The following is a 72,089-nucleotide window of genomic DNA, read 5'->3' as shown; positions in this document are numbered from 1 at the left end:
TAAATTGAGCTTTCTACATTTGTCGTTTCTCTGTGGATCCAATTTATAATGCTGTTTGTGCTTTCCGCAGCTACCACTAGTCACTACCAAGAAGAATAAGACTACTTTATTCTTTCATTCCATGTTCTTGTCATTTTACTCGGTTCCCGGCTTTTTCACTTGATAATTGGTTTTAAATTAAAAATACACAGTAATTCAAGTTGAGTGAATCTTCTGTTAAGTTAGTTCTTTGCTGAATTTGCAGGGTTTTCTTAACTAGAAGTCATTGTTTGATGATATGTGATATTGGGATATGGAGAGGGTTGCAGAGCCAAAGGTACTTCCTCGGTCTTTGCCTGTTCTGGTTGAGGTATCTAATGCGCACACTGCTGCAATGAGAGAAGCTGGTCAAAGACTAAATGCGCAGGATGTTTCGGGTGTGCGAGGGATTCCATCAAGAGAAGGGAATCAGTTTTCAAAGTCACGAGATGGCCCCATGACACGTCTTGCCTCCATCAGAGAAGTGGCTCAGTTATCAAATGCACGAATAGTTTTGGTTAGAGAGGATATGGGGTTCGATACACGGTCCTGTCAAGAGCCTCCCTCCCCTGTTCCTACAAGAACGTGGAAAGGAAAGAGCTCTTTACCTGAAGCCGTAGAACTTGTGCCTGATATTCAGACATTGAAGGGTAGCAATGATTCTTTTGGGGAAACTGGTCCAAGTTCATTTGCTGGTGCAAGTCATCCCCCAGAACCTGTTGATACTGATCTTATGAGAACGGTTTATGTGCCAATAGGTCAAACCAAATCCGAGGCAGCATGTTTGATGAAGAGTGTGTCCTTGAAGGGTTCTGGTCCTTTCTTAGAAGATCTTTCAATTTGTGTTCCTGCCAAGAAACAAAGCATGGCTGTTGTTTCTCCTGCAGAAAGCCTGGTTGATGAGTCAAATGTGACGCATAACATACCCTCGCCACTTTCGGGTGCTCGTGCATCTCAGAATACCGAGAACTCTCCTACTGCTCCAGATTCTGAGGAGAAAGAATGTGTTTGGGATGCATCTTTGCCTCCAAGTGGTAATGTTAGTCCCCTTAGTAGTATTGATAGTACTAGTGTTGTCAGAACAATGAGCATCGTTAATAGTTGTGCAAGTACATACCGGAGTGATGCAGTCACTAGTGATGGCATGCTTAGTTTGGACAGGAATTGTGATAGCACTAAAGGAAGTGTTAGAGGGGATTCACTGGAGAGTGCAAAAACTAGTGCTAGCCGAGCAAGTGATAGCAGTGGCCTCAGTGATGACAGCAACTGGAGTAACATAACTGGCAGTGCCAACAAGCCACACAAAGGAAATGATCCTAGATGGAAGGCTATCCTTGCCATCCGAGCACGGGACGGAATTCTTGGCATGAGTCACTTCAGGTTACTCAAACGACTTGGTTGTGGTGATATTGGAAGTGTATATCTCTCAGAGCTTAGTGCAACTCGATGCTTTTTTGCAATGAAAGTTATGGACAAGGCATCCTTAGCAAGCAGAAATAAGCTGACTAGGGCTCAGACAGAAAGAGAGATATTGCAGTTGCTGGATCATCCATTTCTGCCTACTTTGTATACACATTTTGAGACCGACAGATTCTGCTGTTTGGTAATGGAATACTGTCCAGGGGGTGATCTTCACACCTTAAGGCAAAGACAACCTGGGAAACATTTCTTGGAGTATGCTGCACGGTATGCTTTGAACTTTACAGATACAAATACACATTCATTTATCAGAACTGTGAGTAGCTGCTTTCAGTTGTGAAGATCTCCTTTTTCTAGTCCGTGACCTTTATGTATTCATCTGCATTTTGATTGTTGATTCCTTTCATATTTTGTGCTGTTGATGATACTATACACGATGATTATATTTTTCTTAACAATTATGCAGAGGACATTGTTGATTTTCCAATGGTGCTATAAATGTTAAAGTCATATGGTTCTGCTGCAGTATGAAAATTGAGACATAGCCGCTTATATAAAGTAGGTTGGCTAGATAATAAATTAGCTTTAGTGACATTGCCAGAATGCTCTTGCATTAACGATAGGTATAAAGCAGAAGAATTTGCTGCATTGAAGGTCTTCTCCAGGTCTGCTATAGGCCGAGATAATTCAGACTGCTAGGATGCCATGAACAATACTAATGTGTTAAAAAGCTTGTTTTTCCTTTTTCACCTTTCTTTTTTCCTGAATTGGATTAAATTTTCCTAGTTCTGGTTTTCCTTATATAAAAAATAAGGTAACAGCACATTGATGCTGTAACTATTCTTATATTAGTGGCTTTATATGAAATGCTAGGTTGTTCAATAGCATGCAGAGTCACTTATCTTTGAAGTCTGAAACAATGGGAAGGTATTAAAACATCCTAATCAGTGTATAATACAATTGGCAAATATGTATGTTTCTACATGAGTGGTGCTTTTTGGAAAATGTAATTTTCCTTTCCTGTTTTGACTAATAAAATGCTTGTCATGCTGTGTAGCTTTTATGCAGCAGAGGTTCTGCTGGCACTTGAATATCTTCACATGCTTGGAGTGGTGTACAGAGACCTTAAACCTGAAAACGTACTGGTCCGAGAGGATGGTCACATAATGCTCTCAGACTTCGATCTTTCTCTCAGATGTGCTGTTTCACCTACCCTTATAAGAAATATTGACGGGGATCCCTCCAAACGAGCTGGTGGCGCATTCTGTGTGCAGCCGGCTTGTATCGAGCCTTCATCGGTATGCATCCAGCCTTCATGTTTCATGCCTCGCCTTTTTGCTCAGAAAAATAAGAAGTCACGGAAGCCTAAAGCAGATCCAGGCCTGCAATCAAGCACACTTCCTGAGCTTGTTGCAGAACCAACAACTGCTCGGTCCATGTCTTTTGTGGGCACTCACGAATACCTTGCTCCCGAAATCATCAAAGGAGAAGGTCATGGAAGTGCTGTCGATTGGTGGACATTTGGGATTTTCTTGCATGAACTATTATACGGTAAAACCCCTTTCAAAGGCTCAGGAAACCGCGCGACCCTTTTCAACGTAGTAGGCCAGCAGCTCAGATTTCCGGAGTCACCGGCCACCAGTTATGCGAGCCGTGATCTCATCCGCTGCCTGCTGGTGAAGGAGCCGCAGCACCGGCTGGGAGTGAAGAGGGGTGCGACTGAGATCAAACAGCACCCGTTCTTTGAAGGCGTGAACTGGGCGTTGATCAGGTGCAGCACTCCACCAGAAGTTCCAAGAGCAGTTGAATGTGATGTTGTAGCAGCAAAGTTTGAAGCAGTTGATAGTGTTGGGGTTGGCATGAACAATAGTAGTAAGAGGATGGGAGGTAATAATGAGATGAAGTCTGGGGGTAAATATCTGGACTTTGAGTTCTTTTAGTTTTTGATTCTTCAATCTACATATTTGTATTGTGTTTCTTCCATGTTCAGTTAATTTTACTAGAGATGCACAGTGCATCGTTATCATGTTGTTTCATTTTAGTCACACTTACCAGAATTCCATTTCAGTTGGAAATGATACCACCTTATATTCAGAGGGTAATACAGCAATTCTTATAGATAACTCATCATTCCATGTCTCAACACAAAATCAATCTAGATATTTCTTCTGTTATTCCTTCCAATCTCAACTATTGTTATTTAGAATGTTTTGCATATTGCCACACTGTTCATTCATTATTAGGAGACGAACGAGGTTGACAGTGACAACTCCTACGTTGTCACCTTATCATGCATCGCCACATGGTAAACATGGATCAGAATGAAGATTAAGAAATTGTGACAAGCCATGACGATATCATATTGTAATAAACTGTTAGTAGATCACAGTGAAGTAACCCTCAACATAATAAAACAATTTTCTTCACTATTAACAGAAAAAATAAATATTAGGTTGTAACGATAAAATGTGTTAGAAATTAAAAATAATACCTCATCGTGCAGAAAAAATTAACTGTAAAATAAGCATTATCGTCGCGTAATATTACATTTATCATTTACGATTTTATCTGTCTTAAAAATTAATAATAAAATGACAAACTAGGCAAATGGACTATCCCTCCCGACTCATCTTTCTCCAGTAGATATTTAGGTTGGACCTTCTCGGACCCAAATAATACCAGAATTAAGGCGGTTGTTCCCTCCACCACCACCAAATGCTTTCTGCACCACCCATACCAATTTTGTTCTGTTTCATCTTCACATTCGTCCGTTCATATATTTTATTTTTTAATTTATTGTTTTTATTTAAAAAAAAAATCTTCAACGAATGTGGCGACATCCGTTAACGGATTGCCACATTCGTTTCAATAAAACTTTTAAAACTATTTTAATAATTATTTAAATAATAATATATAAATTAAATTAATAATATTAGTTTATTAAATAAAATAAAATTAATTCATAAATAATTAAATAATAATTTTAAATTAATTTAATAATATTTATATATTAATTTAAAATATAATAAATTAAAAACTAAAAATTTAAAAAGAAAAAACTTAATGTTGCCCACATCCATTTTAATAAATTTTTAAAAACTATTTTATTATTTAAATAATAATACATAAATTAAATTAATAATAATTATTTTATTAAATAAAATAAAATTAATTTATAATTAATTAAATAATAATTTTAAAAAAATTAAATAATATTTATATATTAATTTAAAATATAATAAAATAAAAAACTAAACTTTAAAAAGAAAAAAACTTCACGGATCCGTTTTAATAAATTTTAAAAAGTATTTTAATTATTATTTAAAATAATAATACATAAATTAAATTATAATAATTATTTTATTAAATAAAATTAAATTAATTTATAAATAATTAAGTAATAATTTTAAAAAAAATTAAATAATATTTATATATTAATTTAAAAACTTAAAAAAAAAACTAAATAGATGTGGGACATCCGTTAACGGATGTGATGAAGAATTTTTTTTCAACGAATGTCGACATCCGTTCAAGAAAAAGGAGGAGGTGTAGGATATTTTAAAATATAAAGGATAGTTTTAGAATTTAAAATGTGTTGTGGTATAAGGAGTAACCCTCCATAATTAAATTTTAAAAATTCAACCAAATTTGTATTGGGCTGATCGAAGCAGCCCATAAAGTGTGTCCATTTCTACATAAGAGAAGAATGAATAAAAAAGTATCACCCAAAAAGAAAAAAAGGGCGAATATATTTTTGATTATTTGAGTGAGGAAGAGATTAGACAAGAAGGGTGAAAACTTGGGACAAGGAAGAGAAATAAGAGGAAAAAATAAGTAAGCTATCATTTAAAATTAAATCATAAAATTTAATTTAAAAAAATGATGAAAAAATAACGTTTATGAATTAAATTTTAATTTATAGAAAATCTTGATTTTTATAAATACCTGTTAAACGTTTTTTCTAAATTAGAAGGAAGAGCATAATATAATAATATTTTTAGCTAAGTACGTGAATTGTTACAATTTAATAAAAAATATTTATTTTTATCGGACTTTTGAAAGGGATGTGTGGATAGATAGTAAAATCTTAGCAGTAACTTTAAGAGTTAGTCAGAATGAGATTTCTTTTTTTTATAGGAGAGATTCATAATTGTAAAAAATTCTTTAATGTTCAAGTCAAAAAGTTTAAGATTTTTATAAATATATTAAGTATGAGAGGTTATAAAGTGAGTATTGTTTGAGAAATACTAATTGTATTTATAAGATCAATATAGATTATAGAATTATTTTTCATTTGAATAATATTTATCTCAAACATATAATAATAATAATAATAATATAGTTAATAATAAGTTAGGGGAGATAATAAAAGTGATATAAATCAAGTAGCAATAATCATACAGGGTAAAATCGGCATTGATTATAATACAATTTAAGTTTTCATTTCATTCCCACAAAGTCCTTTGCAACAAAATACAAAAAGAAAAAGGGGGAAAGACAATAAAATCGTAAAATAAAGTTGAAGAAGAAATTTCACTGAATCTCTTTGCAGCAATTTTAAGAAATTGACGATTTAATTTATTTAGGTAAAGAATATATGGATTTATATTTTTTTATATTTTTGTTTAATGTAATACTCTTGGTTCTCTTTTGGGGTCACAAAGTTTCACTCATATCAAATTATCCTTTTTGTCAATAGTTTTCAAAGCATTTCCTAGAGTTTACATTGGTTCAGTACTTTTAATTTGGATAATAGTACAAAACACGTTATGCTTTCATGTTTTAGATGAATCGGAAAGGAAAACTTAAAAGAAAGAACTATTATGCTTTGGCCCCTTTAACATAACAAATAAAGAAAGAATAAATAACTTAAAAAGAAAAATGAGAAAATAAGAAAGAGAACAACAAAGAAAAGAAAAGGTGATGTGATTCAATATTCACTAAATGAAGATTTAAACTTTGTAAATGAGAAAACATGATATCTTTTACAATTTGCGTAATCATATTTGAACCTAAAACTTTATGTGAATTAGAAAAGCCTTTCCCTACAAATAGGTTGGTCCTAACGGGTTATGGGAAACAATGATATGGAATCAAGTTTAGTTATCTTTCTCTATCATTTACAAATTTTCTTTAAGTTTTATCCTTTTTAAAATTCGAAAATTTATTTCCAAAATCAGAGGACAAGAATGACTCCACCCTTATAGATAATTTAAAGCTAAGAATAATTGTCACAAAGAAATGAAAAATGAAAATAACTGAAGAGGATAAAATGTAAAAGTAAAAAAAAAAAAAAGATAATAAGATGATAAGAAGATTATAAAAGGTCATACAAATAAAGGCGGATAATTGAAGTGAAAAGAAATAGAAGATAAAATGAAAGTGTTTTAGGTGCAAAAGATTTGATAAAAAATAATGTTTTTAAAAGCACTAAGACCATTCCCCTGGCTTGTTTTCACAGGAGATTAATATCTTTATGGTAAGTTTGATATCAACTAATTTAAAAAAAAATTCAAATGCATTTAATTTAATTTATTTAATATTTAATTTAAATAAGTTAATTAAAGTTTAATAAATTCCAAAAATCAAAGTTTATACAATATGTATATATATTGTTTGCCACATAATAATCAATACCAAAAAATATGTTCGGATAAGCCAAAATAAACGTATCTTATGTTTTGAATAACATTTCATTATAAAAAAATTAAAATTTGTAGTTACCTATATATTTAAAGTTATAAAGTAGACAAATTTTCGCACTATTAATCTTTTTGTATTCCTTACAAATATGTATCTAGTCAAACTCTTAATATATAAGCTTTTCCTGAATTGTTGTATACTTGCTTCATCAATCTACTTTGGAACAAATGCAGTACTTGCACTACAAAAAAGAAGGGCATTACCGAAGGCCAAAAGCCCTCGGAAAATGCCAAAAGCCCTCGGAAAATGTCATTTACAGACGGCTTATCGACGGCCAATAAGCCCTCGGTAAATCCCTTGTCGCTAACAATTACCGAGGGCTTCTGCCCTTCGGTAATTACCGAGGGCCAAAAGCCTTCGGTAATTACCGAGGGCCAAAAGCCTTCGGTAATTACCGAGGGCCATAAGATAATTACCGAAGGGCAAAAGCCTTCGGTAATTACATATTCAGAAAAAAAAAAGAAAAATCTAGGACATGTGTATGTGTCCCATAATAAGGACAAGATGTGCATATTTAGAAAACGTATGGTAAAATATACATGAATTAGAAGTATTTTTCTGTGTTGATTAATCTAAGATAGTATGTCTAATATCACAGGGAGTCTAATAGAGTATTTATTAGGAGAAAATGTTAATTATGTTAGCCTTTTATCTTATAAGTATTTAGTGATTTATTTAAGTGTAAGGAAGAAATGCATTATATTTGAAGGGGTTAGAGATAGTTACAATGTTTAAGACTTTTAATTATTTTTCTTATAATTTAGTTTTAATTTTTGTGATTACTGTATTAGGCTTTTATTTTCAAAAAAATATTAATTACAACCTTTCCAAACAATATAGTTTTTATATTAGTTTGTTTAAATGATTTTATAACTTTATTCAGTGAGTGAACGTTTGGTATATATTTCAATTGAAATTAAGTCATTGACATGATTCCTGGAGCTTAAAAGAGAAAGCAGATTCATTGTTACAGAGGAATTATAGAATGTTTTGTTAGGATTCAAACATTTCAAACATTTAGTACAACTTTAGATTCAATTGGAGACTAGACAATGTTTATCTTGCCAACAAAAAGGAGAACCTCTTGGTCTCCCTCTCCCCTTTTTAGAAGATTAAAACTATGTAATTTTCTTTCCTGAAATTTTTTAGGATCTAGCTTCTCTTTTGCAAAGTTCCTTCTAACTGTTGAGGACAAAATGAAAATAAGAGAATAACCATTTGATTATGATTTATTTCGTGGTGGTTTAGCTTTTAGGATTACTGCAATATTCAAACTACACGTCTAATAGAGGGACTTTACGTAATTCTCATGCTTTCTAGAATAAGTTAGAGATGTCTACTTTGCTGCAAACTTGGCTCAACCATCCCACATACAAACATTTTCTTAGTTATTTTACCAAATAAAAATAACAAGACCGTAATTTCTTTCATATTTTGGACTGATTCTGTAGGTTGTTCCTCTGTATCTATCTGAAATGGCACTACCACAACTAAGAGGAGCAACTAGCAATGGCTTCCAATTAAGCATTTGCATTGGTGGTTTGTTTGCTACCCTAATCAACTATGGAATAGAGAAGATAGAAGGTGGGTGGGGTTGGCGTGTGTCTCTAGCAATGGCAGGCGTACCAGCCTCAATCCTAACATTTGGTGCACTTTTCCTCCCTGAAACTCCCAACAGCTTAATACAACGCGGGCATGACCATCAAAAGGCCAAGTTACTACTTCAACGAATTCGAGGCATAGAAGACGTGCAGGCAGAACTTGATGATCTTATAAAAGCAAGTTCTTCAAAAGCCAACAACAAACAATCATTTAAGGTCATTTTGAAACGAAGGTATAGGCCTCAGCTGGTGATGGCAGTACACTACAAGAATGATTGAAATTACCGACGGGCATAATTCGTCGGTAATGTATAAAATCCGTCGGTAATTAGCATTTACCGACGGCTTACCGACGGCCAAAATGCCGTCGGTAAAAACGTTGTCGGTAAACTTTACCGACGGATTTTGGCCGTCGGTAATTACCGAAGGCTTTTGGCCGTCGGTAAATCCTTCGGTAATTACCGAAGGCTTTTGGCCGTCGGTAAATCCGTCGGTAAATGTCGCGACCTGGTTCATCTTCTTCCTCTTCCTTCGTCGCTATGTAAATTTTTTTTTCCATTTCCACGAACTCCACCACCAAAACGGCATCACGCGAGTAACAAACTAGTTTCCAAAGTATCAAACAACCAATTTATTTTCAATAGTTAAAATTATAGTGAATCATGGAGAGTTTTTCTGCAATTCTCAGATTTGTAAGATAAATGTTTCTAATCGTTTCAATGTGGTGGAAAGAACGGTGGTAGAGGGCAGCGGTGGTGGAAAGAACGGTGGTAGAGGATAGCGGTGGTGGAGGGAAGCGGTGGTGGAGGGCAACGGCGGGAGGGCAGCGGCGGGAGGGCAGAGGCGGGAGTGCAGTGACAGTGGAGAGCAACGATGATGGAGAGCAGCGGTGGTGGAGAGCAGCGGTGGTGGAGGGCAACGGTGGTGGAGGGCAGCGGCAGTGGAGGGCAGTGACAGTGGAGAGCACGATGGAGAGCACGGTGGAGATTTCTTTACTGATTGAAATGAGAGGAGAAATACTTCTTTTACCCACATATATTGGCACTGGATGCGACGCTGGTTTCGAAAAATCCCGCTCTTTTACCGACGGCCAAAAGCCTTCGGTAAATCCGTCGGTAATGTCATTTACGAAATAATGGGCGGGAAATATCCCGCTCTTTTTACCGACGGCCACAAGCCTTCGGTGAATCCGTCGGTAATGTCATCCACAAAATAATGGGCGGGAAATTTCCCGCTCTTTTTACCGACGGCCAAAAGCCTTCGGTAAATCCGTCGGTAATGCGCATGTCACTTATCTACGGCCGAAAGCCTTCGGTAAATCCGTCGGTAATGCACATAAAAAATACCGTCGGTAATTCCGTCGAAAATTAAGATATATCGACGGATATTGATCCGTCGGTAAAAATCCGTCGGTAATATTAATGTTTTTTGTAGTGGTAGCTATACCCTTTTTCCAGCAAATGACAGGGATAAACGTCATTGGCTTCTATGCCCCTTTACTTTTTAGGACAATTGGGTTAGGAGAATAATCAGAACTCATAATAACTTATTAATGATCACTAATCTGGATCTGGTTATCCTCTGACTATTTTTCTTTCACAACACAGACACAACAACTTCATGTGGTTTCGTTTCCGGTGCTTTTTTTTTCTATTTACACAGCAAAGTTTGTTTCATTTGTACTTGTTTGATTGACTTATAATTTGGTTCAACTTTTGCTATATTATAGGATTACATAGCTTCAACCATGTGCTTGAAGAATGGGTTCTTAGTGGATTTGACTATTGATAAAGAAAAAGCCAAGAATTTGAGGTTGGACAGAATTAGCTTTGGGGATAAGTGGAAAGGAGTTGATGTTTTAATCAAGAACCTATGAATAGCACTAGAAACATGACACAGAACAGATCCTCTGAATTATACAGCCTCCTTTTATTGCAAAAGAATCAAGAAAAAGGTGAATACAAGGTGAATTATATTCCCTCCTTTTATTCCCCATTCCCTGACACCTTTTTTATGCTTTATCAGAGGACGTAACCATGTGGCTAATGGCTTCAATTTAATGATATTAAACGTGTTCCAACTACACAAAACAATCAAACCTTAGGTGGAATACTAATTCTGCACTACATATAGTCCCTAGTTTGCTGGTTTCATACTAAACCATATATAAAGTCATTTAAACACAAATGAATGTTCAAGCAACTTTGTTTGATGATTATAGAAAAATTACAGAAAAATAAAAAAAGTACAGTACAGAAGTGTGGGAGTGGATGAAAGAGTAATTTGAGAAAGATGGAAGCCAGAATTCCATAACATAGATTGATGGAAGCAAAGTCCAAAAAAAAAAATTGAATGGGGGAAGTTGAAGGGGGCCACACATCAACTGTTTCACAAATTCACTCATAGAAGAAAAATAGACACATCCAAAATACCACCCTCTGTCAACCATGATGCTTCACGTTTCTACCACTCATAACTCACGAGGCCCAAACTCTCATCAAACTCATTACTTTTCCCCTAACAATTATTATTATCTCAACCACATCTCCTTCTTTTACCAACAAAACCAGTGCTTTAGTATACACACTACCATACACATTTCCTCATAATAATTAGGATTATTATCAATATATATAATAACGTAAAACAAAACACCATCAATTCTTCTAATTAGCTAACACTTGATTCTCAAACCTTCTCACTGGCATGCCAATTCCTTGCCCCTCATTCCAATTAAAAACCAATCTTTCTCAATCAAACAACATCATACAATCAAGCCACAACAACATCAAACAATTCAAGATCACATCATAACTCATAATGAATCTGTAAAAGCACAACTTACCTCAACCGAGATAGCCCTTGACGATGCAACCTTTGCACACCACGATGGCGACGCCCCACAACGGTCACTCCAACGAAGTCCCTCAACCAAGTTCCTACACAGAGTAATGCTAACAAGTGAATGAAAAGTAGATGAAGGCAGCAACACTGTCTACGCTTCACCAATATGAACATCACAGTGTGAATGAAGTTGTGTGGAACTTACCTCTACCAAGATACCGCTTCACCGAGCACGACAGCGACAGCAGCCCACAATGGCCCCTCCGACAAAGTCCCTCAACCTCCACACCACCAGCCGTCAACGAACCAATCAACCCACGACAAACCCTAGCCCAACACTCCCCGAACAACCACGCACCGTGAACGAAGAGTGATGACCGAACCACTCACCATCGTCACGGACCACCACCGGTGACTGACCGACAAACTGACGGAGCTTGAAGCAAGGGAGGGAAGTGTTTGCAGAGAGGAATGACAGACAAAAACGACGAAGTTGATGTAAAATGAAATTGGGGCACGAAAAACCTAATTTAGGACTTAAATTAAACAGGGAGTTGCCGACGGCTTAAAAGCCTTCGATAATCATCTCAATACCGAAGGCTTCAGAGCCTTCGGTAAAAGGCCGTCTGTAAATCGCGCTTTTCCAGTAGTGTTGGGTTTAATGACATCTCACTTTCCTCCTACAAGTTCTTGTTTAACTTTGTTTTTGTCTTTATTGTTTATAACATCTACATAGAGTCTGAACAGTATAATATATTTTTGTCTATAGAAACATAATTTATAATATATGTTTGAATGCTATATATGTAGCGAGCATTTTAGATTTATATCTCAAAAATAATATAAAAAATAATTAAAATGATGATTACATTTGTATCTTTAAAGTTATATAATATAAAAATTGAATTCTTAAATTAATTTGTATTTAAAAAATACGTGGGTAAGTCAGATAACTCCATTTGATCTGTCAATTTGACAAATTAGACGGGATGAGTGAAAGTAAGATAATATATAGAAAATTTCAACCAAAGTTTTTAAATTTTTAAGAGAGTGAATCATAATCTACTTTATCATCCTTAATTGTTAATAAAGTGTGTACTGATTAATCTAATATATGTATTACTAAGGGAGGGTCCAAAATTAAAAAAAGAAAGAAAGAGAAAAGGCTAAAAGATTAATTGATAATTAAGATTTGAATAAAGGTGTTGTTGATGAGAAAATTGTGGTGTGGAAATGGGCGGTAAGAAGTGACAAAATACTGAGAGAATGATAGTGAGGAAGAATATGGAGAGTGGAATAGTGTACGGCCTAGGCCACTGAAAATCATCTTATTGTCAAAGCTAAGTGATCCATGTGTCAATCAATAGTGGCATGTTACACATTTCTTTTGATTCTTCAACATCACTTTTTGCATCATTTCTTCCGTGAATTTTCTCCTTCAAAAACTAGTGCTAAGATTTCCTCCCATAATGCCTTCAGATATACACGCACTTCTCTCTTCGCTACCGTCCGCGTTTAATTACTATCCCTAGCTCTTCTATATCAAACCAAATTAATTAAGACTATTTTTATATAAATTCAAAGTTTTAATTATTATATATTCAAAATATCATGAATTATATTTTAGGGAATGGTAAACTGTGTTATTGAAGAATAAAACACTACAGTTAATAAGTTATTCAGCAACCAGTTTTAGCCATGTGAATAAATATGTTAAAAGTGTGATTAAAATAGTCACGGATGAGAATCGCCATTGTACATAATCATTGTTGAAGAACCCTTACTACTATCCAATGAACGTGAATTCTAACTTGATAATCTTAAACCTTAACTTGAACCCTTCGTTTCAAACCTTGATAATATCGAATACTCAATTGTGTGTTATTGTCTCCTTAGAAATGTAACTTATCACTCATCTTTATCTATCGTTATTTCTTTTTGGATTAAATATGTTTTGATTCTTTAATTTTTAAAGTTTATTTTTTATTGTGTTTTTGGTTGGGTGATGTAAATTGGAATGAAGTGGAGATGTAGAGTGGACAGGGATCCCAAGTTAAGAATCTAAAATGGATATGCAAGATAGTGATGTGATGAATGTAGTCCAGAAAATGGTAAAAGCTAGTTACTTCAAATGAAAAGTACAAGATAAAAGATCAAATTCATTCAAAAAGCCATCGTTGGAATGATGTACCTATACATGTCAACAGGAATATCATTCAAAAAGATTTTATAAAAGATCAAATTCATTCCCCGTAAATAAATCGTTGGATTTTTGTTCATAAAATGTATTTATGTTTGTATATTTTAACTTTTAATTTTCATATTTTTTTATTATTTAAGTTTTAATAATATGTTATTTTAAATAAAACAGTGGAGGTGAGACTTACTTTATTAGTAAATAAACATTTATTTAAGAGTTAAAAAATATACGAGTGTTATCTTTTTTCGAACATTTTGATCTTTGAAAAAGAAGCAATGTCTATTGGTTGACGTAATTAAGGTGTTGGTTTCTTTTTACTCTCAGAGTACTCATTAATTTGTACAAAAAACTGAAAGTCTTCCAAACCTCTTACGTATCTCCTTATAATTCCTCTCAATCATTAGAAACAAAAACCGAAAAAAGAATATAAATATATATTCTTTGTAACTTACTTCTAACTTTCTTTCCTTTTCCAACTTTATTTTATTCTCAAACTGCAATTAATTAATTTATAATGAGTGTTATATAATTTACGGTTACTAATCGTTTTTCTCGTTTATTAGTTATATTTAGGTGGTTTGCAGAAAATATTCTAAAACTAAAAATAATAAATATTTGACAATTCAAATATTAATAATATTGTAAATATAAAATCACTTACTTTTTATCTCATATTTTTATTTATAGATTTCATTATAGATTCTTAACTAACTACAGTTTAATTATAATCTAATTGAAAATAATTATATTTTATTTTAAATAGTTTAATATTATAAATAATCTCTCTGTCACGTGATTATTTAGTCTAATTTCATAACTATTCGATGGCAATTCGTCTCATCTACATTTATATCTAACGGATGCTAATACAAAAAATAATAAAATTAAATAAATACTTATGATATGATAATTTTATTTAAGAAAAAATAGGAATGAGATGACGTACAAGTTTTACACACATATATTATAATGGGCATGTTATGTATGATATCCTTTCCTATAAGATATTATTTGTAATTCGTAAAGTCAAATCTATGAATTCGCAAGTACATTTATATCATTTGTAATCATGATAACTTTATCTCTTAAAGAAATCTAACAACTGCACTGTTATCGATCACGATTCTCTACAGGTTAACCAACAACAAAAACTTTTATATATTCTTTTTATTTATAGTATTATCTAGTTTTGGTTTACAATTTATATTTTTAGTATTTCTTTTTATAATTTAAGAATAATGATTTTAGTTTATGATGTCATTCTCCAAAAGAAAAATATAATTTTAATAATAATGTCATACTGATTTAATAATATATATATATATATATGTGTGTGTGTGTGATTACTACAAGATTTCAGGAATTAATAATCTAAACACTGAAACTTTAAAATTTGAATCATCTCTTATTTTTGAACTAATTCCAAAAGAAGTTTTTTTTTTTGGCAAGGAATGGAAATAAGAAAAAAAGAGTAGAATAATGAAGATGAGGGATATTTAATATTTAGGTCTTCATTTTTATACTAAAACTTAGTCTTTAGAAAGTCCACAATTTCAACTTTTAAACCTTATACTTCTTTAACGAACATGCGACTTTTATATTTAATGAGTACAATGGTATCATGATGATAGTAATATTACTTCATCATTAACAAAGAGTAATTGGTACTAAAAATAACATTTAACTCTAAATATTTAATTTAAGTATAGTAATTTTTAAAACTATTTTATCAAACTTAATTGTCAGTGAAGTTACATTTTTTTAATTTGGTTAAGTATTTTCAGTGTTAATTATGGAAGTTAAAAATAAATTATTAAGGTGATGTTAACATCACGAGACTTGAAACACTGAGTTTTCAATAATAAGCCAAAATTTTAACACAATAACATGACATTTGAAACTCTGGTTAACTTATAATTTTTAGGTGCTGATTAAGATTATATAATTGTATTCAAGTAATTGATAAAACAATTCTAGTGACTTAAAATAAACAAATAATCTTTGTACCACATGATACCATATAAGATATGTCATGTATATAAGTTAATATTAATATTTTAATTGTGTTAGATTGAAAGTTCTAATTTTAAAATTACAAAACAAAATATTTGTATTTTAGAATTAAAAAAATGTAATCAAAGGAAAACATTATATTTTTACTCAATCATAAGTGTGTACATGTAACAAAGTCATTAGATTCCAAGTACAAAAAAGAAGTGCATGAAAAAAAAAATCCATATCCATGTTTTTGAGAGTTTAATCAATTAGCCTCATTTGGACCACTTTCACCATTATCATCATTGCCTACTCACTTTTGTCACTATCATTTCTCAGGTCAATTCCATTACTGTGCCCAATCATAACAAACAATATATTAGCCCCATACATCAATCCCATCACAAATACCAACCCCATTCATTTCAACTAAATAAGATGGTTTAGTTTAGTAAAAAAATATTTTACTGTAATAATTATAATTTTATTTTATATTATGTATGCACTGTGAAAAAAAGTATGATTTTTTTAAAAAGTAAATGCTTATATAAAACATTATTAATCATTTAATTGTTTTTAAATATTTTAAACCTTAGAAAAATGTTAAAGCATACCATGATTAAGATTGTACTTTTTCGATATTTTATTAGAATTTTGTTAAAGTAAAACTTTGTCAGAATATCAATTTTATCAAATTATAAAAGAGTAGAATTTTTTTTATCAAATCATAACAGAGTTAGTGTGGAAACGAATGGTATGTTGCAATCATGTTGTAATAATGTATGGAGCTGAAAATATGCATGAAGATATCTATGGTGAAAGCCAAATTGTGATCAAATGAACCTTTGAATTAAGAGGAAGGAAAGAACAGAGAAAAAAAAGCTAATAAACTCTTTATGTATTCTATATTTTGTATTTGGTACAAAGAAGGGACACTTATATGCATAAAAAGAGAGGAGGAAACCATAAACAAAAAAACGAAAAAATAGAAAAAGGTTATGGAGAGGGTGAAACATAATTTTTTGTTGTTCTGATTGTTCTCTTAAGCTTGGCGTAGATGTTGATGGTGCAACTTTGGAACTGAGATTACAAAAAGTGGATGAAGAAAAAAGTTTGGTAAGGATGTCAGCGAGTTGTAAAGTGGAGTGAATGGGGAGAAGCTTGACAATGTCTTGCTGAACTTTTTCCCAAATGATTACTATATATGCTTTGTTCTTTCGTGGAAGACTTGGTTGGTGACAATTTTGATTGTAGAGAAGTTGTTGCAAAAGATGGTAGTAGGTTGTGAAAAAGGGTGATGCAAACCATGCATTCGATTACTTAGCCATTGAGTTTCATAGACAATTTGAGCGAGAGTGCAATACTCGACTTCAAAGGAGCAGCGTGATACTCGACTTCAGATTAGCTATGCAAGATAGTGGTTTGTATTTTGGATTTCTAAGAGATTGGTGAGTCTCACAGATAAACAATGTAGCAAGTGGTGGACTTGCAAGAACGAAGGTAACCAACCTAATCGAAATCATTGAAAGCTTTCAAAGTGATGTCATTTGTTGCTTTTAGAAGAATACCTTGATCAGAACTTTGTTTAATGTAAAACAAGATTCTAAAATCAACTTGATGATGGATTTTAGTTGGAGAACCAACGCATTGGCTTAAGCGATGAATGACATAGCTGATGTCAATTGGTGAGGTAGATGAGCCTTCCTATTAGCCTTTAGAAAGCAGCAAAGTCATCAACTAGATCACATTTGGGGGAAACTTTGGTGTAGAAATTCATTGGGGTGCTGACACGAGTTGCATCAAGCATTCCTATTTCATTGAGAAGGTCCAAAGCATACTTGAGCTAGGACAAATGAATACCTTCAATGCTTCATACTACCTCGAAACCAAAAGGGTAATACAAGTTACCTAGAATTTTCATTTTGAAATGATCATTAAGTGTGTTTGTGATGTGATTAATATCATGTATGTTATTACCGATTAAGATTATATCATCAACATAAACTAACATTAGAGTAATGTTTTCACCATTTTATGTAGTAAATAGAGAATGATCATTTGACGTCTGTGTAAAGTCATGAGAGATACGAAAACAGTATAATTTGTCATACCATTGGTGACTGGCTTGTTTCAAATCGTAGAGTATTATTGGTAGCAACATTTTTCATGTCTAGAACGTTAAGAAAGTTGTTATTCATTACTTGTCTTTCTTATTGTACAACATATGAGAAAATATTTGAAATGAAGGGCATGAGATCCACTAGAAGGACATGAGATTGAATGTTACCATATTTCTCATTCAAACCTCGAAGAAATTGCAAGGCATAATCTTCATGTTTTCTTTGTGCAATTACTGAAACCATCTTGCAAGAACACTTCACTTCACACGACCACATTAGTTCAAGGTGGAAATTCTCGAGTTGATCCCATATAACACGGAGTTTGGTGAAAAACTCTGTAACAATATTATCTCCTTGTCTTACTGAATCATCTTCATTCTACAATTCTAAAATACGTAAAAGATTTCCCTAGAAAAATTTGGACTTCAGGTCATCCCATATGGCTTGAACACTTTCCATCTAGAGAATGTTATGTCGTAAGTCCTGTGAGACAGAGTAAACCAGCCAAAACATCAAATTAAAAATCTACGTTAATGGTAAACTAAAATATGAATAATGATAAGTTTTACAATTAAAACATTTTTTACCAACTTAAAACATTTTTTACTGTATTTTTCGTAGGAATGTATATTAAGATACTGTCTATATCTAGAACATTATTTTTAGTAGTTAACATTTGATCATTTAAAAAAGGCTTAATACCACTATTGGTCCCAATTTTTGTCAGCTTTGTTCGAAATAGTTCTAATTTTGTTAAAAGGGTTAAATATGTTTAGTCCTTAAACTATCAAGCGAGTTTGCTTTTAGTCCCTCTTTTAAAGTAAGCTACATTTTGATGTTTCTTCTTAAGGAAACCATAATTTTTCGTCCTCCAAAACTAACGACATTAAAAATAAGCTAAGCTCCCTAACGGTGTAGTGTCACGTAATTTTTTTCTCCCAATCTTCCCAACTTTTCTCCCTCCCTCACTGTCGCCGTCTCCTTCGTCCCCGTCCACCGCAAAACAAAAAAATTAGAGTGAGCAATCTTAAAGCAATCAAGTGTCAGAAAAACTCACTCGCGTTAATCTAATTCTTATCTACTTTTTAATAAAAGTCCTTAAATTCAAGATGGTACAATACTTCGAAGTGGGAGAATAAAACTGAGAAGATATCATTACTCAAAACAATCGTGAGTCTAGAGGCACTACATACAAAGGAGTGCTTCGGTGGCATAAGAGAGCATGTGGATGAATCCCGTGGCCAAAATCACCACGGCTGCAAAGGCCTTGGCACCCACGAGGGTTGTTGTCGCGAAGGAGAAACGCGCTGGAATTTCTTCCCTATAGCAGCACGTTGGAGGTTCCAAATTAGGGTCTACTTGCAGGTTTGATGGCGTCGTGGATGGAGGTGGTGAGGCGTTGTGGGGGTTGCGCGAGCTCAAGGCATGCGTTAGTGTTTCTGTTCTAGGTTTGATTTGGGGTTTTTTAGGCTGCTGCGCTTTCTGGGTTTTGTTTTGCAGGTCAGGAGGAGAAAGTCGCGGGGAGCTTCACCGTTTGGATGTTCAACGACGTTGCTTGTGGCATAGAGAAAAGTCTCACAGTGTAGGTTTCCTAGAGGATTGGGGTTTTGCGATTCTGATGGTTATGGTTGTGGAGGCTCACGACGGTGGCGAATGGTTGCTTATGGTGGTGGTCTCGCGATGATGAAGGGAGAGTGATGGCAGAGAGATTGAACTCATAATGGCACTGCTCGCATTGGATGGTGGCGCGATGAGGTTGCTCGCGTCTGGGTGTTGATGGTGGAGGTGCGTGATGGAGGATGGCGGCAGCTGGGGTTTCTATGGCGGTGGCTTCACTGCAGCATGGTGGCTGGCCAACGCGACATTGTGTTGGCAGTGCGACATTGGCGGTAGGAAAGATTGACATGGTAGAAAAGTTGGGAAGATTGACTCATTGTCAGAAAAAAAAAATGGCGTGACACTCTACTATTAGCCAGCTAAGCTTCTTTTTAACGATGTTGGTTTTGGAGGACGAAAAATTATGTTTCCTTAAGTAGAAGAATCAAAATGTAGCTTAGTTTCAAAGAGGGACTAAAAACAAATTCGCTTGATAGTTCAGGGACTAAAAACATATTTAACCCTTTTTAAAATGTTCAATGTAGTCCTAAAGATCGTAATTTGTTTTCAATTTAGTCCTTTTTGCAAACGCCGTTTAAATCATTAACAACCTAATATCCAATTGTTCAATCAGTGACACATCACCCTTGACACTTCATCATCATCTCCTACCTCCAGAAACCCTAATTTCCCCAACCCTAGCCACAACCTAACCCTAACCGCCTCCCCGCTCACGATCAGCCACCATCTTCGCACCTCTATCATCAGACATTTCGAAACCCTAATTGGGTGGGATGGTCACGCCACCACTACCGCTGTTCATCTTCTCTGTCCAGCAACCACCCAGAAACACCACCATGACCATCTTCCCCTTCCTCCACCGTGAACCGCCATCAAAATCTTGTCACGACAACCATGACCGTCGCAACGAGACAACGAGCCATGCACGAGCTCATCTTCTCCGTCAAGTCTTCATCCTGCAAAGGGAAATACAGAGAACGGAAAGGCCAATTGGTGCATAATCGCCACCGCAAAAACGTCATTCTCTATCAATCTTCATATTCTCCAGTCATTGCGAAGCTGCTCTTCGAACTTGCAAGTAGAAAGAAACCAAAAAAACCAAATCGCAAACAAGCAACCATGAGCCAGATTTGCATCGAGACGCTCCTACATTTTGAAACCCATTCAGTTTTCCTCTCGCGGCGTAGGCGTAAGGAAGCCTTTCCCCCTTGCATTCAGAAACCCTAATCTTTTGGGTGGGAAAGGGGATGCCACGTGGTAGTCTCTCATTGGCTGCATCATGTTTCAGTCAAGGCAGGTCAGCAGTTAAATGACACGTCATTCACTGATTGCACAGCTGGACATTTGATTGTTAACGATTTAAACGGTGTTTGCAAAAAGAACTTAATTGAATAGAAATTACGATATTTAGGACTACATTAAACATTTTAAAATTATTAAAACCATTTCAAACAAAACTAACAAAAATTGAGACCAACCTTTAAAAAATAATAAAGTTTAAGAATGAAATGGTTTACTAATAAGAATTAAATATCGAACTTTGATATTTTTTTTTTGTTACAAAGTTTAAATAATGAGTTACTTTTCTTAAAATAAGAGAATCTTGTAGTGAAAAAGATTAAAATGTTGATCTTGAATGTAAAGATAAACTTATTAACATCCAAAATTAGCCTATTTGATTTTCCTCTAGTTCTTTCCAATTGGCTCAACATCCTCAGTGTTCAGAATGAATAATATATCTTATCATTGTTTTACTTTTTTGCGTCACTCTTGATGGCTAAGATTTTTGGCAACAGAAGAAAAAGAAAATGTAAGTAAATAAAAGGTGTGATAAATACAGAAAGAGGAGAAGAGTGGTGTTGAAAATATCTGTAACTAATTTACTAAAAATATATAAAATAGTGAGTAGGAAGTGTTACGTTGACACGTAGATTGAGTTGATATTGGAGGTGCCTGAAATAACAGGAGCAGTAACAGTAGAGTGGGCATGAAATGAAAAGAGGAAGAAGATTATCGGTTCAAAACTAGTTTGCATCAAATTTTATGTGCATCATGTCACACTGATAAACGTAGTGCAGTACACTGTACAATGTTTCTTTATGGGAATCATAATTGAGCTTTCAGGATTTGAGAGTGACAATGCAGCAGGGACACGCATTATTCAAGACGCATGCAGTTTATTCCATGGTTTTTTTCACTTTATAAATGTTCAAATTCTAAATTATCTTTAACACAACATATTTTAAATGATATATAATTCATTATAAATACAATTCGTCCTTTAATATTTGATTCCTTTCCAAAATAAAACATCCAAATGTGTCTTCTACTTTACTCTTTTCATTCTGGCCACAACAAATTTCTCACTTCCCTTCATATAAAACATGGAAAAGAAGAAAGTAAACAAAAACAAGAACAAATGGAAGATGAAAGTTGACCTTCAGGAATTGTATTGTTAACACGAAATGACCCTTTCGCCCTTCTTTGAGTGAAAAACAATTTATATTAGGAGTAAAAGGTAAATTAAGAAAACATTATTTTTCTCTCTTTCCCTTTAAATCAAATATATTTATATATCCATTTAATTTTTTTCTTACTTTCAGATGACAACTTTTCTCTTTCATTTCTCTTGTGTTACTATGTGAAACAAATGCTTTTCATGGTCATTGTGAGATAGTAGGTATCGCATTCGTCTTAATTATGCACAGGTAAAATAGACTAATCTTGTGAGAATTATACACATGATAACAAAAATAAAAATCACAGTGAAGCTTCCGCCTGATACTGCGTCGTTTTGCTCATGTACGGACAGGAAGAACTAACAAAACCATTAACCAAGTGAAGATAAGTCTTAAGATCATGACACGTGGCTACATCTCCTTTCTTCAGATACGCTGATTCCCTGCTACTCACTCTTAACTCTTGTCCGACGTCAGCGTATACCAACTGCATGTCCTGAACAACCTTACGGAACCAACTCTGCAAACCCGCTACGTGGACATGGCCACTGCATGCCATGTCAGCATCCGGAACCACAAGTCCAGGAACTTTTGTGATTACATCATCGGAGTTCACAATTCTAAGTATTCGGGTTCCACTCTTTTCCAACTGGGCCCTGAACTTATCGTTACCGACCCGGGGCCCACCGAAGGAAACCACAGACACCATTGGTGAATTTTTGAACGTAGAGGTTATATCGTACGCGCTCAGAATCGCGAGTGCAGCTCCGAGGCTGTGACCGGTTATACTTATGCTAAGTGGCTCGTGGCCGTAAGACTGGATCACTCTCGCAACCTCTTCCCGAACCATGTCTTGCAAACTGGGACACGCGCTCGTTTTGGAGACGTAGAGACTCAAAAAACCGTTCTCCACCATGCAATCGTCGCTTCCACAACCCATATGGTTGGGCAATTTTGTCAAGGTAACACGAAGATTTTCCAACCATTCCAGACACGTGGCGGTTCCCCGAAGAGCGATCACCACGTCACGTCTTCCCAGGCGCTTAATTTCCTTCTCGTCTTCACAGACTGCTACGTAACCAATCCAACTGGATCGAGCACGTGGCAGTTGCGACACAGAAGAAACCCAATTGGGTAATTGAACGCCGCATGTGGCGTGTAAGTTTTTGGTTACTCTATAACCGGATTTTCGCATTCCGGTCTGAGCCAATAGTGATGCTTCAGGGAAGCGACACGTGGCGTAGGTCTGGGAATTGGTGTCGAAATCGAAAGCGCGATAAGCGGATTCTACGAAGTGGCCGTATCTTAGGATTTCGGCGCGTAGGTTGTCGTCAAGAGGGTCTAACAAGCCTTCCCAGTGGTTGATTCCTTGGTATTGGGTCCACTTGTGACCGAGTCGGGGTGAGTTGCATTCCAGTGAGTCAGTCCTGAGGCGATCCCAAGCGAGTTGGGACTTGTTGAAGGGTAAGGTTGGGGTGGTGGCATGTGAGAAAGTTGGGTTGAAGTTGGGTTTTGAGAAGGAAGTTGAAGTGTTTGGTTGGGAAGTTGGTGTTACAGAGAGTGTCATTGTTATAAAGACACTTGTGTAGTTGTGTGTGTTTCTTGCAACTGATGTTTGGGTTTGTGCACATGGAATTTATATTAGGAGAAAGTGAGGGAGAATGGACGGTGGTGGGAGAGAGAGAGAGATAAAGAGAGAGATAGAGAGAGAGAGAGAGAGAGAGAGAGAGAGATAGAGAGAAGTTTGTGATTTTGGTAACTGAAAAAATGGCTGCGCGAGTATGAGTGAGTGATCGAAATGATAGGAATAAAGAAAGAAATGAGGTAGGTTGAAGGAGAAAGTTCAGAAGATTTTGAGGAAATAAGTGGGACCTAAAAGACTAAAGTTAATTTCCTTGTAAAAAACAAAATAAAAAATTAATTTCTCCCCACGCCTTCGGAGGTAGTACGTCTTCTGTCACTATTGCCACTCGGTCAATTTTATTTTATTTTTGTATAAAAGTTAATTCTAATTTAGTTAGCAATGATAATTGGGATATATTCTATTATGATGAGAGTTGGGATAGTAAAACATGTATATAAAAAAAAAAATTTAGAGGGGAAAATTAATAAATATAACAAATGAGGATTAAAAAAAGGTAGAAATAAGATATAAAATAAATGAAGTGTATTTTAAGTATTTTCCTTTAAAGAAGAGATAAAAATTGTGGGGGGTTTTCCATAATTATAGAGAAGAATATAAAAAAATGGGAAAATGGGAAAAGTAAGGAGTACTCTTTGGGTACAGTAGGAAGCCGCGTAAGGCGAATATCATGAGAGGAAGTGTAGTGGACTGGTCAAGCGTCAAAGTATACGACTCATCTCAGACCTATTTTTGTTCAGAAAAAAACACAAATTAGGATAAATTCATTATAGGTTAAAATTATTTGAAATATAATAAAAAGTTATGCAAATTAAATCTTATTGAAAAATAAATAAATTCTGAGAGTTGTTTTATGTCAATTTTCGCTTAGCTGCGAAATTAATTTCGGGAATAAAAGATGGATAATAAAATATCTGCCAAAGTGTATATTAATATTTTTACCCTCTTTTTTTATTATATTTAAAAGACAAAATAAGATAGACCGTTCATGAAGGGGTTAATCTCTTTAGCAAAAGTTCACACTTTTTAAAAAGTTATTTTTTACAGAACTGTGGGATTTTAGAAAAGTTCATTATGCTTGACAGGTTGGCTTATTTTAAAAAATATTTTTTTTTAAATAAAATGTGTAATCTATAAAATATAACTATTTAAATTATCAATTAAAACACTATTTTTAATTTGGAATCATTTTGAATATCCATTAAATGTAATACATATTCTTTTGTCGTTTGAAGTGTTTGATGCAACAGATGTCAGTTCGTTAAATTTATTATGTTTAAGATAAATTTGTTGCTAACCCATAAATTTATTGATCTTTTTTGAATGATATTCTCGTTAACTAATAAGTTAATTGGTTTATTTAAGAATTTTTTTCGTTGAACTGTTTATATAAAACCTTAATAAACATGCTATCAAGGAAGTTCATTCTTATACAAAGACCAAGTCATACCATAAACTAATTTACGGACAATCTTGCCACAATTTTTTTACAATCATTAGGTTTAGGCAAAGCTCAACTTAAGTTGACAAATTTCCATCCTCATCATATTACTAATTTTATCTCATTTTTGTTCTTGTCTATTTTATTTTTTCCTTCGTTAATAATAATAGTAATAAACACCAGGGTTAATTGTGATAAAGCTTTTGATATATTATACAAGATCATATTAGAAAAAAAATTAAATTAAAAATATGCCTAAAAATGTATGGTAATTATATAGCTCAAAAAATAATATATATTTAAAACTTAAGAAATATCTTCCGAATAAAAAGTATAAAAGACTTTTTTTTTATCTAAATGTTTAACCAAATGTAAGACTAACCTGTATTTGTTTTCTCCCGTATAGTGGTATTTTAATAAAGTTGATTTTGTGGAAAGAAGTTGCTTAAATTTAACGTTTATCTATAATTGTAAAGGTATTACGTACTATTATTTTCAAAGGTAAATTTACTCATGTATTTATATATAATGGGAAATCTTAGAATTTTAGTTGGACTCATAAATTCGTTCATGACCTTCTAATTATTTTTCATCCATATTATAATGGGTTTTATGAAGAAATTTTGTAAAATTTGTTTCTACAAGTTTTATATCATTTATTAAATTTTATAACATTAATTATATTAATTAAATTCACTCTACCTTTCACAGTTTTTATTTTTTATTTTTGCTGAATATTTTTCATACTAGATTTTTCATGCCTCTTGATATACTGGAGGACATTTTACTTCAATATTCCATTTCTAAATAAATCCTTATTTAATGAAGAAAAAGAAAAAGGCTTTTAGTATGGCATTCATGGTTTGGTCAATTCATTTCCGTGGAATTATCTGTAACCCCACATAAAGATGAATACGAAACATAAAAATTGGGAAGAAGGAAGAATGAAAAAGGAAGAAGAAAAAGAAAATATATTAATAGATTAAAGAAAATAAGAAATATATTTGGAAAGGCATGTGTAAAAAGAAAATAAATATTTTGCAGTACTAAAAAAACAAAGAATATTCCTGCAGCTATTTCATTCCTTTTGTTTTCCTTTTTTTGGTGAAACGGCTATATTCACTCCGTCATTCTTATCCTTTATAACCTACCTAGTCTTTATCACTTACTTTTTTTTATCACTATCAAGAATCAAGAATAATAGTAATCTTTCGGTACGTAATATATTTGAGGGCTGCTCACTTACAATATTCATCATTTGCTTAAGCATTTGTGATTAACGTTAACTAACGATATATTAAACAATTAAGCAAGTTGCTTTTTTCTTCTTCTTAAAGTTTTGTTGTTAATGGATAGCAAAGAACCAAACTAAATAGTTTACGTTATTTGAAGAATTAGATTTCTTTCTATTGTACGTTTGCTCACGTGGCATCTTGTCCTCCATTATCGTCAACCTTAGTATTCTTTTCCTTCATGATGGGTGGCATGTGATGAATATAAGTGGAAAAATGAATTAGTTAAGTAATGTTATTTAACTAATTCAGTATTTTGAGTAAAATAATACGCTAGCTTTCCGTCTTAATTGTATATTTAAGTTGGAAATGAAATGATAAATCTTAGTTAAAAAACCTAAGCGATTGTGTTAATTAGTTTTTTCTTTGAATTTATGAAATAATTGTAACAGTTTAAGAGTTAATGTGAATGATAAAGTTTGATTTGAAGTAAGAGAAAGAGAAAAGAAATGAAGGTAAAAGAAGAAGGATTTGGATTTAGTTGGATTAGGATAACATTGATAGAAAATGAGGAATGAATTACTGGGTGAGTGGTGGGTCACGTTTTCTCCCCAATAAGATGATTGACATGTTACCAACAACCAAAGCAAAAGATTGCATCTATTTTTTATCCTTTCTGGACGTTCAAATAGCTCTTTGGATATTGCATATTTATTATCTAAGATACTAAACATAGTATAAACTTTATTATATTGATTATCAACCATTATCATTTTTTTAATATTAGATATATAATATATTTTCTTTTTTATCATTCAAGGTTTTAATATTTAATATTCAATAAAGTCAAAAGCTATAAGAGAATGACATATTTACAAACACAGTTTGTTAGTAATAATAAAATTTGTCAATAAATTATTTAGTTAAAGATAAGTGACAAACAAATCTACTAGTAAAGTGATCGTCTATAAAATTTTCTCACGGATGTACAAATCTATTCTTAAGTATTAATAATCATAAAATCATGGATAAATGTCTTTTGATAAATATCTGTCCATAACATTCGTTAGTAATGTGACTAGATCTCCTTCTTTTTTTCTCTTTTTCATTTTTCCTTTGGTTTATTTCTTTATTTTTTTTTCTCGTTGTCATTGGGTCATCGTAGCACCACCACCACTTCCAAGATGTTTTCATCTTTAAGATCTTATTTTAAGACCTAGAAAAATATTTAGATGAGATATAATAGATAATAGATAATAATATGTATTTAAATTATTATTGTTGTATTAAAATGTTATGATAGCTTATTTGATTAGAAGCTTTCTATTGAAGCGTGAGATTTTGGGTTTAAGTCTAACCTATAATGTTTAAAGGTTGTTCTGTTTTGTTTAATTTAAATAATGGTATGGATTTTTATAATTGTTTTTAGTTGATTTGCGATTTGTAGTTTTATTAAAAATATTATGAAAATTTTAGATAAGTATTTTAAAAGTTGATACTATGTTATGTTGAAGATTTTAGGCCTTAAGCCTAATGAAGATAAAAATTACAAACCCAAGTTTACTCCATTAGTTACTTTGAGTGCAACTCTAGATCTAAACAAGCTTTAAAAATCATTCATTGTGAAGAAAATTTGTGCATTAACAAAAAAGTTTAATCTTGATGATTTTACATAATTAGAAAAGTTACGTCTTAAAATACAAACTCAACATTATGAACTTAATATTCCATGTAATTCTGAAATGAGAAATCTATCAACGATTTCTAAGCTATGTTAAGGATCGGTGAAAACAAGAAAACTTTTACTTATCCTTGATTGATGAATTGGTATTAACTTTATCTGTTTCAATTGCTACATGAAGATCGATAAAAATAGACTTAAAAATAGGATGGAAGATGAATTTCTAGCAAATTGTTTGATGAGAAAGATTTGTGAGAAAATTTATATTGATTCTATTATGGGTGATTTTTATGACATGAAGGAATGATACTTAAATAAAAGGTGCCATGTATTTATTTATTATAATTTATTTTTTATTAAATTTTATTAGATTTGAACTCCTCCTTTCTTGAATTTCTGGATCCGTAACTAATAGTATAATATTTTATGTGAGTTTGACATTCACGTTATTGTTTGCAGTTATTTTCGTCCTTTCTATTGTTGATCTTAATATATTATTATAAACTAAGTATAGATTCGTCCTTTTTTTTATACATATATACTAATTTTTGTTTTTTGGATGTTCCCCTTTGAATGTTATCATTGAGATCAATACCAAACAAAACATCAAACCTAGGGGGTATATCAACATTCTCATTCAAAAGATTTTTAAGAATACCGTACAATTCTCATAAGCTACATTCCAACCACGTTCTATACCCTCCGAACCATCAATGTCAAAACTTTCAGACTTTTTCTGAAATTGAAAATTTTAAATTAAAGACTATTTCATTAAAGATAACTTTCGTTCCTTGGCAAACATTGGAACTTTGTGCACTACAAGCAATAGTTGAACTTCAAGCTTAGATAGATATGAAATTACACAGTCAAAATCTTTGAGGCAAGACATAAATTATTTAAAAAAGTAACTTTTCCTAACTAAATAGACATTTCATACCTAAACCGAAATGAACCCAGAAGGCAATAACTCTAATTTGAGATTTATCGTTGATTTGAAACTCATTTTTTCTCTTCATTGAATTCGTTTTGCATCTGAAATTTAAGTTTCACCAACATGGTACCGATTATATATAATTCGCCTAAGCGGTGTTGCCAATGCATGTAAATGTGTAGAACAATTCTACCTTGTCAGCCGGATAAATTCTGATATATATATATATATATATATATATATATATATATATATATATATATATATATATATATATATATATATATATATATATATATATATATCGTAATTTGATTTGGAAATTTATGTTTTGATGGCAGAGGAAAAATACACACACATTCATTGGTTTAAAAAGGTTTTATTTATTTATTTCTAATAGAAATCAATATAAAAACGCGCACAATGAAAAATGATGTATGTAAAACTAAAAATATCAAGCACTTTCAAAGAAGCACCTACCCGATGGAAAGGGGAAATGTCGTGAAAAACATAAAAAAAAAAAGGACAATGAAACATCGTTCATTTGACTAGGAGATGCATTTTTAAGATGTGTAAAACTGAAAAGTCAGAAAAGTAGAAGGAAATTGATGTAGTATTATGCATAATGTCAAGTCTTAGATGTTGAAACAATATAATGAATTGAAAATGTTGAACAAGGTTACCATTTTAAGATTTCATCGTTGCTAAGGTTTGAGATGAACGCGTATACCAAGAATTTTCAGTATGATTACACATTAAGGGTTGACAAGAGATAATGAGAATGTAGGTGTTTGGTAGCTAGTTACCCTTTTTACACAAAATTGTCGTCAGGTATAGCATCTAATTGCCGGTGGATTTGATCATCTTTTGACTTTTAACAATGTCAAAAAATAAGGCATGTCGTCATTGTCTTTTATGAGAAAAAGTGTGTTCGAAAAACAAAGTGAGTTTTTGTTTCTTTCAATAATTAATTCATCTGAAGAGTGTTATTATTATTATATATGTTGATTTGAGAAGAGTCGGCACTGCGATATATACCTTCAAAAATTTCATATTCATTTGTCTCCAAAAGTTGACTCTGCCGAAACTTCATTCACAGCTCATTCACAGTGAGATTATGAAATATGTGCACGTAAGTTACCAACAGCGACTCTACGATTGGAACTGAAGTCAGATTTTAAAAGGTTTTTTTTGGAGAAAAAAATGCCTTTGATGATTAGTAGTGGATATTACTGAAGTCAGCAATATTTAGTCAGAAAATATTGAATATATGATCTTACAATTGGTTTTTTTAATTCATTTCTGACTCGTTAATATGTAACTGTTAGTTTTGTTCCCTTTTTTTCCAAATTGTCAATAATTCGGATTCGAAATAATAAAGTAAAATATGATATATTATAATTGAAGAAACAAATAAAAATAGTTTAGATTGATGAGACACTTAGGATATAATTCCTAAAAAGAAAACAATTCCTCTTTCTTAACTTTACGAAGGTCAATGTATTAAAAGATAATATGAAAGAGAAGACTGAAAACACTATTTGTGAGTTGATGTTTTTGTTGTGTTTAATTATATTCATATAAATAAGTGATATTTATAGGTAGAAGAAAGAAACTTAAGAATTCATTGTAATAAATATGATTTTAAAACAAAATAATTAGTAATCAATATAAAATAAATGCAAATTTTTTTTTATCCATAAATAGCATTTACATCTATGACTAATATTTTTTCTTTGACTTCTAGTATAAATGAAATAATTTTTTATTAGCATCCAAATGAATATTAGTCTTAGTATTTACACCAATAATTTGAGTTAAAAACATAATTTAATTCGGGATTAGTGACATAATACCTTTCAAATGGAAATCATGTCCAACACCTATAGTAATTATTAACTTCAAGTTTGTAATTGGACTGAAAATTATAAAAAGCTTAATAATGAAAGCAATATTTTTTCTCAACACAAAGACACATAATCAAAATATTAACTTTTTTTTCAGGTTTATGTTTTAAACTTTGAGCACAATCGGAGCATGAAGGAGACCATTTTAAATCATAAAACTCATAAGCATGATGTAAAAAAAAACAATTCCTTTTAATTTCATGTAAAAAGAACAAAAATTTTAAATTCACGAATCTGATATAAAGAAAGTTTATTATTAATTATTTCAAAATCAACAATTTTTCACAAGAATATTTAAATAAAAAATTTCAACAAACCCATATTTTAATTGAAGTGTTTGGTATTACTTAACAACAATTTTAGTATGATAAGATATTTTATAAATATTATTAGACAAAACACTTAAAATATGTCAATGACATCAAATATTTTTATCACAAACATCATAACAAATTAATTAGTATTGTTAAATATCACAAAAAAACATAACCATTGAGTCAAAGTTTTATTTGTTGCTACTAGCTAGCACAAGAATAAATCTTAGAGTTGTGAAAACGGGTAATCTGGCCCGACCCAACCTGACCCACCACGGGTTGGCCACTTAGTGAGCTAACCCAACTCGGCTTATTTATTAGCGAGCCGAAAAAATTTGAACCCAACCCGACCCACCACGGGTTGGTGGGTTAAACGGGTTGGCTCATTGACTCACTTAGCTTTTTTTCACCCTCTTCTTCTGAGATTCTTATAACATGTTACTTTAATCGATCAAATTGAAACAGTAATAATTGGACCAATTGATATAAAAGAAAATGAAGCAAAAGAACTCTATTGTTATATATTCTAAGCTATCAAACATAAAATTTTGCCAATTTAGTTTAATGAGACATACACAACCGTTTAACCAAGAAACTACATATAGCAGTTAACAAAAATATACAGCACGAAAAGCTCTACTGCGAAGTAAATGTTGTGTGTTTTGAATAATTAATTTAATTAATTTTATTTCAATAAAAAAAATAACCAACCCAGCTCACCACGGGTTTAACCCGGGTGAGCCGGGTTCTTAGCGAGCCGAGTCAAAATTGGGTCGCATAAAAATATTTAAATTTTTTTCCAACCCAACCCGACTCAAACTCATGGTGAGCCGGATTGGCTCACAAATTTTAACCCATTTTGACGACACTAATAAATCTTACCCACATATTTTTCAAGCATACTTGAGAATGAATTAATCATATCCATCACAAACAGATTATATAACATTATCTTTCACTTTTGCAATAAAATAAATAATTGTGAAAAAGTAAAATAAAAATAATTCTCTCTCTAAGAATGTTAGGGAAATAATCAAAATAAATTATAATAATTGTATAGAAATAAGACATAGATATAAATAATAGAATATTCTTTAAGTAAAAATAATAATAAAAAAATATGATACAATTATAATTGAAGAAATGAATAGAAATATTCTATGTTAAGACATAAATCACTCCTTATAGAGAAAATGTCTCCGGTGCATAAGCAAATCAAATTATGTGTTTCTCTTCCAAGATACTATAACTGGTCAGATCAATTGAGTGCAGAGAAGGATCTCTAAACTTGATGAATTCCAATGTCTCTAAATTATTTATGAGTTGATGTGTTTGTTGTGTCTTTATCCATGCAAATAAGTGGTATTTATAAGTACGAGAGAGACTTAAGAGTCAATTTTAAGAAATATGATTTCAAGATAAAATAATTTGTAATCAATAAAATAGATGTAAAAAATTGTTTATCCACAAATAGCATTTACATCTATAATTAATATTGTATAAAAAAATTGGTAGTAGTAAGATTTGATTTTAATTATTTATTTTTTAAATTATATTAAATATTTCGAACACTAAAGACCCATTTGTATAGAAGAGTTGTTGGAAGACTTGCGTACTTCTTGATTTCTAGATCAAACATTACATTTGTAGTTCACATGTTTAGTCAGAGTATACAAAACCCATTAACTACTGATTTAGCGATAGTTGATCACATATTACATTACTTGAAGTCTGCTCCATGTCAAGGTCTCTTTTTCACCGCCAACAACAAACTTCATCTTTCAATATATGCTAATGCAAATTCGAGTAACTGTTACAAGTTTTTAGTAGAATCAAACCAATGATTACCCAACCATTTTGAAGTTTCAATTGACACAACTATGCTCTTTTGCAATAACAAATTGGCGTGCACCGTGTTTCTAATCCCTTTGGTCATAAAAAGCCCAAACATATAGATTTTCACTATCATTTCATAGGTGAACTTGCTCAATGACAAGTCTTGATTCCCATTCATGTCATAATTGAACATCAAATAACTTATATATTCACAAAGGTCCTTCTTGTTACAATCTTTCATAGTTTCAAGTGCAAGTTAAAAATCATCAACATTTATTCTTTAACTTAAAGGTGAATATTATAATAAAGTATAATTAGATATTATATATCAATTATTTTGTTTTCAAACATTCTAGATATTGTGAATATTATATACATAAATATATATATATATATATATATATATATATATATATATATATCGTTAAAAGTTATACATCAACTAGTGGTAAGACCAATTTACAATATATAAGTGAGATGCAAATATCACCTTACAAGCCAGTTTTGTAAAACTAAGTTAAGCTTAAAATTCATTTCTTAATATGATATCAAAACTATGAGTTTTAGCCTTGTTATAGATATTGGCAAGTGTACCAAATGGTACAAGTAATAAAATAGATAAGTCTATATATCGTTTTCCCACAAAAACTTGTGTTGTTTATAAAAACAATGATTATTTACTAATAATATAGGTGAAAAACTTCGAATGATGAAAATAATTAATTCTTGTGAGAATAATTCTAAGATGCAATTAAATTGATGAAAGTACTTATGCGATAAAGACTTAATTAGGGTTAAATTTCATGCATCAAATCATTGTGAAAACACTAAACAACATATCTTTAATTCCTATTGTAGTATTAATACCACTATTTAACTAGTCCTAATGTTTTAGAGACAATTAAACTTATTAATAAACACTAACATCTTTTTAGTAAAATTCGGCATTAATAGTTTAGATGTTTTGTTCTTTGTTGTTTATTAAGTGTTAAACCTTATTTTAGTGAAGGTTGTTGTTTGTTGGGTTTATTATTCCACACATTATTGGGTCACTATCAGACTACTCATATTTATCTAGTCTCATGCTCGAGATTTATATGACTCGATGTGAGGGATATGTGTTATTGATTAGGAAGGTTGGATTTTTGTAGGATATTTATAATTTATAAATGGGAGCAAACATCACCTTACAAATTTTTGTTGTAAGGTTGAATTTGACTTAAAGTCAACTTCTTAAAATATTATCAAAATAATGAGTAAGAGCTTATACTAGAAAAAAATGTTATTTATTAGGTCTATTGTTCCATTTACTATCAAGTTGTTATCAAATCACGCATTAATGTTTAATCTCACACTCAAGATATATATGTTTCAGTGGAATGTGTTGGAAGTTATATCGACTAGTGATAAGACTAGTTTATAATATATAAATGAGTGTCAAATTTACTTTATAAATCAATTTTGTAAGATTGAGTTAAACTTAAATTCACTTTTTAAAATATTTATTTAGTTTTCAACTAGATACTATGCATTGTATATAATCAATTTTTATGTTTCCTTTTATATTAATATTTTTTATTATGTTTTTCTATTATATACCTACCACTTTTATGTAAATAACACTTCTTGATTCAATAAATTACTTTATTTCTTTTTATCGTAATAAGATGTAGATTAAGCAAGTAGAAAAGAAAGAAATACATACTGAAAAATCTAAATGAATCAGAAGTTTCGTTTATATTCAGAACCACAATTTCACGTCCATCACGGACAGACAAACACTCGTTTAATATTTTTTATTTAAATTTATTTCCAATCACGTAATTCATTATATTTCTTATTTATTATTTTCCATTTTAATTTTTACTGTCAAATTTTGTAATCGTGCGCATACTCTGAAACGTGAAGCCAAATCTATGTACGTTGTTGTTTTGGGATTTGACTTTTAGCGACATATTAAATGTACAACAGTAGTTTTAATGGTTAGAATTTTATTGAGTGATTGTTGGGAGAGGCATGAACATTACATTGTCACCGGTGAGTACTCACATGAGAGGGCAGAGGCGATATGGGCAGGTCCTAACTAGGGCTACCAATCACTTCATATATTCACCAAGCCTAGGATTTATTACTAATTAGCAATTTAAATTAGAGACTAAGGATAGAAGTTAAAAAAATTAGGAACTAAAGAGATAATCGACCCTTCCACTATTATTTATATTATAAGAGATGGAAGAGACATAAAACGAACAAAAAAATTGGATTTTATTTCTTTTTCAACAAGAAAAATGTATATTATCGGTTGCAAAATTGTTAAGCACATAATAGGGTTATACTATTTTATCCCTTTTGTATTTGTGCGGGCCATACAGAATCCCATTAGGTATAGTCACTATATTGTATTAGCTAATGAATTATCATACATGTTTTGGTCACTCTTGTTTGAAATTCTCACTAGTAAAAAAAAGTAGATTATGACGCCTCATATACGCTTCGGTTATACGAAAACCGAAGCGTACAACCATATACACCTCGGTCACAACAAAACCCGTGGCGGAACTGAGATACTTCCTCGGTTAACATTAGAGCCGAGGCCTATTCCACGGCACAGTGCACGTATTCCATTTGCAAGTCAGCTGACAACTTCCTATTGCCTCGGTCTGCTGTGCAACCGGTGCCTATACCACTCGCTATTGCCTCGGTTAACATTAGACCCGAGGCCTATTCCACTGACAACTTCCTATTGCCTCGGTCTGGTGGGAAACTGATGCCTAAACCACTGCTGCACCTGCTACGCCTGCTCCACCTGCTGCTTGCCTGCTACGCCAGACCTAGGGCATCGGTTCAGCAGGAACCGAGGTCGTTGGCCACAGGTTTTACATCGTTGTTGCTTTTAACCGGTGCTATATGGGGCTATTACCGCGTGTTTGAGTAACCGAGGTAGTAGCTCTCCTTCATTTTTTCAAAACCCGCAGAACCTCCATTTGCATCGCACAACTTCTTCTTCCTCGCCGCTACCTCCGCACTATTGCTGCCATTGGTCTCGCCTGCCTCCGTCTTGCCAGTGCTCGCGCATTCCACTACTCGTCGTCGTTCTTGGCCGCATCTCTGATGGACAAATTTATGATCACCAAAATATGATGTCACAAACTTGTTGAACAATCGGCAAGTATGACCGAATCGTTTCAAGTAATAAACTCGGTAAGACCAAGTATCGTTCTCCCAAAGGACTCACGGCCTAGTTTAGTTATGTGATTCTTTGATTAGCTAAGACTTAAGAACAAAATAATTGGATTGTACTATGCAAAAGACGAAAATAAACATGTATGCATGAGGTTTTGATCAATGGCAAAAGCAAAAGACAAGCACTTTCAATGAAATATATATATATATATATATATATATATATATATGAATATGTTGTTGGGGGTCAATTTCATCTTATCCACTCTCATATATTTTAGGAATTCAACATTCAAATCATCATTGTTAATGCCACTCTCTAAATTACCTTGTCAAGAAGGCCTATCCCTAATTACGAGTTCATACGATTCCTAGCATTCCTAATAATTAGTTCTCTTAGCACAGGAGCTTAACGACAACCAATATAATATTGGGAGTAATTCCCCGGATCTAGACTAACTCGTACGTTCCCGTATCGACAAAATCAATAATCATGCATTGAATGAGTTAAACAAAGCAAGCATTAAGCAAAGAGGAAAAACCCTAACTAATGATGAAAGAAAGCATAAATCTTAGATTAAAATGCAAGCACAAATTCCATATATGACAGCTTCAAAAGATTACATTGATTCCCCAACAAACATACAAGGTTTAGTTCACCATATTCATGGTGAACCTAGATGAACAATAATGAAAGAATGAAAGATAAAACCCTAGAAAGGTGAAGAGGTAGCCTGAGCATCCAAGATCCTCCTTCAAAAGGGTGGAAGAGAGAGTGTTTGCTTCATCTTTGCCAAAGATACCAAACCCTAAGACATCTAGGTCTTTAAATAGGACATAAAAATAATAGAAAACGGGTCCAAGCCCAAACAGATCATAAAATCGCAGAAAACTGGCCCAAAACTCGTATGGTTGACTTTTTCCGTATTCTGGTTGACTGGTTGACTTTTTGGTTGACTGGTTGACTTTTCTGGTTTCTGGTTGACTTTTCTGATTCCATCTCTCTCCTTCTTCACTTCTTTCACTAAATTCACCTTAAAACCTGCACAAAAACACTGAAATCAAGCATAAACCTGTCCAGCTCTCTTATTTATGAAAATATGGATAAAAACATGATTTCAAGCTAGTTTCTAAGTGTAAAGGTTGCTTTTTGTGTCAATTTTAGGCATGAAAATAACAGTTTTTCAACTGTTATCAATCTCCTCCCTTCGTCGTCGCCACTGGTGCCCCGCTGGTGCTACCTCCGCCACTATTGCCTCCGCCGGTGCTGCCTTCACCGAAGAAGACTCATTTATCTGCGGATGACCCTCTTGGTGCGTTAGACAAGCTTGCTAAAATCATTTCAGATGCGCCGATGATTGTACACTGTGATTCTACTACATTTGAAAGAGAAGCTGAGATCCCATTGTACTTGCATCATCAAGATGTTAGGGAGCTTGCGTCGGGTAGAGAAGAAATTAATATTACACTCATTCAGGTGTGGATGATGTAAGTTTATGAAAACTTTTTTATAAAATTCTATTTTATCAACTTACTTATATCAGATTATTTCTTCATTTTAGATATATGTTTGATGTTAGTAACAAGAAGGGGTTCAACGATGTATATGGGTTCATTGACCCCTCCATGACTCATGAAAGAAATAAATTTGATGATATCTAAACATACATCACCACCTGCTTTGGAATGGGGAAGGAGATATATTTTATCCCTTATATACTTGGGTAAGTGAAGTTTGTTAACTTTAAAGTTTCATTTATTAATTTTGGTATATGACAATTAAGTTATTACCAATTTCAGGTGTCATTGGCAGCTACTTGTGATCTCCATACCGGAGAACACTGCTGTCTGGTTTTGTTCATTGCAGAAGTCTCCTCCCAACCCTCTTAGACATGTAGTAGATTGGTAAGAATCTCAATGTTTCAACTTTTTTGTTATATAAATGTATGCTAAAGGAATTTTTTTTAATAGTTCCCTTGCAACACATATGATGTTATCTGGGAGATCTACTGCTACAGCTAAAAAGCTTGCATGGGTTGCCCTTAAGGTTTGGTATTTTAGTCCATACTTTGTTACATTTGGTTCCATTCAAATGATGTTACTTAACATTTTATAATTATGATGATATATTGTAGTGTAATAGACAAATGGGGTCATATGAATGTGGTTACTACGTTATGTTTTGGATGATGACCATCATTCGTGCACATTACACCAGTGGATGGGAAACGGTAATATTTAGGTTTGAATTTTATTTTCTCTATAGTTTGGATTTCATATACACTAATTGAAATCATTGTGTTTTATGCAGAGATTTAATAGGACTGCTCCAATTCCAGAGAAGTCAATTCAACTTGTGAGGAAAACACTTGCTAAATATGTAATTCATTTATATAATAGTATGTAGTAGATATTAGGATATAGTAAGTTCTAAGTTTATGTTTCTAAGTTTATGTTTCTAAGTTGTTTTATGCTTTTCTACATTATTATAAGTTTATCTTTGTACATTGCATTGATTTATGCTTGAAACTTGATTTATGATTACATTGGATTGATTTATGCTTCTAAGAAGTTGATTTATGATTTAATTCAATATATTTATGTTTTAATATAATTTTCATTCAAAATATACGTTTCTGCATTATTCTGGACTGTTCTGGTTATAAAAATATATGCAGGTTTGTTTCTGTGGTTGGGAATATTGCAGAAACAGACCTCATTTAAAAAAAACAAGGATATATGCCTCGGTTCACGTCATAATCGAAGTAGAAAGACCCCTTATGGCCTTGGTTATGGTCACACCCCGAAGTAGAAAGTATTCCGGATGAGAAAAAAAAAGTCTACTGCCTCGGTTCCAGCCACAACCGAGACAGTTGAACCGAGGCATAAAGTCCTACGAAAAAAAATTAAAAAAACCAAAAACTTTACTGCTTCGGTTAAGGCTGAACTGAGGCAAAATTCTCTCCTTTTATGTCTCGGTTCTCAACCGAGGCCAAAAGTATTAGACTTTTTGCCTCGCCTGAATATGCCTCGGTTCAAAAACCGCTGCCTATAGACAAAAATAACTGTTGTCGTTTTTCCTAACTGTACTAGTGTCTTGTCAAAAGGAATAGAATAACACTATACACACAATATGTGTCATGTCTTTGAAACAGAGCCAGTAAAATATATTTTTTATAATGATTTGTTTATACAAATTCTATTTTATTAAATATAAAGGGTGGTGCAATGGTAGTTTTTTATATATGAAAAATCTTTCTATATCGATTAAACCCAAAATCAATATAGAAAATTGGTATAAAAAGTAGATATAATTACATTTTTAATAAAAAGAAGAAATTTTTTTATATTGATAGAATCAGTATTGAAGATTGAACTAGTCACATTTTTGTAATAAATAAAAACCTTTTATACAAGGTTTAATTATAACAAGTATAAAAATTGGATATAGTGATATTTTTGTAATAAATAAGAAAACTTTCTAGTTCTAATTATAATTAATATAGAAAGTAATTTCTTAATATTTTAAAATTAGGATACACTGTAACACTAAATTTTTATAGATTTGTACCGTCGGGGATTCTTTCCCTTTGGTAGGAGGCTTACTCCTTCCCATTCTCTGATTCACGGTTCACCTTCTCGGACATGCATTTTTGTCTCAAAGAACCATAATGAATAATAATATGAATTTTTATAAACCAATATTAAAATAGTTATTAACTATTATCATGTACCAACTATAAATCACATATTTTATCAATATCCACATGTATCTACAAACACAAATTCTTTTTGTCCTCTCTATTTCTAAAATACAATTTCCCATATAATTGGAGCCCTATTCGTTCACCCTTTATTATTGCTTTTTGCCTATTGAATTCAACTATTTGACTTTGACCATATAGTTCAAAGCAAAACACGGCTACACTATATTTCATATAAAAAATCAGGCATCTATTTCTCCATACATTTTAAAAATTGTAGTTTATTAGTAAATTAGAAAGGTTTTTGGTCTTTGATACAAAGTTATTATTTTTTTCAAAAGTTTAATAAATTTTAGCTTTTGAATTTTAAAAATAAATAAATATAACCATTTTAATAAAATTACTTAAATTATAGTTAAAAGTAATTCACAAAAAATAAAAATATTCTCAAGTTTTATTTAACCGCTAAAAAAGAGATAATAAAAAAAATACTTGTAGTGAAACTTGAAAATAAATTGTAGTTCAAAAAGATGATACAATATCGTATGTACAATATAGATGGAAGGATATATCATACCATACATCTTGAATGGAGTGAGTGTGGTGGTGTTATTTGTGTGGGATTAAAGAATGATACTAAATGTGGGAGCGAGACAAAAGAATGAGAAGGAAGAACCAGTTTGGTGCAACACATAAGGATGAAAGTGTTTTAAGTAGTTTATATAAACGTTACAAAAGTTTATCGGTTAAATCATTTCATTTATTCATATTTTTTTTAGAAAAATTTTAAATTGATCTTCTTTTTTTATATATCTCAATTTAGTTTTTATTTTGAAAACTATGATATAATCAGATTATTTCCTTTAATAGTACTATAATAACATCGTTAAAGAAGTATCATATATTATTTAATGGATTCTTTTTAATTATTTTTATTTTTATTCTTTTAATTTAAAAAAAAATAAAAAAATTGTCACCTCTCAAGTTGACATCTTGGTAATGACAATATAATGTAATACTATCATATTAAGTGTAATGGTTTAAGTTTCAATTCAATCGTTATATTTTTATTTCAATTTAGTCACAAATATTTTTAAAATAAAATTTTTGTGTGTCTTTTCAAATTAAAATAAAGTTTAATTTTTGTATAAATGTTACATAAATATTTTTTTTAAACTAATATTGCATCTAAAATTTTGTTAGTCAATACTATATGAATGTAGTTAGAATGAATTCATTAGATTGTTACTTCATTCTTTGTTGTTGTGTTTAGCTTTTTAGCACAATGAAGGAACTCTTAAAAACCTTCGTACATGCCTTTACAAATTTGTAGGAATAAATATTCTTATGAATCCCTTTGCTTGCTGTAGAATGTGTTTTCCTTTACCACACTATTGCAAGCAAAAAACCCAACCACTCTAGATTCCGAAATTTAGGTTATAAATCAAAGAGTATAATACAATTATCCTCATATTTCTTCTATTACATCCAATCATAGGAAACCATTTTTTATGTGTTCCTAACATATAAATCTTAAAAAAAAGACATAATCATCAATTAGAGAAGAAAATTTGACGTTAATAATTTTATATTTTAGTCATGTCTAATATTTCACTTAAAGAAGTTACTTTTTTTTTTAATGTGGTGTGGGACACATATCTTAATGCAGTCTATCACAAAGATCATGGATTCCGTATTAATGTGGTCCATTGTTAACGTGGTTAACTTTAATGGAAGGGATTCTTTAGTGTTTAAAACATGTCATTCAGATTTTGAATTTGGGTTGGCGGGTCGCAATCGCCTCGTAAGTCAAACTAACTTCATTCAAAATAAATGGTTAAAAAACGTGTGTTAATTCAGTAGTTTTGCTGATAATTATTTATTAACTTACTTTTTACCATTTATACATAGTTCGAAAATAAACACGACTTCTTTTCTATATATTTCTTTTAACGTTAAGAAACAATACATGACTCTTACACTCCTCTAAATAAATTATACTTCCTTTATTTTTGTATTTTAGGATAAATTATGTTTTATATGTTCTGATAAAATATAAAAATTAATAAAGTAATCATAAAAATTTTTGGTAGTAACTTAGTGTACAAAAATATAAACATATTTAATTTAATATATATTTTTCTTAAAACTGTAAATAGAAAAGTGATTGAGAGACTCTATACAACTTTTTAAAGACATTTTCACGTTAACTTTTTGTAATGCATATAGTTGAGATATATCGGTTTTCCTTTCCAACTACAACCGTTAACTTAGTTACCTAAAATAATGATATCATGTTGTTTATTGAGTACCTAGTGTCAAATAACTTGTAGTCTATATAATTAGCAAGACGACCACCGAGTATTCTATAAAAGATGGTTCACCTAGTTCGATATCGAGGATTGTATTACTAAATGGGTAAGTTCAACAATCACTATTATATACCAAATACGAGGTATTAGGTACTACGTTTCTCATACTAAAACATGCATATATTCTTTGATAATGAAGGTTCTCACTCAACTAGAGTAAGGCGTATCGATATCTCCTTTTATTTGTCAAAAACATTCTCACAATGGATAACTTAATAGAAAAAACATGTACAGTTACTCACACGTAAGCTGGCCATTTGGCCAATGGGCCCAGGATTGTGACCCATTTAGATAAGGGCCCATGGTTAGTGAAGTATGCCTATAAATATTATCTTAATTGTACTTGAACTTTACTTTTCACATTAATTTAAAATCTCTAACCAAGTATTAACTTGAGCATTAAAGAATCTTCTAAAAGCACCCCACTATCGGTAGAGGACAAAGGAGGTTTGGAGGATGAGTACCATGTAGTGAAGAGTTTTCTAGGTGAAAGGAGACTTTACAGGGTATGTTCGGTTCTGCAAGAACGGTTGGTGCCCACTGTGGAATCGAAAAGTATTATGTGAAGAGAAGTTAGTCGTGTCAAGAAACTAAGTTTGCAAGTATGGTTTCCATGAGAACAAGATCTGCGAGAGAAACTGACACCTTTGAGGTAGAGTTTTTGAATTTCTTTTAAGACAAGCACTAAGGAGATGGACATCTTGAAAAAGGAGAATGTAAGGATGAGGAAGAAGATTGAGGTCGATGCCTTGGTTGAGAAGGGGCAGGAGATGGAGGAGGTCGTTGACAACACGACATCTATGCGGAGGACCCCCTACACCTACCTTACTCACAAGGTGGAAAGTGAATACTACAATGTATCAAGGTCTCACTACTCTCGTAGTGGGTGAGAAACGTTGTCATCCTTTTGTTGACGGCATTACTGAGATCATGATGGCATACCCCTTAGTTATGGCTAAGCACATTCAAGAAGAGTTTAAATCTTTTATGGAAAATGGACCTATACTTTCTCTCTTGGGCCATTTTGGAACATCTTGGAGCTTTTAATATAGTAGAATAAGTTGGGTCTTGTATTTTGAGCCAAGTAGTCTAGAATTTATTTTGGGCCTTATATTTTGGAAACATGTGAGTGTGTCCATGTGTCATGCTCATATTGGAGAGGATTTCTCATAGGTAGTGACCTCATGTCAAATTTGTGTGTTCAGAGTTTTGTTTCTACAATTTGGAGACACCATTAGCGTATAAATAAAGGTATTTTCACCCTTGTATTAACACTTTGAGATTAGTAATAAAATGTTGTCAAATTGTTGAGTCATTATATTAATCTCTAAAGTCAAGGTTAGAACATCTTATATGATCTCGTCTAGTTTGTTTCTTCTAAAGTTGATCTGACCTCTCTCATAACACATTCAAACACACTCTCAGCACCAAAACACTAAAGGTCATGAGTTCTTTTTCCATTATCCACCTTTCTTTCGTACCTTCATGATCATGATAGCCTACCTTCGTACCTTCATACCTTCATGCTTTCTTTGGTCCAACCCACTTTGAGAAAAGAAAATGAGATAAGAATTTTGAAATTTGAAAAATAAATATAGTAATATGAGGGATGTTTTATTAGTTATTGTTTACTTTTAAAGTGAGAAAAAAAGATAAAAATAATTTTTTTAGTTTTTTTCATTGTGTTGTTGCGTTAAGGACATAAGTGAAGGAAGTGAGGTAATAAAACATAATACAATATATTTTATGGAAGATGGACCTATACTTTCTCTCTTGGGCCATTTTGGAACATCTTGGAGCTTTTAATATAGTAGAATAAGTTGGGTCTTGTATTTTGAGCCAAGTAGTCTAGAATTTATTTTGGGCCTTGTATTTTGAAAACATGTGAGTGTATCCATGTGTCATGCTCATATTGGAGAGGATTTCTCATAAGTAGTGACCACATGTCAAATTTGTGTGTTTAGAGTTTTGTTTCTACAATTTGGAGACACCATTAGCTTATAAATAAAAGTGTTTTCACCCTTCATTGACACTTTGAGATTAGTAATAAAATGTTGTCAAATTATTGTGTCATTATATTAATCTCTAAAGTCAAGGTTAGAACATCTTATATGATCTCCTCTAGTCTGTTTCATCTAAAGTTTATCTAACCTCTCTAATAACACATTCAAACACCCTCTCAGCACCATCAAAACATTAAAGGTCATGAATTCTTTTTCCATTATCCACCTTGTTTTCGTACCTTCATGATCATGATAGCTTACCTTCGTACCTTCATACCTTCATGCTTTATTTGGTCTAACCCACTTTGAGAAAAGAATATGAGATAAGGATTTTGAAATTTGAAAAAAAAAATAGTAATATGAGGGATGTTTTATTAGTTATTGTTTACTTTTAAAGTGAGAAAAAAAGATAAAAATAACTTTTTTAGTTTTTTTTCGTTGTGTTGTTGCGTTAAGGACATAAGTGAAGGAAATGAGGTAATAAAACATAATACAATATATTTAATATTATTTCTCAAATAAAACTTAAATTTTTCTTTGGACAAAGACATAATCTGCAATTCATTTCGTATGCTATAGTCTAAATAACTAAAACTGTAACAAATATTCTCTACAAAGAAAGAAAAGAGAAGGTAATTTCCATATCAGAATCACATCCTCCAGTCACACCTGATTACATAAGCGGACGTAGAGGATAAAAGAAAAAGAATGCAGGATAGGAAAAGAACACAGATAAAATCAGAGAGTAATGTTCATACCATCATGATGTCCCTTTACTCCTCAAAGTCCCATAAATAAATATTCTTCTTTCCAATACGTTTTGTTCTCAATTTCAAAGTTGTTGACATTCTGTCATTGTAACCAATTCTGGTCCCACGTTACGGGTTACATTACCATTATGATTTAAGTAGTTGACATGCTTGAAGTTTCATATAAATAATTAATGATCATGAAGGATGAATTACTTTTAAATTCAAAAGGCATGTAAATTTAAAAAGTAAATAAACTCCAAATCGTGTCTCTATGTTTCAAGAGTGCATTAGTTCTACATTGAACGAGGAAACGGAGGAAAGTCGTGTGTGACTAAAAACAAAAAACTGTGTCAATATTAAATATGCTCTTTCAACGTTGTCACTGTCTTCATCACGCATGTAATCCTCCATTTAGTTTTCCAAGTGGAAGAAAATCAGGAAAATGATATGCTTGGAAACGTATACTTAAAAATTATATATCCATTTAAATTATATTAACCATTTCATAGGTATAAACTATTTTTCCGTCCAAATCATTACAAGCTCTCTTGTATGTTCATCGTGATATATAATTGTGGAGAGGTGATATAATTATTTGTAGCCGGTTGGCTGCATTTGGAGGCTGAACTAAACCTAGAGAGAAGAAAAGTAAATAGTATGAGGTTTTTGTGTCAATAATTGAACACTAAGATGAATTAACACTTGGAAGTGAACAATAATGTTTTGGTTAGAACAGCACCGTCCACCTTTGTGTTCCTAAAACCACTATATTATCACTGTGATATATGCATATGGGATTCCAACTGATATATAACACCTTACTTTTGCTATGTTTATCTTCATTTCTTGGCTCTTTTTCTCAATTTTTCATTTTAAATGCGCTGGTATTTACAGAGTCATTCTTAGAGAAAAAAGTGTAAAATTTAATGGCGGAGAAACCTCTTAGCAGTGGATCTAAAGGGACATGTGGAACTGACAAAGCCGTCAACAAGATGCAGATAGATGTTCAAATCATGACACGTTACAATGTTAATTCCCCTAAGGTACGGAGAATCCCTGCTACAAAGCCGAAGCTCCTCCCCGATCTCCGAGTACAACAGCCACTGTACCTCTTCCACGCGCCTACGCATCCATCTCTGAAAACTAGCCACGTGTTCACCTCCCTTTCCCTCCACGTCACCTTCCTTTTTCTCCACCTCATCAAAAACAAATCCCGGTATCTTGGTTATAACATCATCCGAGTTCACTATCCGCAACACCTTAGTCCCCTGCTCCTCCAGCCGCCGACGAAAGCTCCGGTTCCCGATGCGGGGCCCGCCGAAGGAGATCACCGTCACATGCGGTGGCCGGAGAAAACTGTTTCTTATGTCATACGCGGTTAGAGTCGCCAATGCCGCCCCCAAACTATGCCCCGTAATGGTCAAACTCAAGTTTTCTCCTTCGTAAGTTTTCAGGATCCGACCAATCTCTTTCCTCACCATATCTTGCAAGCTCATAAACGAAGGGTTGTCACTCAGCTTTGACGTGTACAAACTCAGAAACCCACTTTCCACCATAGCCCCATTTTCTTCACCACTGCATGGCTCTGCCGCCGTAATCCCAGTTGCGGTAGGTTGAACCACGTTATTCAGAGTGGCTCGAAGATTTTCGAGCCACTCAAGACACGTGGTGGTACCTCTGAATGCGACAACAATGTCTCTTCGACCCAGTCGTTTGATCTCCTCTTTGTTGTGACACACTGCCACGTACCCAATGTAGCTTGATTGTGTTGCCACCCAACTCGGAGCTTTGTCCACCCAGGTAGGTAGTTTGATCCCCGAGGTTGCACGTAGGTGCTTGGTTACCTTGTAACCGGTGTTGTGTAATCCGCACCTTTCCAAGTGTGTGCTTTTTGGGAACTTGCATGTGGCGTAGTTAGGGGATGAAGGGTCGAATTCGAAGGACTTATACGCGGCCTCAACGAATTGGCCATAGCGGAGAATCTCGGCGCGAAGGTTCTCGTCCAAGGGGTCTAACAGACCGTTCCAATTGTTCATTCCTTGGTATTCCTTCCATCTCTTTCCAACTTTGTTCGTCAATGATGTCAATGGTGGTGACATTGACGACGATGATCGTAACTGAGGCATGTTTGCGTTCATCATTTTGTCCATTTTTTGTACGGATTGGGTTGATTGAAGTAGGGTTGTGCTGTGTGGTCTAAGGAGGGTTGGAGCGTGGTGAAGAGTTCTCATGAGTGAGAATGAGGGAAAGAGAGTGAGGGAATGAGCTTGTGCTTTGTGTTGGCGTGGTGTTGAGGGGAAATTTATAGGTGAAAGAAGGGTTAAGAATGAGAACGGGAAAGATTAAGTTGTTACTTGGGTGAACCAATCATTCAAGTTTTATGACCTTGTCTTTTGAAGATAAATGAGATGGGACCAACATCTGTGTGATTTTTAGCCAATCATATAGCTGTGATATTTCTTTGGGACTCTTTTATGTCCTTAGTGTAGATATAAAGTTAGTGTTATATTCAGTAATTTCATATGCATTTTTTTTATTTTTATAATTTTTGACCCGTACACAGTAAAAGTTTTAAAAATGTCTAACGCCATGGCCACGAAAAGCCACCAAGGAAAGTCTGTGAACGCATGACACCAAAAGTGCCATCTTGTCATTTACCTTTGTTACTAAATCTTAAAAAATTTCACTTCATCCTCTTAATTTAGGAAACAGTATAATGTTATACTAAAAATAAGGCATCTTTTAATGTCAACAAATAAGGCATGTCGTCGATGTTCTTTTTTATGAGAAAAAGTGTGTTCGAAAGACAAAGTGATTGTTTGTTTCATTGAGCAATTAATTAACATCTCACGAGTGTTATTCTTATTATTATATATATGTTTGTTTCAAAAAAACACGGCATTAGTGATTCTTTCAAAGATTGCATATTCATTCGTTTATGTAAAGCAATGTGAGTTTGTCTCCAAAAGTTGACTATGCAGACACCTCATTCACGGTGGGATTAGGAAATATATGCACATAAGTTACCGACAGCGACTGTGCGATTGGAACTGAAGTCAGATTTTAAAAGTTTTTTTTTTTGAGAAAAAAAGGGCAGGTAGTACATAACTTCAGCAATATTTAGTCAGAAAATATTAAATATGATGTTAAAATTGTGTTTTTTTATTGATTTGTCACTCATTAATACGTAACTGTTAATTCTTTTTTCCTTTTCTCGATTTGCCAATAATTCTGATCTGAGTTTCCTAAATAATATATATATATATATATATATATATATATATATATATATATTATTTAAAACAATGTGTAAGAAAATATGATAAACAAATCAAGTGAGAGATGAAAAAAATAACAAAGAAATATAATTTTATCCTAGTTCACTTTTCTGAAAAAGTTATATCTAGTTAACCAAACTAATTGACTTTGTTTAACTTTATACAACATAAATAAAAATGAGGAAGAAAACATCTAAGAATTAAAATCTTCTGTAAAATCTTATAACAATTATTTGTAAAATCTTATCGTAAGATCAGTTTGATTACTCTAATTAAACATAGCTACAGTAAAAGAATTAAAAAAGAGAGGGAATACGATCACCTGAAAAAAAAGAAGCTAAATATCTCTCAATTGTAACAGTACCTCCTAATGTCTGGAAAAAAGCCATTGGCTACAAATTAAAAAGGACAACTAGAAAAATTGAGCAGACTAAAAATATAAAGTAACAATGACGTACCAAATGATAGAATATTTTTTCTCTTGGTGCTTATATTTTCATCGTAATTTAAGCCTGTATATACTGAATAAATTAAGATGTATCTTTGAAAATGGAAAATAAGAAAAGTGGATGGATGGAAAGACTTGGTGAGATGAGAATGAGATCCGCCCAACATAAATTAAGATGTGACTTTGAAAATATGGTAGATAAGTAACTGAAATAGGAAACAATTGGTGAAAATTGTTGTGTTTATAGAAAAAATGTAACTCTGGAAATGAAAAAAATAAATAAATTATGGAGCAGTTGGTGAGATGAGAATGATATATACCCAACATAATGAAGATGGAGCTTTGAAACATTTGCTCTTGTGAATGTTTTAAAGGTAACAACATATTTCCGAGGTGGTCAATTGGGCGGCATGTCATGATCATTCCACTTTCACACACGTCAAAAAATATGTTGTTGGTTTAAGATACGTTAAATAAGTGTTTGGTCTCCCATAATTTAGTGAAGTGGTCCATTTCATATTAAGAATAACATTTATTGTTTATAATAGAAAAAGCGAGAAATGAAATAGAATAGGTTAAGGAAAGATAAATAAAAAAGAAATCAATAATAACTTCTTCAGTAGACTAAAAGTAAATTAGAAATAAAAGAGATTTGTTTAGGTTGCAATATTTTATTGGTTTGATATCAGATAAGCTATTTTGATAATATAATATTTATGGTTTCGGGAAATCTTAACCGACAGAGTTATATGGTAGGTTGGATGAGTTGAGTTACTCTACCAGTCCGTTTCTATTATGTTTATAGTGTTCGGTTTTCGAGTTATTTATAGTGTTCGATTTCTATTTGTCTACGGTATTCGATTGGTACCTCAGAAGGATTATTATGTTCTGTCATTGTAATCCTACTTAACCTGGGGGCTTGGAAGAGCTTGGCCTCAGAGGAGCTTGATTAATGGAGCTCAACTTTGGAAGAGCTCAATCTTAGAAGAGCTCGATTTAGGTGGTCGACTGAAGGAGTTCGTTCTTATGAGCTCGACCATGAAAGCTCGGTTGAAGGAGTTCAGTTTGGAGAGTTGTTTAAAGAAGCTCGTCACACTAGTAAAAAAACATTTTTTAACACGCTATATACACTTCGGTTTTACTGAAACCGAAGCGTATAAAAGCGCGGTGGCATTTTCGTAAATATTGAGTGGTTATATGTCTCGGTTATAAATGAATCGATGCCTATAGATGTTACTGTCTCGAGTAAAAGACCAACCGAAGCATATAATATAAATTTTGAATGGTTTAAGCACCGGTTTGGTGCAACCGAAGCATATAATATAAATTTTAAATGGTTTAAACACAGTGTGGTATAACTGAAAGGGTTTAGGCACCGGTTTTGATATAACCGAGGTAATACCCTTGTGTTAAAATCAAAATACCAAACAAATTTCTCTCTCCACTCTCGTGATTCTCTGCCTCCCTCCTCCTCCGATTTCTCTTCTCCACCAAACCCCAGCATCAGGGCGCCACCATCACCAGCCAGGTCGCCGCAAGCACCGCCGTTCAACCACGCCGCCGGCCGCTGCTGTTCCACGGTGCTCCACCTTATTTCTCTCATCTTCACGGTGCTCCACCAGTCATTCTCTCCATTCTGATTTCCTACGTCTTCACTCTCGAGAGAGGGATCTCCTCATCGCATGCCTTTCATTGTCACGGTAAGCCTTCTACACTCACAGAATCATCTTCATTTCCTCTATCCTTCATTTTCCACCGAAACATTCATAGATCTAAACCCTCAGTTAGGGTTTCTTCTCCTTTTCACCATTTCCCTTCGATTCCACTGATTAAAACCTTGTTTTCACCATTAGAAACTTTTTCCACCGATTAAACTTTGATTTACACCGATCAATCGGTCCAGAATAGGTTTCCTTCTTCTTCTAGGGTGGTAGGAATTAGAATTAAAGTAGAGAATTCGTTTTGATATAGGCATTTTTACTTAATTAAATTGTACTTGGGTTTTGCCAGGTTCTCGGCATTATGGGTGCTCTGGATCCTCATTTGCATAAACAAAATCAGAAAACCTTGCCAGGACCTCATGGCGACGTTACCTGCCCTACCAGCGATTCAAGTCAACATATTCAGTCTATGGACGAATTTCCCATGGACCTTTGGCCTTCTTTTGCTTCTTCGGATGACTACTACTCCACGGTAGCTTATGTACATTATTGTTAATATTGTTCTGATTTTTCCCAGTTGTTTCAATATTTATGACTTCTTTTTTGTGATTTAAGGTTGCGATTAACTCTCTAATGCGTATTGATAACTTTTTGGCAAGTATATCAAATCGTTCCAAGTAATATAGAGTAAGTTCAAAGTATCGTTCTCCCAAGGGACTTGTGCAACACATGACAATTCTTCCTTTTATAACTCAATTAGACATCAAAGTGTACAAAAAAAACACAAGAAACTCTTTTTGGTATTTTTATCAAACAGTTGGTGTGCAAGGAATTATATTTAAAAGAAACTTCGTTGGAATTGGGTTTCATGAATCATAGGAATATAAAACTATGTTCAATATTTCATTACTTCATTCAAACATTCACATCAAGGCATACTAGTCCTAATTCCTTAGCAACTAGTTCTAAATTAATATATTAAAATGATAATCCCTTAGTCAATTTAATATACAATTTGCATTAAGTCCGATGTTAAGAATGATCAAGTTATTGAGTCTATCCCTAGATCCCAAATCACTTAAGTGCTCTATCTACGTTCGTTCATGTTCAAAGTTACTTTCCAGTAATCAAAGACATTCAAATAACATTATATTTTCATACAATGATAATAAATTCAAGAAAGAGCATATGAACGAACAACGATATATTTAGCAGGAAAATTACAGTGAGTTCATTACATCCAATCCCAACGAAAGAGAAATTTAACTACTCCTAGTCATCTAAAACGTACACATTTGAAGCAATCCCCTGCAAAAATGATGTCTTGATGCCTTGAAGTAGTCTCCAGAAGTTCCTGAGATGTTTTCATTTCTTTCTTTTGTCCGGAACGTCTTTTAAAGCCACTTAAATTCATTAATTCGCTCAGCGCACATGTACTGGTGCGCTATGCGAATTTTCTTAATTGCTGCACTTTAACTGATGTTATTCGCTCAGCGCACAGGTACTGGTGCGCTATGCGAATTTTCTTCTTCTGGCAGTGCGAATTTTGGCTTTCGCTTTGCGAAAATTGGCTGACAGAGTCTAAATAATATATCATTTCCTGTACAATATTTTACATAACAATCTACTACCTATTACAACTTTTCAATGAGAAACAACATGTAAAATTACAAGATTGAGCTCATTTATAAGTATAAAAACAACTCTTTTTCACACTTATCACGTATATTGAGAGATCCATCACTTGCTAGTTATCACCTAAAGGTTATTGGTTCCCTTATGTTCATATTCAAGGTATGGAGCACAAAAGATGCATATAATGCTTTCTTTCTTTTTCTTTCTTCCCTCTTTGTTTTTTGTATTGCATTATTTAAGAAGTATTTATGATCCTCCTGACTTGTACTCTCTGGTTTCTTAATGGATTTTAAGAAGGGGAAAAGAGAAGAAAGGGTGTCATGTCTGTTCTTGGTAGTTTATCCCTCTGCTCCTGTACTTCATAACAATTCACATATTTTGGTGGAGTTACTAGAGGTGGTGTTGGACCTGAAAATTGAGCAAGTTGAAGCTTGAACCTTCTTTGTGTTTGATGAAAACTTGAACAAATGTTTGATACAATAGCGAAGATATTATTTTTCTGAGTTCTCACTAGTTAGTAAAATTTCTCGTGATTTTAATTTTTAATCTAAGTGTCAGATAATGGAGAGCTCATCAACCCTTTTGCATTACTTTCTAAAGAGCCATCTTAGATCACAAGCAAATAGACATTTTCACTACACCAGAATGCACTTTCATAGCAATGATTGCATGTTTAAGATTTCTTGTGTATCATTTTGGGCCTTTCACAACTAAACAATATTATGCTTTCTGTTTCATTGGCTAGATATTGTTGAATAACACGTCAGTTCCATATATTACTGATATTCATTTCCAAAATGTTTTTGTTTTTGTTTGAGGTCAGTCAATGGGACTTGGCTGCGTTCCGTACTTGCCAAAGGTTAGCTCTTATTCTTATTCTTAAGTTTTATTTTATATCTGACTTGATACATTGATTTATTGCATTTGAATTTGTATCCATTTTTTTTCTTTGCTTTTGCCCCCTCCTTGTAGGTTTTGCCTGATTTTTTTCATACTGTTCGCACATGTGGAGCGTGATGTTTTGTCTAGTGAAGTATTCAATTTATTTGTTTTCTTGTGAGATCATCACCAAAATGGTGTATGAAAATGGCATTGGAGATGTTTGAAAACTAATAATTGTTGATGCTTTGGATGCAGCATTTTGAAGAGAGACATGTGCTTCTAACGACAACTTGGATTTTCCCTGACTTGGCTCTTTGGAAGCAAGTGCCTTTAGTTCAACAAAAAGAAGTTTGGATTTTACAATTATATATCCCATCACTGTAAGTAATTTTGATGTACCTGCTTTTTACATTAATTTTACTGCTGTTGATAATCACACTGATTTTAATGAAATTACTGCAGTTCACACTGATTTTATAGTTGTTGATGGTCATATTGATACACCTATTAAGGCAGTTTATGAAACTTTTCAGTTCAAGATTTTGATAGTTGTTGCTGATCTTGATTCTTTTTTATCATATAGATATTGATCTTATTAAGCCTATTACTGACACTGCTATTATTGATTTCACTTCCAATGCTCTTGATTTAGTTTATGTTATTGATCATGATATACTTGCTGCTGTTTTTGATCCAAATGTTGATGTTGCTGATTGATCTGATTTTTACACTGTTTTAATTGATAACAATGTTGCAGTAGCTGGTGAATTTCATGCTTCTGTTTCAGATCTTGATGTTGTTGATTTTATTATTGTCACTGCTGATTATGATTTTACTATTGTTGTTGTTGCTGATTTTTCGAGTGCTGATTTTGCAATTGTTGATCATTGCAGGTGAGGAAAAAATCCTTTGGCTATGGTTTTGGCTCGTTTTAGAGAACTTGCACGGCATGTTGAGAAGGAATTCAATGAGGCTGCTAGTGTACTTTATTTCATGTACAGAGATGAACATCAATGGTTTCTAAATTATTTCCATTTAAACAACCTTGATGCTATTGTAAAGGAGTTTCATTATTTAAATTTAATTATATCATGTTATGATTTGTAAATAGCTTTGTAAATAATTGTGCTTTAGAATGGTTTCATTATTTTCTATAATTATTAACGTGTTAGGTGTAAAACAAAGAAAAAAAGTCCTTCTATTGCGTCGGTTAAACTTCAAACCGAGGCATAAGACTCAACCAGGAAAAAAAAAGTAAAAACAGGAACACCATATAATGCTTCGGTTGCATTTGAAACCGAGGCAAAATCATACATTTTTTTGTCTCGGTTCAGAACCGAGACAAAAAGTGATAGACTTTTTACCTCGCCTGCATATGCCTCAGTTGCGGAACCGGTGCCTATAAGCGAAAATAACCGCTGTCGTTTCTCTTGATTGTACTAGTGTCATAGAGAGCTCGATTGAAGGAGCTCAGTTTGAAGAGCTTAGCTATAATAGCTCGGTCTAGAGAGCTCTATTTAAGAAGCTTGGTCCTAGGAGAGCTTGGTTGACGGAAGATGAGAATTCATAGTAGATTTTAAGATCCAATTGTGTTTTCTTAGGTTATTTTTCAAATTAAGGAGTTAGTTCTTATGGCTAAGAATAAATTTAAAAAGCATGAGTAATATCACCGCTGATATTTTGGTGCTGAAATTTTTCAATATTCAAACCATAGGGAAGGTATGATGGATTCATTTATGGGCATAATATGACTAATGGTGCAGCTAGAAGGTGTCCTAGTTTGGCTTCATGTGTGGAGAATGGGTGAATATGGGGGTAGTTTTTCAATTTTTTTCTGTACAAACTTCTATTTATGTTCAGTTTATGAGGATCATTTCTTTCATTGAAGCATGTTTGAAAGAAGGCCTTTCAGAGGCTTTGATTGAAGAATGATTTTTCTTTAATCCATCATAGTTTTTTGGATTAACGAGTGGATCCTTGGAGTCTTATAAGGAAATGATATCACTGTTTTCATTTTTGTAAACATACACACCTCAAAATTTCTCATGTTTTTGGTAAAGGAAATCATTGCGCTAATAAGTTAGCTAATTTAGCTTTGATTCATAGAGAACAATATAAGTAGTTTAATGTTATACCTCTGTATATTTATTTATATTCCTTTTATGATAAGTATAGTTTGTCTATGTTTCGTAAAAAATCATTTTTATAATGGGTTTGGTGTAGTCTTCCATTTTATGTATTATTTTATATTATTTTTAATAAATTTTCATAGTAAAGATTGACGGACTTTCAAATACCAACATATTTGAAATATCAAAACTTGTAGTAATCTTTAACATGACCTTACTTAAAAAAGAATATTAACGTGTTGTTTGAATAATATAAATATAAAGTAATCAAGTATAAAAAAAAATATAAATATGATTACAATGAAAAATCTGGTTATTAAAATAAAATGAAAGAAAATAGAAAAAGAAAAAAAATCTAAAAGAATCAAAAGTTTCATGTGAGATTATGTTTGATATGAATGAAGAATAAAGAAAAAAATTAAATTAAATTAAATTTACTATACAATTAGGAAAATAAATTTTACATTTAATAACTATTTTTCAACCCTGCCCTTTAAAGTAAGGGTTAAATATCTTTTTAGTCCCTAAACTATTGGCCGTTTCTGGTTTTCGTCCCTCTTTCAAAGTAAGGTACAATTTGGTCCTCATTCTTTTCGAAACGTTCGTTTTAGTCCTTGAAATTTTGGTTTTAGTCCTCATTTATTGCTAAATGAGGACCAAATTTTTAAACAGTGTTTAGTTTTCGAGGACTAAAACGAACGTTTCGAAAAGAATGAGGACCAAATTGTACCTTACTTTGAAACAGGGACGAAAACCAGAAACGGCCAATAGTTTAGGGACTAAAAACATATTTAACCCTTAAAGTAATGTAGCAATTAAAAAAGAAAAATTTTGTTACTGGAAAAATTGAAGAAGAAAAGGTGTAATATAATGTGTATTAAATGATTGTAACGGTTTCTTTCATTATAATATATTCTTTCATTCTATATTATGTTTAACGCCTAAATGCTATTTTGATTTCTGCTTTATTAATTTTTTAATATGGTCTTCATTATTTTTGTTGTTTAATGTGGTCTTTGTTTTGATAAATTTTTTTCAATTTAGTTTTTTGAAATGCTCTTTAAATTTTTAACAAAAAATTAACAATGTGTATCATGTGTCAATTTGTGATTTTTTTTTTTGAAAATTTTATTGTATTTTTTTAATTTTTTTAAAAAATTATTTGAGTCTAGTAAATATTGTGCCACGTCTTAAAGGAGTTTACAGATTTCTTTACGGTCGATACCCTAACCGTTAAGGAGCAGGAGAAAGGGAAGGAGGTCGTTGACAACATGACATTCGTGTTGAGGACCCCTTACACCTACCCTACTCGCAAGGTGGAAAGTGAATACTATAATGTATCGAGGTCTTACGGCTCTCTCATAGTGGGTGAGAAGCGTCATCATCCTTTTGTTAACGACATTATTGAGACCATGATTGTTAACTATTTTATGTTTTAAGTATTTGCTAAATAACTGCACCTTGATTTTTAGGAAGAATAAGTATAGGGGTGTTATTCTTTCGTCCACTATTCACGTAGGTTGTTAGTCAGTTTCTTTTCTTTCAGTTTCTTTTGTAAAGGCTTATAAATGCCATCTTTATTATTTGAATAAATGTGCAGTTTTTCACAAAAACTTAAATTGCATCAGTATATTCTCAGAGTCTTAACAATTGGTATCAGAGCTCTATCAAGGTGCCTGATACAGAGTGATACAGAGTGAGAAAACAGTGTGAAAAGTCATGTATATCTCAGAAAAATTCGTTCAACCAGCTATCCCACGCTTCGATGGACACTATGACTTCTGGTCCATGGCTATGGAAACTTTCTTACGTAGCAAAGAACTATGGCAACTTGTTGAAGACAGAATTCCAGTGCTGACTTTGACAGCAACCAAGGCTCAAAGAAAAGATGTAGAAGATGTGCAACTTAAGGATCTAAAAGTGAAAAACTTTTTGTTTCAGGCCAACGACAGAGAAATTTTGGAAACAATTCTTGACAAAGGTACGTCACATGCAATCTGGAAGTCCATGCAAAAGAAGTATCAAGGTTCAACGAGAGTTAAACGTGCTCAGCTTCAAACACTTCGTCGTGAGTTTGAACTCCTAACAATGAAGGACGGTGAGAAAGTCGAGAGCTACATTGGACGCACACTTAGTGTTGTAAATAAAATGAGAGCCAACGGTGAATCAATGGACTCTAGTACAGTGGTTAGCAAGATTCTCAGGTCTTTAACCTCAAAATTCAACTATGTGGTATGTTCTATCGAGGAAGCCAATGACCTTAGTACCTTGAGTCTTGATGAACTCCATGGGAGCCTGCTTGTGCATGAACAACGAATGCAAGATTCTCAACCATCATAAGAATAGGTACTGCACGTTACGCAATATGATTGGGCAAGTTGTAAGACCCATAAAAAAAAATATTTATAATAGTAAATTTTAGCATTTTATTAGTAATAATAATTTTAATGGATAGAAAAATGTAAATTTTTGGATATAAAATTATAGTAATTCTAGAGGGAGTGCTTCAAATTTTTGATAACTTATTTAGGATTTTTTTAAGAAAAGTGAATAGTGAATAGTAAATAGTAAATAGTAAATAGTAAATAGTAAATAGTGAATAGTGAATAGTTAAAAAAAAAATATATTAAAATAAATTGTGGAAGAGAACACTCCACGTAGAATTAATCATTCAGAGATAAGAATGGTGAATAAAAAATAATTTTTGAATAGTAAAAATGAATAGTAAAAATGAATAGTAAAATTTTTTGGCTATAAATAGCCAAGGGGGGGAGGCTGAAGAGGGGCACCAAAATTCTAGAGAAATTGTGAGAGAAGAGAGTTGGAGGAAATTCTAGTTGAAGAGGGAAAATTCTGGAAGTTTCCGGAGAACGGTTTGAGAAGAGGAAACTAAGTCTGGAATAGAGGTAAGGGGAGCTAACTTTGAGTATTTCCTTTTGTATTATCTTGAGTCTGGAATATGCTATATTCTGCTTTTGTCTGATCTTAAATCTTGAATATGGAGTATTTTGTTTCTGTATGATCTTGACATTTAAATAAGAGTATGCTTCTGTGATGATATCCAAGTGTGATAGTTGTAAAATGTGATGTTGATTATGTTATGCCATTTGTATGTTATTAGTTGTTTATTTTTTTGTATTTTGGAAGGATTAGAAATTGTCTAACCGGCTCTGCCAGATTCAATTTCTTGTTTCCCCAAACATTTTATTGCTTTCCTTATTTATTTTTATTGTATTTTGGAAGGATTAGAAGTTGTCTAACCGGCTCTGCCAGATTCAACTTCTTGTTTCCCCAAACTATTTATTGCTTTACTTATTTATTTTATTGCATTTTTGGAAGGATTAGAAGTTGTCTAACCGGCTCTGCCAGATTCAACTTCTTGTTTCCCCAGACATGTTATTGTTCTTGTTATTTAATTATATTGTATTTTTGGATGGATTAGAAGTTGTCTAACCGGCTCTGCCAGATTCAACTTCTTGTTTCCCCAAAAATTTCATTGTTTTATCTATTTTTTTATTGCATCTTTCTGGAAGGATGAGAAGTTGTCTAACCGGCTCTGCCAGATTCAACTTCTTGATTCCCCTAAATTTTTATATTAATATTATTTTGATGGTAATGGGAGCTAATTATTTTTGTATGAATTTATTTTATAAAATATTTGCATATGAATGTTGAACTGGTGTGCTCTTGTGAAACTATTTTATGACTTTTATTATATTGGGTATGATAACTGAAACTGTGAAATTGTACATGTTGTGATGTGATGAATTTAATCTATTTTGAATGAGTTTGTTGGCTGAAATTGATCTTGTTGGAAGGTCTGAAGTAAGGGTTCTGAAATAGCTTATATATGGATATTAAATAGATGTATAGATATTGTTTGAGGTTGCTATGAGAGGAAGTGAACACATTAAAATTTGGCATTTCAAATTTAGAGCATAAGAGAACATGGTAGATAATTTAAATAAATTAATTGTTAATTATTGAGGGCCCTTCTTTGTTGGTGGGATAGAGGAACCTTAAAAACCTGAGTTGGCACATCCCTGATCATAGAGCAGCCCTGGCCTGGTCCAGTCAGTTGTGACTAGTCATATGTGCTGGCGTCGAAGGTGAGTTTGATGCGTTCAGACATCTGGGTCCTCTCCGGTGACCAATTGGGGTAAAGAAAAATCTCTACTAGGATGAAAATAAAATAAAACAAGTTGATTGTAGATGCATAATATTATCATGGTAAAAATTTCATATATATTTTATTTATCATTACATTGAGCCCAAACTTTAATATGTAGTTCCTAAGATATGTTGATGTATTTTGGTTGATCCATGATCTTTGTTTGATGAAAATATGTTGAGTTATACTCGTTATGGGCAAAATGAGTTTATAATATGAAGCATGATATCTGGCAATATGTTTAATTTATTGATACCAAAACGGGTTATTATGAATTCATGATTAAAGAATGAACATGATTGAGTTAGGTGGATAAGAGGGTATGAATTGTTGGTTTTTATGAAATGTTGGAGTGGATATGAGAAATCATTACTTACGAAATGATGTTTACTACCGGGAGTAGTATGTTCGAGTTATACCATGAGAGTTTGGTATGAGCAAAGTAACACCTGAGGTTTATGAAAGCAGGCAGAAAGTGGTCTGACCATAAGGCTTTGACATAAACTTATGATTCGTAAGTTTTATAGAAGCAGGCAGAGAGGGGTCTGACCATAAGGCTTCAGAAAGTAAGACATAGTATATAAGTGAGGCTTAAAGAAGCAGGTAGAGAGGGTCTGACCATAAGGCTTCATGAGTAAGCATGGTACACTTGTAAGATTTATGGAAATGAGAAAGATGATTTTGATAATGATGAATTAATGACATCGGAATAATGATATTTTATCAATTGCAGAAATACATGATTATAATATTTTTATTACAAGTTTAATGATTTTATGATATGGTTGGCTTACCCTTATTTGTTTGTACTATGATCATATAACTCATGTTATATGTGATTAGATAATGTTGCAGATGCGGTTGAAAAAGCTCAGAGATGAGAGAGATGCGGGGAAAAACTTTCAGGGATTTTTGTAAAAAGAATAAATTTGTATTGGGAAGATTATGTTGTGTAAAACTATAAGTTGAAATTTCAATGGTGAAGACTATATTGTTTAAAGTTTGTAAGTTTGGTATTGTACCTTGGAGTAATTGAAATAAAGTTTGATTGTTTATATGAGATATCAAATTAATTTAGTCTCTACTATCAGTAATACCCTTTAAAATATGTGGGTGTTACACAAGTCGTGGTCGTGGTCGCGCCAGTAGCAGAGGAGGTCGAGGACGAGGGAGAGGACGTGGACGACAACCTTTCAATAAAGCACTAATTGAGTGTTTTCATTGTCACAAGCTGGGCCATTTCCAATATGAGTGCCCTGGAATAGAAAAACAAGCTCATCACGCGACATTTGAAGAAGCAACAACCGCTGAGGATGAAGTTTTGTTGGTTGCATATGAAGAGGTGACACATCCAATACAAATGGAAGATTGGTTTCTCGACTCAGGTTGTAGCAATCATATGACCGGTAATAAACTTTGGTTTACTGAAATAGACGAGGAGGGACTCCATAAAAGTGTGAAGCTTGGTAATGATACTACATTGGAAGTGACTACTAAAGGGAGCATTCGGATCCAACTAGGGGACATTACTCATGTCATTTCAGACGTCTACTATGTTCCACAACTTAAAACTAATCTTTTGAGTCTCGAACAACTACAAGAAAGAGGTCTTACGATCTTGATTCAACATGGATCATGCAAAATATGTCATCCTGATAGAGGGTTAATTATCCAAACCACTATGAGAGGAAATCGTATGTTTCATTTATCAGCTTCGATGCACCCTCAACAATCCAAGTGCTTACAAGTCAAAAATTGTTCCGAGGAAGAAACCCAACTATGGCACAAACGATATGGGCATCTTAATTTTAGAGGACTCCACACACTTGCTCAAAAACAAATGGTGATCGGGCTACCCTCGCTAAACATGTCCACAGATGTATGCACTACGTGTCTCGTGGGCAAACAACATCGAACCACAATACCAAAACAAAGCTTCTGGCGTGCATCAAATAGATTTCAATTGGTCCATGCGGATATCTGTGGTCCCATTTCACAAATATCAAACAGCGGAAAAAGGTATATATTGAGTTTCGTTGATGATTATCCACGCAAAACATGGATTTATTTTTTGCATGATAAATCCGAGACGTTCAATGCATTTAAAAAATTCAAAGCATGTGTCGAAAAGGAAGCTGGAGCTTACATTGTCTGTCTAAGGACTGATCGAGGAGGGGAGTTCACATTTAAAGCATTCTCAAAATTTTGTGACCAGCAAGGCATTTCCAGACCACTCACAGCTGCTTACACTCCTCAACAAAATGGAGTTGCAGAGCGCAAGAACAGGACAATTATGAATGCAGTAAGAGTCGTACTTCATGAAAACAAGTTCCTAAGACCTTCTGGCTTGAGGCAGTAAAATGGTGAGTTCACACCTAGAATAGGAGTCCCACAACTACAGTTGAATACAAGACACCTGAAGAGGTATGGAGTGGAATCAAACCTGATGTAAATTATTTTCTCATATTTGGATGCATTGCGCATGTTCATATTCCAGATCAACGACGAAGGAAATTAGATGACAAGAGTCACCAATGTGTTCTCTTAGGCGTGAGTGATGAGACAAAAGGTTACAAAATTTTTGATCCCATTACGAAAAAAGTGATTGTCAGCAGGGATGTGGTATTTGAAGAAGATAAGCACTGGAACTGGAATGAAAACAAAATAGAATGCACGCCTACTGCTCTTGATGTGGAAAACCAAGACGAAGATGATGGTGAGAGGCTACAACCCGAAGCAGCTGCAGAAAACACAAACAATCCAGAATCAAAAACAGAAATAGTTGGACCAGCTCTGGATTTAGAACACACTGTTGATCCAGATGAAGGGAGGGTTACGAGAACACGGAGACAACCTGCATGGTTAACAGATTATGAAACTAATCTGTGTGTAGAAGAAGACAAAGATGATCTATTAGCAATGATGACAACTGAGGATCCTAACACTTTCGAAGAAGCAAATGCAAGCCAGAAATGGAGGGAAGCAATGGATGCTGAGATGAAAGCTATTGAGAATAACGAAACGTGGGAACTAGTTGATCCACCTAATGGAGTGATACCGATGGGAGTGAAGTGGGTCTTCAAAACAAAGCTCAATGAAAGAGGACATGTAGAAAAGTACAAAGCTAGATTGGTAGCCAAAGGCTATGCGCAAACCTACGGCGTCAACTACACAGAAGTTTTCGCCCCTGTTGCAAGACTTGATACTGTGAGAGTGTTACTAGCTGTAGCTGCTCAGAATCCATGGGAAGTTTTTCAGCTTGATGTAAAGAGTGATTTTTACATGGTGAAATTACAGAAGAGATTTATGTGCAACAACCCACCGGCTTTATTAAGAAAGGAAGAGAAAGCCAAGTCTACAAACTTCGAAAAGCCTTATATGGGCTCAAACAAGCACCACGAGCTTGGTACAGTAAAATTGAAGCGTATTTTATTAAAGAAAAGTTTGAACGTTGCGCCAGTGAACACACTCTATTCACGAAAAAGGTTAGAAGCGGTATCCTGATAATCAGTTTGTATGTGGATGATCTAATCTTTACTGGCAATAACAAAGATATTTGTGAAGAATTCAAAAGAGCAATGTAGTTGGAGTTTGATATGACAGATTTGGGAAGGATGCGATATTTTTTGGGAATATAAGTTATTCAAAATGAAGCAGGCATCTTTATTTGCCAACGAAGGTATGCAAAGGAAATACTAGCTCGATTTAATATGTTAGACAACAATGCCGTATGAAATCCCACAGTACCAGGAACCATGTTATCTAAAGATGACGAGGGAACTCCAATAGATGCCACAAAGTTTAAGCAAGTCATTGGTTGCCTCATGTATTTAACAGCCACACGTCCAGACTTAATATTTGGAACAAGCTTGATCAGTAGATACATGGCCAATCCAAAAGAGTCTCACTGGTCCGCAGTTAAAAGGCTTCTCAGATATCTTAAAGGCACAATTGAATATGGTCTCTTCTATCAAAAAGGAAGAAAAATATATTTCACTGCCTATAATGACAGCAACTATGCAGGAGATTCAGATGATAGGAGAAGCACATCAGGGGCAGTTTTCATGATAGGAACAGCAGCTGTATCATGGGCTTCGAAGAAACAGCCTGTAGTAAGCCTATCTACCACTGAGGCGGAATATATTGCTGCAGCATTTTGTGCATGTCAATGTATTTGGCATAAAAGAATTTTAGAGCACATTGGAATAAGAAACACAGAAGCTATTGAGATTCTATGCGACAATAATTCAACTATTCAGTTGTCTAAAAATCCTGTTTTTCATGGCAGAAGCAAACACATTGCAGTAAGGTTTCATTTCATCAGAGATTTAGTTAATGATGAAGTGATTAATTTAAGATATTGCAGTACAACTGAGCAATTGTCTGATATAATGACAAAAGCTTTGAAGTTAGATCAATTTGAAAAGATCAGACGTATGCTTGGAGTGTTAGAGGCTACTGGAATAAGCTGAAAGCTTAAGGGAGGGATTGTTAACTATTTTATGTTTTAAGTATTTGCTAAATAATTGCACCTTGATTTTTAGGAAGAATAAGTATATGGGTGCTATTCTTTCGTCCACTATTCACGTAGGTTGTTAGTCAGTTTCTTTTGTAAAGGCTTATAAATGCCATCTTTATTATCTGAATAAATGTGCAGTTTTTCACAGAAACTTAAATTGCATCAGTACATTCTCAGAGTCTTAACAATGATGACATACTTCCTAGTCATGGTCAAGCACATTCAAGAAGAACTGAAGTCTTCTATGGAAGATGGACCCTTGGAATTTTCTTGAATTGGTATTGTTTTATTTATTAAAGTATGTTTTCATTACATGTTTGTGAATTAATGGATGACTGATCACTAATCTATTTTCAATGGCTTGGGATTGAGTAGAAATTTTTTCCAAGTTGTGGTCCAACTAATTCTCCTTATGCTTTTATATGTTAGAAGGTTTAATACCTATTTTGGTCCCTCGATTTGTAAGGTCTGTTCAAAGTTGTCCTTTTTTTTTAAAGTTCACTAACATCCTACTTTTCGCAAAAACAGTTTAAGTGGATCCTTTTTACTTACGGCGTTAAAAAACTAACGGCAAAGTTGCTCTGGTGGCCAAAATTAGATGACCTGTCCAATTAGTTGGCAAGTTCAGCCAATAAGAGAGTGCCACGTGGCAGTCCTCTTTCCACTCAAAAGCTTTATCACACTTCTTCATCTTCATCATTAACCAATCATACTGTAATTCAGTTGCCAAGATTCAAAAAAATCAAAGTGAGGGAGAAAAACCTTCAGAGGGTGAAGACCAACGTTAACTGAGAAGAAGAATCTATTGTTTGATGAGCATTTTCGGGATTATTGGCACTGTTGTTCTCTAATTCCTTCTTCTCCGTTGTGAAATCCATAATCGCACGCTAAACCCTAATCCCCTTTTCCCCTCTTCCCAAACCCTAATCCCTAATTGCACATTGCTTCAGAAATAATTTAACGTAAAAAACCTCACAATCTTCCAATCTCAGTGTTTCACCGTTGTCGTAAACCAAGATCGTCGTCGCCCCGTACGCCTCCGCTCTCTCCGCTACTGCACCGCGCCCCATCTCCTCGCCCTTCCCGCACTCAAAACAAACAAAACAATTTAGAAATACAATGCAGGGAGGGGAGAGAAATCCCTCCGGGGGCGGTGGGTTGAAGTCAATGTCTTCTAATGGGTTGACGTTGTCGAAGAAGAAGGTGTCGATGTCATAGGAGGGTTTGCATTTGGCGTAGAGGATGGAGGGGTGGTGTTAGGGTTTGGCGAAGAGGAGGGAGACGGTGTGCAGCGGCGAAGGGAGGAGAGAGAAGCGGAAAGAGGGAAAAACTGAGAATGCCACGTAATAATAAACTGTACAGCTAATTCAGGTTTCGCCAGGTAAGCAACTTTGCCGTTAATCTTTCTAACGCCGTAAGCAAAAAGGACTAACGTGCACCGTTTTTGCGAAAAGTAGGATGTTAATGAACTTTTGAAAAAAAGGAGGACAACTTTGAACAAACCCTACGAAACGAGGGACCAAAATAGGTATTAAACCTATGTTAGAAATATATCTAAGGCTCTAGTGGTTATATAGTTTTGATCTTAATGCAAGTTATTCATTCAAGCAGTCATTAGAGAATAATATTGAAGTATGATGATCTTAGGCTCTAGGTGCCATAATGGAACAATAATTACATTCAAAGATAAATTTCAGGACACGATTAATTGTATCTTTATGAATAATAATTGAACCATTAAAATAGAGAAAAAAAGTAGTGAAATATAGCTTCAACACAACTTTATCATCTTGAAATTAATCTTTTTTATTACAAACTGCTTTACTTTTGGTCTTGCGAAATCAACTTTATTTTCTTATATCAAAACTATTTTCACACCTTTCACCACTTTTTTATTGTTTCATTCATGTCAAGCTAGTTGAAATTCTATGTATTCTACCAAATTTCTATGGATACAACACTTATTGTACTAGAAAATACCTAGAATACTTACTTGCTGGAAAAATTGATTACTTTGAAACATCAACAATTTTCAACTACAACTCATGCACACGAATTATCTGTCACTCACTTATCACTAGAGCTAGAACTCTTCATTTCTTTCTCGAAGAGTTATGGGCGAAGTTCCCCAATTATATCACCACACAAAGTTTCCCAAGAGCCCAAGACTACGCCTCTTACTGAGACATACACTCACAAACATGTCAACAACCATCTCCTACCCATACAGGGTTTCCCACACAACATCAAAACCGAACCAAAACTCATTATATAATTATAAATAAAATACAAAAACAAGTTTAAACCGCTTGAGAATTTGAATACTGAATTATTTTAATCCTTCAACTCTTATCCAGCTCATTCTACTCATATATATTGTTTAACCTAAGAAACCAATTTTATCTCCTACAAAATTTAAGACATAATATTAAAATTTTAATAACAAATATCACCTTATATCTTACTCAAAAAAAAATATACCATTATATATATATATATGTATATATATATATATATACATATATATATATATATGTGTCTATATATATATATATATATATATATATATATATATATATATAATTGTCATTTTTTGATACAGTTCAATTTTCAATCCGATCCACTTAGTACCCCGCTCACCCAGGTTGAACCCATGGTGAGCCGGTTGACTCACCAACCCACCTAATTTAATTTAATTATTTATCTCTTTATGTTTAAATATTATTAGTTAATATTTATTTTATTGTGTTATAGATGGAGATAAATAAAAATATGTTTCCAAGAGAAAAAAGTATTATGGATTTATCTATTCAAGACTCTAATATTATAAATGGATAAGTGACATAAAAATGAGCAATTCTAGAAACTTATTGGTTCGTTTTTTGTGCTTCCTTTTGGATTACATTTGGATTGTTTGTATATTTTTTTATTTTGAATTGTCTTTGGAGTTTAACATCATTTTAGAGTAAAATTTATTTAGATTTGAATTATAAAAATAAATTATTTTTCTTAGATTTGAAAAAAAATTATAATTAAGTAAGTTAGTGAACTAACCCGTTTAACCTATCAACCCGTGGTGGCTCGGGTCGAGTTCGATTTTTTTTGGTTCGCTAATAAATGATCAGAGTTAAGTAGGCTCATTAAGTAACCAACCCATGGTGAATCGGGTGGAGTTGGGCCAGGTTACCCGTTTTGACCGCACTAATATATATATATATATATATATATATATATATATATATATATATATATATATATATAGTGTACATGTAATATAATATATAACACATACGTTTGTATACATTAGTGCAAAAATATCATTTAACGTCACGCGTTTAACGTCTAACGAAAGAAAATCCAATGTAAAAAATGATTGGTGGAAGTTTTGTAAATAAAACGTCATTATAGAAGCCGGTTAAATGGGCCTCATTGTCAAATAAGGTATAGACGTCGACTCCCCTAAGGTGAGACATCAAATGGTCTGCTACATAACTGAAAAGTCACTATTTTATTGTCTTTAGACGTCGGCTACAAGCCCCAAGACGTCTAATTTGAATTAGACATCGGATCCCCCCACGGACGTCAAAAATGTTCTAAAATATCTCATTTAAGTGTCAATATTGTTTTTTACGACTTAGACGTCGACTCCCCTTCCCATAGATGTAAATAGGTGCAAAATTTCCACATTTGGGCGTCAATATTATTTTTTTTTTGCCACTTAGCGTCGGCCCCCTTCCCCACAAACGTCAAAAACACTAGTGCAGTAAAGGGAAACGACAGCGGTTACTTTTACCTTAACGCAGCGGTTCATGAACTGAAGTATATACAGGCGAGGAAAAAAGGGGTAAGTTTTATGTCTCGGTTCTAAACTAAGGCAATATGTGGGGGTCTTTTGCCTCGATTGGTTTTGAACCGAGGCGGTAGATGTCCTTTTTTTTTCAGAAAATGGGGTCTTTTCCCTATTCAAAATCACTTTTTTTTTTATTCTGTAATGGACAAATTTTAAGTTTATGATGCATTGTTTCCCACTTCAACGCCACAAAACCTACTTCACCAATGAACATTAGGTTAATATAGTGTAATGAAATTAGAATGTTAGTCTAATGTTTTCATATTTTATATTAAACAATAAGGAGAAACGAACCAAGAGCTTTGCTTGAGAAAAGTAGAGGAAACAGGAAGGAAGAAGAAGAAAATCGCAAGGAAGAAGGGGGACACGACGAGGAAGAAGATTGAACATTAGGTTAAAAGGTTTTACGTTTCTAAGAAGTTAAATATCGAAAGAGATACTGCCTCGGTTCTTTTTTTTTAACCGAGGCAATAAACCCCTTACCGCATCGGTTCTTAATGCAACCGATGCCTAAAACCCTTTTCACATAAAAACTGTCAGTGTTGCACAGGACATACTACCTCGGTTATGTGTAGAACCGAGGCAGTATGTCCTTTTCAAAAAGGTGTCAAGCCAAAAGTCTGTTTTGTAGAGGGACAGAAAAAATTTTTGCAGGGTTTTAGGCCTCAGTTGCTAATTTAATCGAGGTAATATGGGTTTTTTTGCCTCGGTTCCCTTTGAACTAAGGCGTATAAGTTGGTCGAAATTACGAAAATGCCACCACATTTTAAAAGGTTTCAGTTTCTTCTAATTTGAAGCCTATTGTGCTAGTTAAAACAGTTTTTCACTAGTGAAAGGTGCGAAATTAGCTCATTTTTTGCACCAATATTAATTTTTTTTATCACTTAGAAGTTGGCTAGGAAGGGGGCCCGAAGTCGTAGAGCACTTTGACGTCGGTTGGAGGGGGGCCGACATCAAATACCCTACATTTTCACCCACTCTAGAACGTGAGCATTAGTTACGCGTTTTTTCTCTCGTTGCGTTCAACATCTTCCTCTGCTTTCTCTTATTTGCCATTAACGTTCAGGTAAGTTTTCTTCAACTTTGCACCATTTAAAATCAATTTGCATTTATTATAATACGTTTGGAACCATTATCTTTCATTTGCATTGATTAAAATTCGTTTTGTTGGCTTTAGGTGCAGTTCTTGGGCGTGTTCTAGGACAATTACGACAGTGATTTTTAGACCGATATTCGCGTTTTTCTCCTCACCCTCATAGTGGCACATGTCTACTCCTTCACCTTCACGGTTAGTTTCATTTTGGTTTTTTATGTATATTAGTCGTTGCATTTTTATTGGTTGTTGCACTTTTCATTGGTTGATATTACTTGCTTAAATTCTGAAAATTTTTGTGGTGTATTCTTGTGTTGTATATTGATTTTTTATGGTTTTAGTGGAAGAAAATATTGACGAAATTCTTTTAAAAAAAATCCATAAATTGACGTTTGTTGTTCTTACAACATACATTAACTAACGTCTTTTATAAGACAACAGACGTTAATTAAAGTTTATTCAAAGACAACATGTGTCAATATATAGTCTTCCGCTATGTTGTTGGACATTTAACATACGTAAAAAAACTTAAAATAACGTTAAAAGTTATTTTTGTTTTAATGATGTTAGTTAATGTACAAATATATAATATAATAACCTCATCATATTCTCTATTATATATTATGGATAAAAATCTTTTACTTAAAACACTCTTTGATAGTAAATGTTATCATAACTTTATATGCAAAATTAAAGAACAGAAGATTAAGTGATGAAAAGCAGAGACCAAAAATACTCCACGTAGCCATTTGAAGATATAAAATACGTATAGTTGAAATGACTTTGATGATTTGTTTCTGAATGGGTGAATTGATTGAAGTGTTCATTTAAAAGGTGTTCTTACGATCGAAAGGAAAAGGTCAAATATAATATAAGTCATTAAATTAATTCATTAAATTTTGATGTGAAATTAAAATTTGTTTATATATATATATATATATATATATATATATATATATATATACTTTTGATATATTTTAAATTTTAAACTTTAAAATAAATGATATATTTTTCTTAGATTAATTATGTTAAATTTTTTTGATATATCAAACAAAATTCTCCATTGATTGATATTAAAGTAAAAATGTGTTAAAAAATGCAAATATTAATACTAAGGTTGTGTTTGTTTTAAAGGATTAATTTGAAGGAGAGAAAATAGATGGATCTCAAAGAATTTGAGAATAAGTTGTTTTTTGTTTTTATAGAAATTTAGGGATGAGTGAGAATGAATTTGAAAATAAAATTTGCAAAAATTTAGGTTAGATTTAACATATAAAATATATTTTAATAAATAAATAATATAGATTACGAAATTATCTTTGATAATAATAATATAAAATGTTATTTATGATTAAAATATTTTATGATAATTGTTTTTTAAATATTAGAATTAAAAGAAAACTAATAAATAATTAACTATATTCTTTTAGGATTTTTTTTGTTTATAAAATATTATAAACAAGTTATTTATATAAAAAATTATTATTATAACAAATAAAGAGTAAAATGTATTTGGTATAACAATAAATACTAAATATTTAGATATTAAATATTGTTATAATTAGTATTTAATTGACACATTGTATTAATTTTTCTTTTAAATAATAATTGAAAACCATGTATTTGATTGTTAAGGATTATTTTAAATAAACTTTCCTACATACACATTAAAATAACAATGATGATAAAGTAAGGACATTATTGTAAAATTGTAAAATGTCATTTACAACCCTCAAATCTTCTCTTATCAGAGAAAATGGGACAGTAAATCAGGCCAATTGAACGTAGCATAAGAGTTAAAATATTATATCCACTCATTTTAAAATTTAAGAACCAAAATATATAAAGTAAGTTTTAAAAATGAATAAAATTTAATTTAGCATTAAAAATTTAAAAACTAAAAACATATATAAAAAAATATTATTATCTTTAAATCCAATAAACTTTTACAAACACTTTATATTCATTATTTTTTTTTTAAATTTTTTATTTTGATAAATATTATGTTTTATGACTAAAATATCTTTAAAAATAATTATTAAGTGATGTATCATATATAAAAAAAAATCCAAATGAAAAAGAAGTAGAAGTGACGGAATGAGTAATATATATACATATGATGTTTGACCATCCTTGTCTGTTTCTGCAAAATAAGAAACACAGAAAAACAGAAAAAATGGAAAGAAATGAGAAGAGTGTGTTTGTCATCACCGACTGTTTGGACGGCGCAATGTTAGGTATTATTATAATAATATGATCATAAACTTATTTATTTAAATTAATATTAATACGGATGTTATTTAATGATTTTTATAGTAATTACTATTGTTTTGGGTATAGCATAGAATATTTTTTGAAACATACTTTCACATTTTACTTCGAGTTTGTTTAGATAATTTTGAATATTTTTAATCAAAAATTTTTTTCTCGTATTTTAAATTATTTGAGATATTTGTTAAAAGCGTTTTGATGTTTAAGTGAATAATTAATTTAATAAATGATCAGAATAAAGTGTTAAATTCACAATTGTAATCTTCTATTTCGTTATCTTTGATTTTAATTTATAACTTTTAAAATAATTTAAGATTAGATAAAAGTTAAAAGTAAGAATAATAAATAATGAATTATAAGAATTTTTTAAAATTTTATTAATTCTAATTCATCCAAAAAATTATAAATAAAAATAAAAAATAAGGAGACAGAAAATTATATTTATTGCTAATTTAATATTTTACTTTATATCAATTAGGGTTAAATATGTTTTTAGTCCCTACACTGTTGGTCGTTTCTGGTTTTCGTTCCTCTTTCAAAGTAAGGTACAATTTGATCATCATTCTTTTCGAAACGTTCGTTTTAGTCATCGAAATTTTGGTTTTAGTCCTCATTTGTTGCTAAATGAGGACCAAAACCAGAAACGACCAATAGTTTAGGGACTAAAAACATATTTAACCCTATCAATTACTGACTTAACGTATTTTTTACCGTATCCAAAATGAAAATGGTTTGAAATACAAGCAATAAAAGATTTTGATTAACGAAATTCAGAATTATCTAAACAAACTCGAAATAAAATATAAAGATGTATTTTGAAGAAATACTCAATCCCATATTCAAAACAGTTATATAATATTAAAATAAAATATTATACTTAACACTTGGGTGATATGATGTTGCAAAAGCTTTTAATCATTCATATATGTGATTTTGGAAAAAGTGATGATTTATTGCATGGCAAATGTAACAATGAAAAGCTTAATAATTATCTTTAATGAATATAGCTATATTTTAATTACTATGAGTAATATTATGTTAAATATGTAACAGATTAAGTAATATATTTAGTTTATTTCAAATATCTTAAATTCTAAGAGAAAGTCTCTCTAAAAAATATTTGAAGTTACATTTCAGATACGTTAAAATTTTTGTTTTGGTTATTATATTTGAACCAA

General features: G+C 32.7%; 2 protein-coding genes and 2 pseudogenes across 3 annotated transcripts in view; 2 read left to right on the top strand and 2 right to left on the bottom strand.

Moving 5' to 3' along the window:
* Positions 1–3,567, top strand: part of LOC124842077 (serine/threonine-protein kinase D6PKL1-like) — a 4,481-nt gene extending 914 nt beyond the window's left edge. The window contains exons 2-4 of one of the 2 annotated variants that reach the window (XM_088112359.1): positions 245–1,704; positions 2,311–2,364; positions 2,495–3,567. In XM_088112359.1, coding sequence (XP_087968485.1) covers positions 293–1,704; positions 2,311–2,364; positions 2,495–3,377 — 2,349 coding nt within the window. In that variant the 5' untranslated portion in view covers positions 245–292 and the 3' untranslated portion in view covers positions 3,378–3,567. The remainder of the gene's footprint in view (positions 1–244; positions 1,705–2,310; positions 2,365–2,494) is intronic. The other variant, XM_088112358.1, reaches the window with a different exon arrangement.
* Positions 3,568–22,189: 18,622 nt separating this feature from the next.
* On the bottom strand, positions 22,190–23,579 carry LOC124842075 (phospholipase A(1) DAD1, chloroplastic pseudogene; annotated as a pseudogene).
* Positions 23,580–45,639: 22,060 nt separating this feature from the next.
* LOC124842076 (phospholipase A(1) DAD1, chloroplastic pseudogene) lies at positions 45,640–47,299 on the bottom strand (annotated as a pseudogene).
* Positions 47,300–56,795: 9,496 nt separating this feature from the next.
* LOC148199201 (uncharacterized) lies at positions 56,796–57,347 on the top strand. Its single transcript, XM_088113282.1, has one exon. It carries the CDS (start codon positions 56,796–56,798, stop codon positions 57,345–57,347), a length of 552 nt encoding a protein of 183 aa, XP_087969408.1.
* Positions 57,348–72,089: the final 14,742 nt, after the last annotated feature.

This window comes from Vigna umbellata, chromosome 4 (assembly GCF_029865625.1).
Source record: "Vigna umbellata cultivar VRB3 chromosome 4, Vumbellata_1.0, whole genome shotgun sequence".
Classification (NCBI taxonomy): Eukaryota; Viridiplantae; Streptophyta; class Magnoliopsida; order Fabales; family Fabaceae; genus Vigna; species Vigna umbellata.
This window is presented reverse-complemented; position numbering and strand designations above follow the sequence as displayed.

Coding starts and splice junctions, on each gene's coding strand:
- LOC148199201 (XM_088113282.1), top strand. CDS start 56,796: ATGGCTATGGAAACTTTCTTACGTAGCAAAGAACTATGGCAACTTGTT.